The 72,089-nt window shown below is 34.1% G+C and overlaps 2 protein-coding genes across 2 annotated transcripts; one reads left to right on the forward strand and one right to left on the reverse strand.

Annotated features, from left to right (window-relative positions):
- Window positions 1-17,610: 17,610 nt before the first annotated feature.
- On the reverse strand, window positions 17,611-18,422 carry LOC120214344 (glucose-6-phosphate 1-dehydrogenase, chloroplastic-like). The gene is made up of 3 exons (XM_039212262.1): window positions 18,291-18,422; window positions 18,053-18,167; window positions 17,611-17,800 (listed from the first exon to the last, which is right to left on the reverse strand). The coding sequence occupies exons 1-3, from the start codon at window positions 18,350-18,352 to the stop codon at window positions 17,735-17,737; spliced, it is 243 nt and encodes an 80-aa protein (XP_039068193.1). The 5' UTR covers window positions 18,353-18,422; the 3' UTR covers window positions 17,611-17,734.
- A 21,773-nt stretch (window positions 18,423-40,195) lies between these two features.
- Window positions 40,196-41,928, forward strand: LOC120214261 (zinc finger protein CONSTANS-LIKE 12-like). Its single transcript, XM_039212207.1, has 4 exons — window positions 40,196-40,606; window positions 41,341-41,517; window positions 41,633-41,726; window positions 41,897-41,928. Exons 1-4 carry the CDS (start codon window positions 40,196-40,198, stop codon window positions 41,926-41,928), a joined length of 714 nt encoding a protein of 237 aa, XP_039068138.1.
- The last annotated feature ends 30,161 nt before the right edge of the window (window positions 41,929-72,089 follow it).

The following is a 72,089-nucleotide window of genomic DNA, read 5'->3' on the forward strand; positions in this document are numbered from 1 at the left end:
AAAATACCTTTATTCTACCCAACATCAAGAGCTTGAAAGACCCCTTAATAAGGAATTATAACACCCTAATCTGATTAGACCAGAAATCCAGATGATTAGAATATCACACAGAAACACCGAAGTTTAACCATTTTTTTAAAATCATTTAAATGCATCCATAAATGTGATTAAGATAAATTGAAATACTAAGTATAATAGGATTAAAAAATATGGGGGAGCTCCTAACAAATAGTTTTCAAAATGAATGTATTCAAATAGAGTTTTCGACTCGACATTATATAATGATATATAACAGTACATGCCATTATAATACTCGAGAAGTACTCTGATAACTGATCAAGTTTGGATTCTTAAATCTAGTGAAGAGCTCCTCAAACTGACACCTAAGAAACTATACACGGAAACACATTCTATACGCTGAGCTCACAAGCTCAGTGCCACACAAATAACCCAACTATATTACATGCATTCAACATATGAGCATTCTACGAGCATAGTTATGAAATCATGAGTACATTTATTGCACAAAACAAAGTAAGCATCATGGTGTAGTTCAGGTTCACCATAGCATCACAAAACCCACACCCCTATTTGCTTACTAAAAATACCTTGGGTAGGATCTAGGTCACATAACATCAACATCCTACAGTACTCTGGCTAGGTCTGGGTCACAAAACTTCAGCACCTTGCCAAGCTAGTCTACTCCTCTCGAGAACTTGGAACGCGTTTGATTCACTTAGCATCAGTTAACGTTAACTAGTGATTTGAGAGAACTAGATTGGATATATCCAGATAATCCTTGCTTTACCATGAAATCAACTTACAAGTGACTCATGTGTCCTCTTCGTTTCCTGAGAATCAAACATAGGCATAAGTCTTATGGAATTTTACCTCATTGGGTATCGGTACTTCGTTTTCTGAGGTATCGATACTTGCCCAAGTGTCAATATGAAAAATTACATTTTATGCTTTGAAAATAAGCTTCAGTATCAATACTCTTCCTAGGAGTATCGATACCATACTCTCAGTATCGATACCCCATGAGTACTGATACTAAAATTGCCCTCGTTGTTTTAAAAATACCTCAGTATTGATACCCCTATTGAGAGTATCAATACTCTTCCCTCTGTATAGATACTCCCATGAGTACCAATACTAAAATTGAATACTGGAATCTGATCAAATCCTTGAGTATTGATACTATACTCCTGAGTATTGATACCTAGTGAGTAGTATCGATACTCCTTGATTGAGTATCAATACTCTCCTCATAAAACCTTTTGAATTCGTTCATTCACGACAGACAATATCAATATTGTTCATACAATACCAATACCTTAAACCAAAAAAATTGTTTCTCTCACGTAAAACTTCCCAAATCACTCATGAAGTCTTTCCATGACCCCCAAATAGTGTTTAAAGCTTATGTATGGTTATAGGATCATAAAAGGCCATTACTTTATGCATGAATAACACCAAATACTTATTTCAGTGCTATGAACCCAAAATGCACCAAAATGACCAATACACTCTCATACAAGCATCATTACTACACATGTCGATCTACTAGTGGTAGAGGAGAGTTAAAAATGTGTTACCTTGTAACTAGGAGTCGGAAAAACACCCTCTAGCTCACCCAAGAGCCTCTTTCCCTTTGCTCTTCACTTTTGATCTTTCACCCACCTCTCTCACTCGAAATAACAGAGAAATGAGTTATGAACTCATATAAGGAACTTAGGGAATGTGGAAAGCAATTCTAAACATAAAAATGAGCTATAATTAGTTTAGGATTTTAAAACCTAAAGCCCACACTAAACCTCCTCCATGGCTACCACAACCATTTGTAGAGATGAAGGACTTAAAACGGAGCTCTGTAAGAGGAGATTACCAACTTACCTTCTTTGATTCAACAAGGGAATCCTGTCTTACATAGCTATCACCTTTGATTGATTTAGAGAAGATAAGAAGATGAGTTTTTGAAAGAGAGAAGAAGACAAAGGTAGAGGGGTAATTCCAACATGAATGACATAATCCCATTTAATGGGAATGAGCTTTGCTCATTTTTATGGGATAACTACAACTTTAGTCCTTCCACAATTGGCTAAAATGATAAAATCCCCCTTTTCATTCTTTTTGGGCTCAACTCAAGCCCAATCCATTCATATTTGATCTAAGGCTTCCTACCAAGCAATTGGGTTTACCCAAGGTCCTCTTGGGTTATCCTGAAACTACTAACTAGGGAATTGGGGTGTTAAAAGATATCATCAAGTTCTTACCTAGGAGAAAATCTTATATCTTCAAAAGTCTAAACTTGACTGGATATTGAAATGAGAAAGTAACACAAAATTTTTTCAACTTACCACCATTTTTAGACGTAAGTAAAATATGATATTAGTCTATACAAGGTGAACTATTAGATTAATGAGAAGTAAGACATTTGTCAATGCGTAATAAGTTACTACAAAGACGTTTTGGTTGGGAAAACTTACAAGGAACTTGAAAAGGACTACGATAATATTATACCAAGTGTAACACCCATAATTCATATACATCTCGAAATACGAGTTTAAGATGTTACATCAACAATACAGACATTGGTTGAACATAAATGCTTAAAATTTTATTTCATTGCAAAATATTCCTTTAATAACTTTAAAACTATTTCGTTAATCGCATAAATTCATAAAATAATAATTTATCATCTAAAACAAATCGATTTTAGGCATCAATTAGACAATTTAGTGTTGTTTCAAAAACTATATAGAACTGCTTAAACACTACTTAATTTGAAAATCATTTAATTACCCGTTTAAATTATATCTAGTATTAACCATTGTAAGTTGATCTATCAGATTAATTCAAAACATTTTCAATATACATGCCACTAAAGAAAAAAAGATGTCTTACTGATACTGTAAGTTGGTTTGATTTCCCAAGACGAGATGCTCTCAGTGCTCCTTACTTCCCTCTTCATTATCCTAACCTACGTATGAAAATTATCACGCGCTAAGTATAACTTAGTGAGGCAGTAACACAACTAAGGTGAGATAAAACATAAAAAGTCATAATATACTTTAAAATATAAAAAAATATAATTAAAAGAAAATCATTAAACTTTCAAAACAAGTTATTCAAGCCTATTTCCTCTTCAAAACCTGAAAATCATCTTTTCATGTTTTTATCAAAAATCATCTAAATCGACATCAGATATAACAAACATTTCATGTTTTTTCATTCGTACATATTTCAGAACTTTCTTTTCATTTCCATTTTCTTTTCTTTCATATACTTTCATAACTTTCACATTTACTTTCATAGCCCAATGTATATGTAAGAGAATGCAAGTTACGTGAGTCATACATAATGTGCGCACTAGGTACTTCACGGTGCCAATCATCATCATCATAAGATGCACTCCATGTGCAAATCATATCATATGCACCAACGGAGCTATACGTAATGTGCATGAATGTACCATAACTTAACTTGAACTTTACTCAACTTCTTGGCATGCCAAGTGTACCTACGTGTAACACTCCCAACCCGTATCCAACTCGAATACGAGTTCGAGGTGTCACATTAACTTAACTTTATCTTTTCTTCAAATCTTATAACTCTAGTATCCCTACCATTACAACTAATCATAACAACTTCTTAATCTAGGGCATAAGCCCTAATCAAACTAATCATATACATCCTTTTAGTTGAAATCAAATCAGTGTAATTCACTTATCAAATCGATACTCTTATTCATATACAATACTATTACCTTGTCTCATTTACTACCTTACATTTTCAATGATTAAAATACATAACCATATCTCAATCCACACCATACTTAGTTAGCTTACCCTGACATCATCTTTTAATCCTTTAACTTTAATACACTACTATCTCATAACTTTGTTAGTCAACACCGGTTCTTCCAATCTAAAACGTAAATCTTCATCGAACTATTCATATACATTATTTCCAATCGGAATTAACCTATCCATAATTTACTTAACTTATCAAATTCGCAATCCTTTCTCATACACCATGAAATTTTCTTTGCTCACACTCAACATTCCAACTTCCTCTGAACCATATCTACATCATTTTCCTTCAAATTAGCTGACTATTATTCATTCAACTTATCAAACTATACTCTTATCATACACATTACGATTCTCTTGTTTCAAATTCATAAACTATGTCTTCATATTTCTAATACACTTATCACCGAGATAATTATTATCAAACTTTTCCAAACTAATAACCATATCACTGAATCTTCTATTATTCTCATGATAACATCTGTTCACTATACTTCAACTCATACGTATAATAGCTAAATTATTTCATCTAACTTCTCTGCTTCAAAACAGTGGAGACCTTATAACATTATTCTAACATGTTTTTAACTTCCTGAAAACAACCTTTGCTATTTCAAAGCATTTTCTGATGTGTCCGCTCTTTATCCTGCCTGGCCAAGGTAGGTGAATTACTACCACCATCAGGCTTATCAGCTATCGATTCACTTCAACAATTCTTATAATCAATTTCTACTATATTATACAAATCTTATTCTATTAGCAAGACAACATACTCCTTACACTATCATATCAGAAATTTTTCACTTTGAGTTGGCATGTACACATTTTTAAAACTCATTTGACTTCGGTATAAGCCTAGAATCGGCTAAACCTTAGCTCTGATACCATTAAATGTAATACTCCCAACCCGTATCTGACCCTGAATACGAGTCTGAGGTGTAACATTGACTTTTCAAATGTCTTTCTTTACAAATGACAAAATATATTCAAATTCATATTTCAAGAAAATGATTTCTTTGCATTAATTCAAAATCAATTGATTTTACAAATCATATCAGAGCGTATTCAACTCAATTCTATTAGTACATGCAAACTATATTCAAAAGAATAAAATACATATTAATCATTTCTTTTCTGATCTGAATTTCGTAAGGGAGATGCTGACCGGTCTTGCTCCTCTTAACTTCTCTTCTCGCTTTCCAAACCTACGTGTTAAACATTCACACGCTAAGTCGATGACTTAGTGAGGCATATAAACATATAATGGAAACTCGAACTCATAACAATGCATGAACACTTAATATGTTTATATCACCACAAACATATAATCTTTCATGAAACAATTACACACATGCACATGTATATCGTCATCTTCAACTTAGCACTATTGTCAATCCTTCTTATCATATGATCTTTTATTCACTAAATGTGCACCTCATATATCATTTAGAGCAATTCACAAAGAATCAAACATATCATCATAAGGTTTCTATAATTCATCTCTTATCACCTAATCATATACATCACATATATAAGGTATTTGTTGTTATCTCCGTCTTAGCCCATGTACATATATGAGAACTAAAGATATATGAGTAAATTGAGGTTATGTGATAAATCCGTAAAAAGGACATATTTGAGACCTTTTCACTTAAGTTATTGACTGTCTAAAATCCCATTTAGGATCATATAGATGCATTTAGGAGCATATAGTTGCATGTGGTGAAATTATGTTTGCCGCGACATTTTATTTTGTAATCAGTGCTGCATTATGGGGAAGGTGTTTTGTTCAATGATGTGCAGGATTTGAGAGCAAGGAAAAGCAAAAGGGAAATGCCATGACATAAGGAGGCTGCTGAGCAGAATGCAAATGTCAAACCACTTGGCATTTCGAGAACGATCAAAGCGAAAGAAAAATATTTTTAGTAAGAGCCAGTTTTAATGGCATAAAAAGTGATTTCTGCAATCAACATTAAAGGAGGAGCCATTACCATCTTTGCACCAACTCTCACATAAAAGGAATGAACTTTAGGGTGCAAGTGTAATTTTAACACAAAACCCTAGGTTCATTCCCCCTATAAAAAGTTCTCTCTTTTTCCGTCAATCGTTTTTGCCAATGCATTCCTCCGTTAACAGGCTATAGAGAGTGGTGAACTAGGCGTCCGAGAGAAGCTAGATCGCTGGGACTGTTCGTGGTGGCTGACGGAAGCTCCACCATGAACTAATCCTATCCGGTGGGAGTTTATTTGGGATATTTAAGATTTGCTTTAATGAATGATTGTTTTTCTATGTTATAATCTGTTTTGCTTATGAAGTTTAATGCCTTAAGGTTGTAGGAGCTATGAGAGTAGCCATTCCTTAGGATATTACTAAGTGTTCGAGAGAATGTCTAAGTAGCACATCTTTGGTATTCGAGAGAAACTAGGGAGGAACAACATAAGCAAGTGGTTCTAGATAGTAACTAGGCCTAATCCACCTTAGAGATAAGGCTAGGATTTCATTCGACTAAAAGGAGTTGTGCATGAGCGATAGGTTAGATGTTAATGCTGCCGCAAAAAGATATTGCCGAGACATATCCTGTTATCTGGACCAATAGGATCCCTGTAGTAGCTAACACTAATCGGTTTTGCCAAGGCATCTTTAATCTGTTGAGTCCCTTAACTAGAGATAGCATAGCGCACCCTTAGTAATTTCTGTCGGGCAGATAAAGCATAGAAGTAAGACCATTCTGAGAAGTAGACTTAGATTTTCCTAAGTAACTCCTATCACTTATTCTCGTAGTAGCTTGTCGTGTGAGGAATCTAAAGTCTTTATAAGCAAATCCAGTATTTACATTTTATTTTGCCTTTACATTTTCATTTGTTTGCACTCAATACAATATAATTTTCCACAGCATTCTCATTTGTGAATACCATTAGCTATACTTAGTTACTTTAGAATAGTGCATAAACTTTACTCAAGATCTTACCAATCCCTTTGGATACGATACTCACTCATCAATGTATTACTTGTTCGATTGTGTATACTTGCACATAATTCCGCATCCATATATGGTACTCACAATTAGCGGACAAGTTTTTGACGCTGTTGCCAGGGATTGGCAATTGATGATGTTTAGTTTAGTTGTTGCACCATTTTATTTCTTTTCTTTGTACATAGTTACTTGTTTTTGTGTTTACCTTTCTCAGGTGTTACGTTGTCGCATGACCCGTAAAAGACCCAAGGAACCATTATTTCATATTGAACCTGAGGCTCATGTTATGCAAAATCAGGTGAAAGATCTTGCAGTTCTAAATGCCACGATAATTCCAAATACTGGGAATATTGTTCGACCATGAACTATTAGAGATCGTTTAACTCCCACATTGGATGACCTAAAATATGTTATTGTAGCTCCCAAGATTTAGGCAGCCCAATTCGAGCTTAAACAGGTTATGTTCGACATGTGGACTTGATTGGACAATTTGGTGGTGCTCCTCATGAGGATGCAAGGCAACATGTTCGGGCGGTATTTTTAGAGGTCTCTGACTCCTTTCGTCAACAAGGTATGAATAAAGATGTGCTGAAATTGAAGTTATTTTTATATTCTTTGAAAGATCACGCCAGGGCATGGCTCAATGGATTACCTTCAGTCTCGATAAGGTCTTGGGATGACTTGTGCAAAAATTTTTGCTACAACATAATCAACCCAATATGAACAACCATCTTAGAAATGTCATAGCATCTTTTCACCAAGGCGATGAAGAGTCTATGTATGAGTGCTGGGACCGATACAAAAGTTTACTTCACAAGTGCCCCAATCATGGATTCTACGACTGGATTCAAGTTGTGATGTTCTACAATGGAGTTAATGCACCCACGAGGATGATGCTAGATGCCTTGACAAATGGGATGTTGCTCGATAAATCACCTGAAGAGGCTTTTGAAATTTTGATCGAATTGCTAACCATGATTACCAATTTCCCTATTTCAGGTCTGGAACTAGAAGGAATACATCCAACTCAGCATGTCTATTCCATCAACTATGAAGAGAACTGCAATCGAAGCAACAACAACCCCTATTCTAACAATCTTAGATGATGTCAGTGTCCAAACTTCTCTTGGGGAAATCAAAGAACCAGCAATACTAGTCAGCCCACTAGGCAGCAAAAATTCAGTGACTCCCAGGGTTTTCAATGAATAGACCATGGCATTATTATAACGAGAGAGTACCATCTTTATCCAACACAAGTTCTTTGGAGGCCACAATACAAGATTTTATAGCAACCACGAAGACCATGCTGCATGACCATGCGACATCTATAAAAAGCAAAGAAGCTTTGCTTCAAAGTCATAGCTCGTCTTTAAGGGCCTTAGAGGGTCAGGTTGGTAAAATTGCCATGGCATTACAGTCTCGCCAACATGGCAGTCTTCCTAGTGATACTGAAGTCACTAAGGCTCAAGAAAGGGAGCATTATGGTATGTTCATCTTAAGGAGTGACATTAAAATCTACAAAGATGTTAAGTTTGGGGGAGAGACACTCAGAGAGCCCGTTCATAAGAATGTGCACGAAGATTTGAAGGTGCAAGAAGATTCAAATTCACTGGAAAACAATGACGAGGGTTTGAAGAGTGCATCCAATGAAGACAAGAAAAATTTTGCCACTGCAAAAGAAAAGCCCCCATCAGTAGGAGTTGATGACCAAAGGGAAGTTGCAGAATTTTGCCGCAACAAATTTTATGCACTGATTATCACTTGAAGATTCATGAAGAAGACGAAGAGGAGCTTGAGGATATTACAAAGGAGATGAGTCAGTCTAGCTTACTCATAGCTAGACCAGGTATGAAATTTGAACCTTTGGATTCTATTGAATTTACTCATCCTAAACCCCAAGTAATTATCCATCTGTCTAGGCTAGAAATTATAAAAGAATTAAGGAATGAAATGGAGGAAAATTTCCTAATGAGAAATTATTATTTACCGCAGTAATTTTGTCGTATGCTAACATTGTCAATTTTCTCGTTAGTGTTGTTTTGCTTCCTTACTTGAATATCATATGAAAGAATAAGGTCATACGATGGTGGCTACTGTCATAGGGATAACTTCGACCTCTTCAATGAATTTGCTTCCCCAATGATTACATGTTGCCACAGAAAAAAGGAGCGAAAAGAGATCTCACTCCATTACCATTCAGCTTTAGGCAAAGAACACTTTGAAGAAGAGAGGACTACTGAAAATGTCCTATAATTCAGATGTGAAAGACACAAAATGCCAGGGCAAAATACTTTGAAGGTGGAACTGTTATATATGTATGGGGCATTTTGATTTATACTGGTGCTCCGATCGAACGCGACAAATCTGCACTCCTCTTGCACGATGTTGAGACTTTCTAAGCATCTTGAAGATGCCGTTACATTTTGGATTTACTCCTATGCATAAATAAATGTTTATTTTGTTACTGTTTTTATTCAGTTTCCTTTTAATTGCCTATTCTATTTTTCTTTGCAAGGTTGGGGTCCATCCAACCTTCAACCGTACCAGCATTAGATTCTGAACATTCTAGCCCCACACAATTATGAAAGCGTACGCATCGCACGATCACCACACCACCACAAGCATAAAGTCAATGTACCTTGCATTGCATTGCATTTCATAGCATGTAGTCTAGTTTTACCTTAGTTTAGTAAACATTGAGGACAATGCTTCTCTTAAATTTGGGGATGTAGGGTTCTCAAATCATTGCATGATAGTATTAGTAGAATGACTATGCCATGACATTAGTAAGTGTAGAATTAGTTTTCTGTAGTAAATTAAGGATGCCCAATGATGATGAATTTTTTATGACTAGGATTGAATGTACATAACTGTTGAGGATGATATAACCAACTCTAGGACTTGCTTCTTTGAAACCTTTGAATACACAATTGTATGTTTTCCATGCTTGAGAAACTTAGAAATTTTTTATAAGAGAATTCTTGAATGTCGTGGCATAAAACTTTGAATGATGAAAACCCACTTGTAAAAAAAAGAATGAAGTTGTGAATAAACGCTTCGGCATATATATAGAAGGACACTCCGCTATTCCATAGAATTGCCTGGAAACTACAAATAAATAAAAGACAGCTATGGTATATGAGTGAATGAAAGTAGTCACGGGATGACTCTACCTGACTAGCTTGGGGGTGGAAGGTATGATCTCTTTCACCTAGAGTGTGGGATGGTACGTGTGATAGGCTGACTCCCTTCGTAGTAGAATTAAAGAAAAAAAAGAAAACAATGTAGGAGTAAACTTGTAAATGTCGTGGAAAAACAAGAAAGCTTGCGTAGAAAAGTTTTAGGTTTGTTAAGCATGGACTGGATACAAACACCCACACACCCACACAAAGAATCTTGCCCTAGGGGACAATACTTGATTTCTCAAACCAGTCTAGTATGTTGAAGCCAAATGTTCTGAGGGCTGAAATTCTATCCCATATAACTATTCTGCTTCTGAACTTGCCTTGGTATTTTTATTTTGCTTAATATTATCCATTGCTTGAGGACAAGCAATAGCTTAAGTTTGGGGGTGTGATAACTCCATAAAAAGGTCATATTTGAGACCTTTTCACTTAAGTTATTGACTGTCTAAAAGTCCATTTAGGATCATATAAATGCATTTAGGAGCATATAGTTGCATGTGGTGAAATTATGTTTGCCGCGGCATTTTATTTTGTAATCAGTGTTACATTATGGGGAAGGTGTTTTGTTTAATGATGTGCATGATTTGGGAGAAAGGAAAAGCAAATGGGAAATGCCATGACATAAGGAGACTGCTGAGCAGAATGCAAATGTCGAACCAGTTGGCATTTCGAGAAAGATCAAAACGAAAGAAAAATATTTTTAGTAAGAGCTAGCTGTCATGGCATAAAAAGTGATTTCTGCAATCAACATTAAAGGAGAGGCCAGTTACCATCTTTGCACCAACTCTCACATAAAAGGAATGAACTTTAGGGTGCAAGTATAATTTTAACACAAAAGCCTAGGTTCATTCTCCCCTATAAATAGAAGATGAAGCCTGACTTTTGTAGGAGACTTGGAGATTTTTAGACAGCCGCCAAGAGCCTAAAAATTCAGAGAAAACGTTCTCTCTTTTTTCGTCAATTGTTTTTGCCATGGCATTCCTCCGTTGACAGGCTATAGGGAGTGGCAAACTAGGCGTCTGAGAGGAGCTAGATCGTTGGGACTGTTCGTGGTGGTCGAGGGAAGCTCCAGCAGTGCACATCGAAGGCTTTTCCTCCGTTGCTTGCTTATTTCGAACCTCACCATGAACTAATCCTATTTGGTGGGAGTTTATTTTGGATATTTAAGATTTGCTTTAATGAATGATTGTTTTTCTATGTTATAATTTGTTTTGTTTATGAAGTTTAATGCCTTAAGGTTGTAGGAGCTATGAGAGTAGCCATTCTTTAGGAGATTACTAAGTGTTGAGAGAATGTCTAAGTAGCACATCTTTGGTATTCGAGAAAAACTAGGGAGGAACAACATAAGCAAGGGGTTCTCGATAGTAACTAGGCCTAATCCACTTTAGAGATAAGGCTAGGATTTCATTCGACTAAAAGGAGTTGTGCATGAGCGATAGGTTAGATGTTAATGCTGCCGCAAAAAGGTATTACCGAGACATATCCTGTTATCTGGACCAATAGGATCCCTGCAGTAGCTAACACCAATCGGTTTTACCAAGGCATTTTCAATCTGTCGAGTCCCTTAACTAGAGATAGCATAGGGAACCCTTAGTAAACTCTGTCAGGTAGATAAAGCATAGAAGTAAGACCATTCTGAGAAGTAGACTTAGATTTTCCTAAGTAACTCCTATCACTCATTCACGTAGTAGCTTGTCGTGTGAGGAATCTAAAGTCTTTATAAGCAAATCCAGTATTTACATTTTATTTTGCCTTTACATTTTCATTTGTTTGCACTCAATACAATATAATTTGCCACAACATTCTCATTTGTGAATACCATTAGCTATACTTAGTTACTTTAGAATAGTGCATAAACTTTACTCAAGATCTCACCAATCCTTGTGGATACGATACTCACTCATCACTGTATTACTTGTTCGATTGTGTATACTTGCACATAATTCCACATCCATATATGATACTCACAATTAGCAGACATTGTGCACACATATGTTGTCACTACAGCTCGTATAAAGGTCCACTGAGTGGCATGTGAAATATGTGTCATGAAGGACCTATCCATATGTTTAAAAAAATATAGGTAATTGTTAATATCCCAAAGGACATAGGTAATCTTGACCATATGTCCGAAGGACATAGTTAACCCTCAACTCTTGGCATGCCAACTATACCTCTAGCTCTCAAGACACATAACATGGGCATTATCTTTTATCATTTCATATATTCACATACACATGTAGATCACTTGCACGTAGAATATTTTCATATAAATCACATGGCTTATAACTTGTTCTTATATCTTCTCATAAACATATGCTCTTATAACTTCTTGTTATATCATTCTCATCACTTAACTTCACCTAACTCATAGTCAGGTGGCTTATCTTATATACATATATTCACATACTTTATAATTACATAGTTTCCTCCATTTCACACATAGTCACATAGTTATGTAATTCACTTACACATAGATCATTTCCATACCTAAATCATATAACACCTAAGCCTTCCTCATAAAGTTATATTATATGTTCATATAATCTCATATTATCCTACAAGTAAATACTTATTTTATAATTTGGTATCATCATTTATTTATGCACCCTAATTTACATACTTATTTTAAAATCTCATATTATATGTTCATATAATCTTGTATAATCCCTTATACCATATAATATAACTTATACTTGATTATCTTATGTTCATATATATTTATATCAAATAATTCTTTAGCTTATAGCCTATGTCACATGTTCATTTCATTCCTTATGTCTTTATCGCATAGCTTATTTCATATTCTTATATTATCATATAGATCATTTGTATTGTTTCACATGACTTATCACACTAACATATACTTATATAAATCATGTAACATACATAGTAACATGTTATCACATATACTCATGCACACATATAAATCATAACAAACACATACTTTTATGCATTTTTACTATTACAAATATACTTATTGCAAGTCTTATTTCCCATTAAACGTCATATACTAAATAATATGCACTCACCTGGCCTTACTAGTCAATACCGAACCCTTATCTCTTCTCGATGACTATTACTTATAACTTGTCCAGACTTTGCCCTCGATCGATATCTACACAATCATGTATACATAATAGCATTCTAAATATTATAATTTGATCCTTAATTTCTTAAGATATAAGAAAGAGTAAATCTCAATTTTCTCTTGCAAGGGTATTGGTACCTCTATAGGATATCGGTACATCCCTTCACTGAGGTATCGATACACTGTCTAGGTATCGATACCCAAATTACATTCGATAATTTTTCATTTCAAGGGGTATCGATACCATCCTTAAGGTATCGGTACCCTTTGAATGTCTTCCTGAATTTTTACTCTTGAGGTATCGGTACCTGATGAATGGGTATCAATACCGCCTTGCCCATAATTCACTTTTAAGCCCGAAAATAACTCCAAATTAAACACTTCATGTTTCATCCCCTATCATATTCTTAACTCACATACACATGTTTAAACTCATTAATACACATTTATCACATCTTAAACCTCAAAATCCTATACACCTCATGGAATTCAAGAATTAAACTCAATTTTCAACATGTTCTAAATTCAATTCTATTACTTCATATCTCTTAATTCAACCATTGACAAGTCAAATTTAGTTTCAAATTTAACTTATCAACTCATCTTCAAAATTTCACTTAAAAACTCCTTAACTTTAATCTCTCTTAACTTCTTCATTCCTTGATTTTAAGATGACTTAAGCTTTCCTTAAGCTTAAGTATTATCCAAGGATCATAATCAACCCTAAAATTTAATAAGAAATTAGCTAATAAGAAGACCCACCTTTGCTTTGGCTCTCACGGTAAAGAGAAAGAAGAAGAAATGAGAGTTTTCTGGAGACTTTGCCTTTAACCTTCATTTCCCACATGTTATATAGCCTACAAAAGAAAGATAAAAATCTTTCTTGTCAAATGATCATTTTACCCTTCTTTCTTTCAATCTTTACTAAACCATCCTTTACAAAATATTTCCAATTAAGTCCCTAAACTTTTAACTTATTTTGAAATTAAGCATAATATTTTTAGAAATTGCATTTTAGTCACTAGCCCTGTTTTTTTGGATGTTGCACTACGACTCTCAATGCAACATACAATAGGCTTCCATATCATATTATATTCATTTATAAATCAATATTCCAATGCATAATCATTTTCTAATCATTATCAAAAAAATCATAATTTGGGAAATTCATACCCTAAACCATTCATAAAACTTTATAAAAACATTACGAAAATATTCCATAATTAAAATAGAAAACATACTTTAAAATAATATGAGGCTGACTTATCGCAAGTCATCCTTGATCAGAATAATTAAATAAATAAATTGCGCTCGCATTGATACTTTATATATATATAAGTCAAAATATAAGTCTTACTAAGCTTTGATCTTGATCCTTTGCTTTCTATTTGCTTCGATCATGAAATTTATCACAATTTCATATTCTTGCAGTTTACAATACCTTCAAAGAAGTATTATTATGTATTAATCTACACACTTAAAAATTATTCTGTTTGTACCAATGTAAACTAGACTTGAATACGAATCTAATCATATAAGGCACTTCTTCTAGTTCAATTTGTAAAGTTTATAGTGAATTTTCAAAACTGACTTACAAAAGCTAATTTTGAGCAGAATTTGCTGCTTTGTTTTCTGACCCATCCTTGATTAAAATTTTATATCTTTTTGTATACTCCTCGAAATCAATAGTCGTTTATTTTAAACGAAACTAGACTGATATATGCATCCAACAATATAAAAATCATCCTCTAATTACTTTTTTACAATTATAATGATTCTCTAAACTTACTATTCATATCATAGTTTCTAAGCAACCACTACTAGAAAAAACCCCTTTAATGACGCTCATTGCGCATCATCTATGGGTGCAGATGACACGCATTTGCCTGTCATTGAAGCCACCGACGTAAATCTCAGATAACACGCAATTACGTGTCATAAATCTATGACATGCATTTGCCTATCATTAAATCCACCAACATAAATCTCAGATGACACGCAATTGCGTGTCATAAATCTATGACATTTATGACACGCATTTATGACGCTCATTTATGACGCGCGTTGAGCATCATTTAAGCCCCCTTCATAAATAAATATGACACACATTTGTGTGTCATAAATTAATGACACGCATGTATGACTTACATTGCGTGTCATTGAAGCCCCCGTCATAAATTAAGATGACACGCATTCGTGTGTCGTGATTGTATTTCGTAAATTATATATATATATATATATATTTTAGATTGACAAATAATCAAACTAAATCACATTTAATGCCTCATAATACTAAATATATATATCATATTATATATAAGCAATCCATTTGCATACAATATATTCATATTAAGTTATAAAAAATATTGTAATCATATGTCGATACAAAATATCACGGCATAATAAAGTTTGCCACATAAGATACCCATTCTTTGCGAATATCATCATTGTCACCATCCGTGTATTCTTCCTTCCCATCGCCAACCTAAGTAAAAAATGTGAAATAAGTATATAATTTATACTTATTTAAAGTGAAGTATATAACTATCAAAGAGTACTAAAATGACCAATTTTACATATGCATTCTTCGAAGCATATGTAAAAATAAATATTTTACACATTTAATTAGTAAAACTTCCCATATAAATTATATACATTATCACGACATGAATTCACAATTTTCAGTCTTGCTAACAAGTACTAGCATTAATTTGTTTAGAATAGCATCCTACTTCAAGTCCATATGATAGTTGTATGACTAATGTGTATGTAAGATATGACAGATGTGTATCAGAAAAGTTTGCTTACATTCTTATTGCCACATATGATATGATAGTTGTATGACTAATGTGTATGTATGATATAAAATGACTATTGTTTTTCTTTTTTGGTTTCGGTAAAAGCCAGAACAAAACAAAACAACACAATGTGAACTGGACAAGCTTACCTTATTAAACTTAGAAGGGAGCCTCAACCGATTCATTCCAAACATCTGCACTTCCATTAGAGGCATCTTCGACATCATCTTCCATTGAAAGTCTAATATATTCTCTATGTACAAATCGGTCCCACTTTGTTAATGTAGGGTTCTCACGCACCTGTTTGTTTCGATACAAACAATGCTGTTATCCGAAACTTGCATAGAAGTATGATGATTTACAATTTCTGGTAATGGTAATATTAAAGGAGCTAACGTAACACATTTACCTAACGAATTAGGAATGGATCACGAGTCTCGAAGGCCATGAATTTGTTAAGATTAAAAAGGATGTTGAAAACACTTCCAAAAAGTTTAGAGCCTTTCAGATCACGCAATGTGACATAGCTCTCATCCTACAAATGTGACATAGATGAACATGTATAACATTCTATCTTCATTTGCAGTGTATAGGAAGTAGCATTCAGTGAAAAATGCTCATATGAAGGAGCATTGCAGTATATCACGTAAAAGTGCTCATATGAAAAGTACATGTATATATAGTATAGAAGAAGAGAGATTGCAAAGTGAAAATAATCAGTATCAACCAGAATGTATTAAGCATGCATCCAAAAGCAATTACTTATTCCAAGCCAAGTCCCTACCTCAAAACTTTATTAATGTCCTCTTCTTGATCAGCATGTAGCATCGCGTCAATCAAGTTTCCACGTTTCAACTCCCTAAGAGTAAGGTGACCATTCTGAGATCTATTCATGTAGTAATATATTCTGTATATTACAGTTTCAGCTGGTCATGTGAAACAAAAGTTATCTTAACAAGCAACATCAGACAAAATTTGCTACATATTTGAAAGTAATAGAGCAATCTAACCTTGCAAATAATTGAAAAACACAGAAGTAGTAGTTTGTGCTAACTGTTTGAGAAACAGTAAACAACCTATATAATAGGAAAGAGCCCGACATGTTAAGACAAATATTCTTTAAGCTGAAATGCATGACTTGGTTTAAGATAGTTTAGTTTCACTTTCAGTCACAATATACACAATATGTTGTCATGTAAACCCTCTCATATGCTCGTTAAATTGTCAATAATCAGTCCCAATTATAAACAGAAAATATACGATTACTCATAATTAAACTAGAAAAAAGGATGAATTTTTAGAACTTGGTGCAAATTCATCATCTTAAACCTACACATTTTAGAAAAAATAAGCATAGCCATTGAAACTAAAGACTACAATGAGAACTATGCTGCCAATCTTTCTTACTAACGATAACTGACCAGCATTATAAACAAGAATGTGAATCCTTGTTTTGTCTTTTAGCTAAATAGTAAAAATCGTGAAAAGATGGAAGTTTACCCTCCACGTCCTTCGGTTCTGAAATCTTAAGAAAATATCAATTGCACACTTCTAATAAACTACCTCGACCACAATGGTTCGAAAATAAGATTGGAGAACCGAAGAACCGATAGATTTTCCACAAGTTCCTTTCCTAGATAGTGATCTATCATGTAGAAAGAGTATCAATCGAATCAGTTTGCGGTTCAAATTCTCTGCACATCAAGCCCGAATGAAGGCAGGAAAATTGTACCTGAATATCTGGTCCTCATTTAGGTACTGTTTTAGCGCTTTTGTTAGTGCGGCAGAAGATTTTGAATCTCGACCGAAAGGTTTCTCGAAAATGACCCTAGTCCAACCATTACCAGATGAAGCTGTCGTGCTTGCACATTTTACGGCATCGATAAAATGTTTAGAGGGATAGAGAGATAAAAGATGCGATTAGAAACCCTCCCGCCCTGCACTAGCAGTTTATTGTCACCAAAAAGAACTGAATTTTCACATTATAAATAAGGTGTGTGCAGAATCCCCTATGGTACTAGATTTTGAAGAACACTTGCACTTAAAATACTATTGCATGGGCCATAACTAAAAAACGGTCGAAACTTGAAACCCTCAATATCCACAAATACATTCAATTGTAAAGAGATTATAAATAACAAGTCGGCATTAACTCATTATTCCCGTTAACCGGATAAAAAATTCATTACCTCATGCTCCTTGAGCTTCTTGTCCAACTGTGCAAAATTTTCCCCGAAATCATACTGACCAGAGTGGTAGAAACATATTTTAAGAAATTCGTCCATCTTTTCACTGCAATTCTCCCTGGATTCACATATCACACCCATTTATAAGTTCAATAATCAATTAAAAGAAACAAACAATGAAATCTGCAATCGGATGCCTATGAACTTGAAGTTGCAAACAAAAGATAGGAAAACAATTCACCTTTTATCGATCCTACAAGTAAGGGTCTTGCTCATCATATTCCTTAGTTCCGCATCAGTCATCTTACTCCTCGAATATCCATAGATGGTAAAGTGCTGCAACAAAATTAACCCACATTTTTTCAAGCACAAATTAAGTTACATCAATCTCCGGATCAAAGTTTCAAGTAGTTTAGAAGACGATATTAATGCGAAACAGACCTCAGAAAGACAACCTTCATAATAAAGTGCAGGGAATATCTTCTTTTTTGCAAGATCCCTGGAAGCTCCGACCACCGTGATACTGACAGTCGACTCATTTTCATTGATATCAAAACCTGTTTTTTCATCCCATTCCTTTGAAGATGTAACTGACAACAAGTCGCCTTTTGATTTCCCACAGGGTTTCTTTTGCCACAGGTGACACTTTTGTTGCCACTGCACCTAAGCATGTAAACAATATCATATACATACATATATATTATGGTTAAGCATGTAACATCTAGCATTAAATCTAAACTAGCAAATTGAAAATCAACAATACATGGAAGTTCATAACTATGCTCGTGTACGAAAAACAACAAAATAAGTTGGATTCAAGCTAATTGATAGTCAAGTTAAGACTTTTCCTCAATCCAAACAGAAAAATACAGATTCCCCAGAATTTTGCATGCATTCAAAAGAACAAAACAACCAACAAATTGAAAACCAACAACACACACAAGCATGGGACTTAAACTTATAAATCAATAACTTTGCTCGTGCAACAGAAAACAACACAACTAAATCAGCAACATATTATGATTCAAGCTAATTGATATTCAAGTTAAAACTTTCCTCAATCCCAAATAGAAAAATGCAGATTTCCCAGAATTTTTTGTGCATTCAAAAGAAGAAAACAACTAACAAATTGAAAGTGCGTCAAAATTAAAAGAACCCAGATTACGAAGTATGTTGTTGGTGGAAACGCGAGTCCTCCGAAGAAACCGAGAAGACCACTGAAGAACAGGAAAGTAATCACGAAGAACATCGTTATTGCTGCAATGAAAATATGTGATGCATGAACTTGTGTTCAAGTAGGTTGAAAGAATCAAAGAGTTTTGGTTTTACTTACCAACATAAGAATTGCAAACAATGAGTCAGAGCATTTGGGAAGGTGCGAACAATGAATCGAGGGGGGAAGAAGCGGGAAATGATGAAAATAATGGGGGGAAATTAAAAGACGACTTTTACAGATGACACACAATTAAAAGTGTAGTCCGTGTTTTTGCAAATTTTTTGGATTATGACTATTAAATATGACACACATTATTGTTAGTTATAAATGTTCAGATTTTAAAAAACATGACATTTTTTTATGACACACATTTTTTGCAAGTCATAAATTAGCATGTGTCATCGTTCGTGTGTCATTAAAGGTATATTTTCTTGTAGTGAACTTTCCTTAATTAGCATCTTTACCTTCTTTCCTAAGTCTATTAACTTACCAAATGAATATATATGCATGAAGCACAAATCACGTAATATTTAGGAGTCACTCCTTACCATTATAACTCTGTCACTGGCGTATCGCAAACCAATGTTTGTTTGATAATATTAATACAAATTAAATACGCACTGACATTTGCCTCACTACATAACCTTTTCTACGGTACTATTTTCAATCCCGTATTTTTTTCGAACAACTTAGATTGCTAGATTTTTCGTGGTATGAACATTATCATAAAATAATACAATACCCAATACATATGTTAGTATTATACTAACATAATCTAATTTCGATAAAATAATTTCTATAAAACATAATCGATATTAAATCGATATAAAACTAAATCATAATTCCATCATAACTTTAAACTTTCCAAAATGAACACTCCGTTCCATAAATATTCAGTTCCATCACCAACCCTTCAACTTTTCAAATTTTTGCAATCAAATTACTAATTATGAATTCTTTTTAGAATTCATATCAATTTTTCTATTTTATTCATAATGATCCTTCATCATTATGATCACCTTTAATTAATTACTAAATTTTCCAGAAAACAATAACATGCTCAATTCATTACTTTCTCAATTGAAAACTTGCAATTTCATCCTAAATTTCCTAGTCTTTTCGAACTATATCATCAACTTTAGTAAAATTGCAATTTGATCTCAATCAAATATTTGAACTTAAAAAATCAGCATTCCATGATTAAATTTCAGCCTTTAATACCCCAAATTACACCATTTCAACCTAAGTCACTAACTTTTCCCATAATTGATATTTAGTCCTCAAACTTTACCAACTTTCCAAAATGATCTAATTTCACATTCTAACACCAAATTCAACATTCTAAAATTAAATTTCACCATAGTACAACAACTATTGAACAATTACACAACAACCCCATATTTGTTCATAATTATTGAATAGGTCCCCTAACGTTCACCAAATTATAGATTGGTCCAAATAACTTTATAAAGTTTGTAGGATCTTCCAAACATCATTTCTAAGGCTAGGGAAATTTTTCATAACTTTCCCCCAATTTTTCCTTAGGGTAGAATGCTATAGAGTTAGGGTTTGTTGATTTTCACTTGATTCAAGCATGAATTCCACTTCTAATCAACATTTCAAAGCTTCTACATTTAAAACCCTAACATAATTTAATCAACAAACTTCCCAAAACCTTAGGTTATGGACGAACCTTATACATAGCTTTATACTTGATTTTAATCAGCACACATGTCTTAGAATTAATCCACAACATTAATAACATAGTAATCTTCCATCAAATCTTCAAAATCAACAAGTCATTCATAAACTCTAATTTCCAATCTCATCATGTAAGCATGTTCACTATGAAATTTTTATACCAAATGATAGAGAATTTCATATAGATTAATTCTCCATCTAATAGCTTAATCCAAAAATCAATATTTTACCTTACCTACCATGAAACCCACAGCTTGGAGATTGAAGAAGACAATAATTTTCTTGAATTTTCCAACTTAATTATCATAATACACATGGCTTAATAATATAAATGAATTTAAAATTCATTTAATTCTAGTTTTACAATTTTTCCATTAGTGAATCATGATAATTACCATATTTTATTCCAATATCATCCATTGAAATATTCCATAGTGAAAGATGAACCAATTTGATTTTGACTTTCTAATTTGGCTATGTAATTTTCAAAAATTACATTTTAGTAACTAAATTCTCACTGTTCGGCCAAATCTTAAAATTAACTTCAATTTCACTGTTCCTTGCTAAATTTCAATTATCTAAAATATTGAAATAATATTTCCAACCCTTATCTAACATTCTTCAAATTTTCGTGAAATTCCGGCATAATTAGATTATTCGATTTCTATACCGAACTTTATTGATTTATAGTTTTTAATGTAAATCTCGTACCAAAATTATGATTCCCACGAAAATTCTTGTTTTAGGACAAACGGTTCATTTACAAGCTAAAATATATATAACTTTTCAAAATTATATTTTTAGTCCCTAAACTTTTTCAAATTTTATTCTTTAGCCATAAACTTTCAAAACATATATTTTGTCACTAACAAAAATTTTGGGTATTACACCAAGACTTAGTAAGGTGGACATAACATTATGAACCCGATTTCTATTGAGAAAATCTGTGATGTGTGTAGATGCTCGATTTCATCCGGGGGGCTTCGTTCGAGTTTTAGATCCAGTACAAGTTACAGTGTGGATCAGTGAGAGCCCAAATGAGTTCAAACCAACTGGAGGCCCATCTCAAGCCCAATGGATAGCAATTACATGCATAAGAGAAAAGAAATTAACGTTGGTTTTAGCAGTTGATATGATCAGATAGTGGAGGGATAAACTACTGAAAACTAAAAGGAAATAACCATTCATCATAAAAAAAAGGGGGGGAGGATTAGAGATCAACGATCACATATACAGAGAGGAACGAAAAAAAGAACTGGGGAGATCAATAATTCATTACCATTACGAGAGAGACGAGGGACCATTTTTCATTTTTATTTTTTTTACACAATAGAGCAGGAACAAAAACAGTGTGTGTAAGATATTTCTTTGCCGTATTCAAAGATCAATTGTGTGAAACAAAGAATTCAGCTTACTCTTTGAAAAGCAGTAGAATCAATACAAGCAGGTTATCTTCTTTATACTTTATAAATACTGAGCACGCATATTTGTCATTTTTTATTCGAAGCAAGTAGAAATATTACGTTAGTCTCGATATACCTGTTATGCTTCGGGTCTAGATTGAAATTTGTTTTAGGAAAAGCTCGGCTGGTAGTAGTTTCATCACGCAACAGTGCTGGTTGAGAGCGTGTAAGGGCGCCAGGGAAATTGGGAAAGAAAAGTAGAAAGCAAGGAAGGCTTCTCCTCCATATTTGGTCCCCCTATAAAATTTGTAGCAAAGAGATACACAACAAAACTTCTCGAAATGTTTTCTTTCTTCTGCATTTCAAACAACCATATTTTCTTTATCTCGAAACCAGAACAAAATAGAAAAAGAAACAACCCATGTAAAATTCTCATCATTTTCAAAACAAAAGGATTACAACAGAAAAGTAATCTCTTTTGGGAGGTAGTTCTTGTCTCACTTTTACGTTTTTTCTTTGCAACCATCTCTTTGATTCGAACCAAAATATAGGAAAAGATGAGAGTAGTTTACCTTTTGTTAGTGATCTCGTTGACAGGGACTTACCGCCGGGCTAGGAAATTGAATAGTCGATCCTCTTTAGGGGTAGGGGGTTTTGCATGTTGGCCTTAGTCTGTTTTTGGGTTAAAACAGAGAAGAGAAAGGTTAGGAGAGTAGAACAAGTGTTTTATGTTGATTAAGGTGTTGTTTGGTCTCTTTGGCCATCGTGGTGGTTAATCGACGTTTATGGTGGCCGAGCGACGGCGGCGGTGTTCAAAGGAAGGAGTGACAGCGATGGTGGTTGAAGGGGAAGAGCGGCAGTTGGCATCCTTTGTTGGTCTGTAACTTGCATGATAATGAGAGGGAGAGTGTTGAAAAAGAAAAATGAAGAATGAGGCGTGAGCTAGGGAAACTGAAAAGTGAAACGTGATGTTGGGTAGGTGTAATTAGGTTAGATTTTTACTTAGTTTAGGTTTTATTATTAATATTTTGGTTAATTAATTTCCAGCCACCTAAATGTTAGGATAATTTGCTCTGGTGCCCTTGTACTTATATTTACACTTTAGTCACTTTAGGATTGCTTTCGAATTTAACCTTTTGTGTTTGTCCTGATTTCGTTATTTTTCCAGTTTTAATTTTAGTTGTAATTTCATTAGATTATTCATGTTTAAATCCCTTATATTATGCGTGTTTTATTTAAGTCCCTGGTTTAATTTTCGGTTTGTATGTTTAATTTTACATATATTTAAATTCAATCATTATTTTAACATGTAAATATACATTTTTTTAATTTATAGATTAATATGTTAAATTTTTGTTTTATATTTGAGTCATATTTGTACATTATATGTTATATGCATTGTTTATATTTTTAATTTTAAATGTATGTATATAATTTTTTTGTATGTCACGTTGTATGATATTTTAATTTAGTTTAATAATTTTGGCATGACATCCACTTTTTGCATAATTTGCATGATAGCCTCACGTGCATAACTCGACCTATTACATAATCAGACTAAGGGTAATACCCTTTTAATTTAAAATGTCTTGAGCATGTCTTAATGATTAGAGGGTCGTTATGACCATTTTAAATTAAAAGTGAATCCCGAAAGTGAAACCAAAAATTGATTCGTCACCTAAAATTTGGGAACGAAAGAAAAGGAAATGTTCGTTTATTTAAATTTATCGAGAAAAGGTTGTTATAGCTTTTAAGATCTAGTCTCGATATTTGTAAATAATAGAACATTCTTTATCTGTCTAAAACGACTTGGTAATTTTAATTTAATTTTTTGAGTGCTTTTGAATGTTTTTTTCTTTGTTTTACGGGATCAAAAATTAAATTAAATTCGAATTTGTAAAGTTCATTGCAAAGACGCAAATTAATCGGCTAGGTACCGTTTTAGGGCGTTGTGAGGTGCTAATCCTTCTCTGCACGTAATCGACTCCCGAACTCGAATTTTGGGAACACAGACCTTAATTGTTGTTTTAATTAAAATTAATTTTTATTTAAAATAACAAACATTTTTGGGTGCCCAATCACACCTAATCAAAGATTGGTGGCGACCCTTGAACCGTATTTTTGATCGTAAAGGAAATCCAAAATTTTCGAAACGAGAGGTTTTTAAATTGCATTTTTTAAAATTAAAAATCAATTGAAAGAGGTAAATTAAAAATTAATGTGGTTTTCAAAATTTCACCTTTTAAAAAAAATCGTTTCAACAGCTTGGCGACTCCACTGGGGATTTTTTTTAGAGAGTCAGGCCGATAGTCGATTAATTAATTGTCTTTGCAATTGAAAATTATAAATTCGTTTTTATTTGGTTTTTGATCCTTGTTTGGTTTTTAATAAGATTTGTTTGTATTTTGATTGTTTTAATTTAATTTGATTAACTAATAAATAGTTGTACTAATTTGCTTGCTAATGGTTTCAGATTAATTGTGTGAATTTAGGAAATTTGAGTGTTTTTATTGTGTTTTTTCACTTTTCCTCACACATTGCACAACTGCATTATCATAACATGAGCTAAAACCCCGCTCCGTCCTATTTAAGTAGGAGTGAGAGACTATGCCCTCGTGTAGTTTTAAACTCTGCATGGGATAGTGGATCGCTCCTGGAGCTCACACTATGGTCCTTGTGATGGTAATCACCTCTGCATAGACATAAGGAGGTGTGTTTCCTCGAAATTGAACTCGATCCCCTAAAGCCTGTGATGGGCCAGGATTGAGGGTTCGGTAGCCCAAGGGGGCACCGGCAAGGACAATTCGAGAACCTATTACTTTAGAACCTAACCCAGCATATAGTGAACATAGAGCCCAAATTTAGGTCGAGCCTAACCCGAACCTTAAGAATCCGTGAAGAGGGTACACAAGGAAAGCTTTTTTGAGTCATTTATTTCGTTTTTGAATAAATGCATGCGAACTAGATATCATGCGGTTAGGTTTATTTTTCTCGAACAAGCATGCGAATTAGATATCATGCGGTTAGGATTCTTTTTGAATAACAAAGCATGGGGGTAGATATCATGTTGGGTAGGATCTGATAAAGCATGATTGGGTAGTCAGCATGTGGGTAGGATTCTTTAACAAATTATTATCCCGACTTAATTGCTTTATGTTTACTAACGATCTATTGTTGTCTTTGCCTTGTTTTTTCTGTTTTGCATTGCACTATCCATTACATGGTTGATTTGGGATCGATGTCCATATAGAAGGCCAGTAATATGGAACGAACTGTTCAGAAAGAGGTTAAGGACAATGCGGATATTCTGAGGTGGTCGGAATAATCCCAACTGACCAATGGGGACAGTGTGATGCCTGGATACGTGTCGGAGTTATTTGGTTACACTCACATCAACGTACGTCAGAATGATCTGAGTGGGCTAAAAGAGGTATGGGGAAGATGGGAAGCAGTCGATAAGGAGATATTTTATCAGTTATATGGCGATATTCCTTATCTTATGGATGTTCCTATTGACCAAAATATGTTTAGAGCATTGGCGCAGTTCTGGAATCCGGCTTATAGCTATTTCACATTTGGTAGGGTGGATCTGACACCAACAATATAGGAGTATCAAGCTTTGGCATGTTGCCCGAGGTCCCAAATAGATAGAATATATACCAAGCTGTCAGTCACTCCTTCATTTAAGAAGAAATTACTATTGATGAACGGAATGAGTGAAGATTGGGTAGTTAGAAACATTAAGAAAAAGGGAGACAGTGAGTGCATCTCTTGGGCTGCTCTGAAATAAGTAATTGCTCATCACCCTGATAAGAGAAATAAGCTTAACTTGTTTGCTTTAGGGATTTACGGGCTTGTTATTTTTCCAAAAGTGCTAGGATATATAGACGTATTAGTCATTGTCCTGTTTGAAAGATTAGAAAAGCACGTGGATCCTGTTCCAGCCATTCTAGCTGAGACGTTTTGGTCTTTGAGTTCTTGTAGACGTGAGGGAGAATGACGCTTTATATGATGTGCGCCTTTGTTGCTAGTGTGGATTTCGAGTTATTTCAAACATGTTGAAAGGGCACCACGATGAGTGTTTCTAGATGGGTTTTCGCCTTTGAAGGATTTTATTTCTAAAGAATAGCCTGGGGGTTTCGCCGAAGAAAAATGGATGGTCATCTTCAAGGATATCAGAGATGGTGATATTTTGTGACGAGCTTCGTGGAATGTCTCTTCAGATATACTTTACCGATGTGGAGATCGAGATTGGGTTCCTTTACCAGGTATATGGGGTTCTGTTGGGTATGCACCGCTACTAGTTTCAGACATATGGGTCAAGGCAGTTCATTCCAGCCACATGGGACTTGGTAGGGTCGGATTTTGCATTCAAAGGAGATCAGTATAAGGGTAAAGTTAAAGGGGTTGCTGAGGCTTGGAAGCAAACTCGTCGTGTAAATCTGTTCACCTATAATCTCGAGTTATCTCAAGAGTACGAGCAGTGGAGAAGCGGTCGGTAAATGACAACATCCGATAGTGAATCCTGAAAATATTCAGCCAGTGGAAGAATAATTGAGAGTGGTGTCATCTCCATTAGAGTTAGCTAAGCGCGATTTCGAAGCAGAACGGACAATGGAGAATGACTTTACAGAAGCTAGAAGATGAAGTGTATCAAAAGGGATTGGAGATTGACATTCAGAAGAGTAGAGCAGATCGAATTGAAAAAGTAGAGAAGCAACTTCGGCTAGACTTTGACGATCTTTGGTCAACTTATCAGCGAATGGTAAAGCTCATATAGGTTCTAGCTCGAGTAAGTCATCTGTAGAATGGAGGCAAGAAATGATGAGCCTCAAAAGAGTAGCCGGGGGAGAGTCAAGAAGAGCTCAAGCAAAGCAGACACCAAGTTAAGATTTTATCGAAGGAAAAAGATTCTTTAGAGCATCGGTTACAAGAGAGTCAAGCCCAGAATGAGAAGTTGAAGGGGAAAATTTCATGTTTAGAGATTGCATTGCGACAATACCGAAACAGGGAAGGTAGCTCAAGCCGTAGGGAAGTTGAGAGTCTGAAAAAACAAGTGAGTGATCTTGAAGCCATGGTTCAAGATTTTCAGAGGCAAGCAAGTGAGCTATCGATAGTTCCTTATGAGGGGGATATACAGTGGCATTTTCGATGGGAGAAGCTCTGGCGAGAGTTAAGCAAAGAGAGGACCTTATTGCTTGTTACTTAGGACACGCACGGAGAATAGCTCAATATTTGGTCATTCTATCTGAGGAAGATGTGATGTGACTGAAGAATTGGATCCCGAGGCTGAAGAGAACCAGAAGATCGTGGAGTTGCTAGCATATGTACAGCAAATAGGAGAGATGGTGCAGATTTATTTGTGATATGTTTCAACTTTGTAATTGAACGTCGTTCTAATATAAAGAGTTGTTCTAAGGAGTCGTTCCAGGATCAACACCCTATATTTTTGTATATGCATTTTTTAATTCATTTCAATTTTTGCATCGCATTTTATTCATTCATAATCATATATTTCATATTTATTAATAAATATCAGCGATAACAAAATGACTCTGTGACAGAGTAATACTGGAAAATCCCAAGCATACCTACAGAACCAGGAAGAAAGTTATGGAGGACAAACTTGCCCAAATTCAGAAGGCTCAGTTGGAGTTACAAGATAACATCAAGAAAATGCAAGAAGATATGATGAATGCCCAAAAGGATATATTTGCCAAGTTTGCGAGTATGTTGGAAGGAAGAAATCCGGAACATGGGAAAAGCCCTGTATCCGGAGCTGTAAATGAGGACCCACTTTATCCTCCAGGGTTCACCCCAGAACAATCTCAGAACATTCAAGTGACCCCTGATCATGTCGGAAAGGTGAACATTAATTCTGTCGATGCTTCTGTTAACGTACATCCTGGATCTAGTTCGTATCAGGAAGAACATCAATATCATCAAGTTCCGGACCTTGATGAAGAAGCCAAGAAGGACCAAAATAATCCACTGGAGAGAAATGGAAAACAATAGAAAGAGAAGTCAGAGCCATGAAGGAAGATACCAGTGTCTATGGATTCGACGCAAAGGAATTAAGTCTAGTGCCAGATTTGGTTTTGCCTCCAATGTTCAAGGTTCTGACTTTGAGAAGTTTTGATGGTACCAGGTGTCCCTCTACGCATATCACGATGTTTTATAGGAAGAGGACCGGATACATAGGGGATGATCAATTGTTGATACATTGCTTTCAGGAAAGCTTAACTGGTTCGAAAATCCAGTGGTATAACCAGCTGAGTAGAGCTAATATTAAATCGTGGAAAGACTTGGCTAAGTCTTTTCTTGAGCAATACAAACATGTAAAAGATGTTAGGCCCAACAGGATGATGTTGCAAGGAATGGAAAAAAGTCTAACGAGAGTTTTAGACAATATGCTCAAAGATGGAGAGAGTAGCAGTGCAAGTCCATCCGCCATTGAAAGAGGAGGAAACAAATATGCTTTTTGTCAATACCTTAAGAGCTCCTTTTTTCTCGCATCTTATCGGTAATCCTTATCGAAGTTTGATGATCTAGTTACAGCGGGAGAAATGATTGAAATGACGGTTAAGAGTGGAAAGCTTGAGAGGGAGAGTCTAGTAAGAGGCCACCAACGAGGAAAAAGGAAAACAAAGTCAGTAATGTGAGGCAATACGATTCTAATAACATCACTATTTCCCATCCTCAAGGAGTAGGGTCATCAACACAAAATGATAATAGACAAGGGGCAAGGGACCAGAGGAGAGAGAGGCATCAATTGACCCATCCCAATGACTTATAAGGAATTGTTTCAGATTTTGTATGATCAGCTGTGGTTTTGTCGTATCACGTGACACCAATGCAACCTCATTTTCCAAATGGTATGATGCTAGTGCTCAGTGTGAGTACCATACAGGGAATCCCAGGCATTCCATTGAGAATTGTACTGTGTTTAAGAAGGTTGTCCAAGATTTGAGAACGAGGAATGTCATCAACTTTGGTGACAGTGAGTAGCCGAATATAGCTCAGAATCTGTTGCTACTATGCAGGGGTAGGAGTTAACGCAATTATTGAAGAGAAAAGAAAGAGAATTGTAAGGATGTTAGTGATGTGGTATCACCCATGAGTTGGGTGTGGTATCAGATGGTTAAGGTAGGATTATTGAAGCCCAGTTTAATGGGTGAACAATTTAACAGTAGAGAGGTATGTCAGTATCATAACAGTGAAGGACACAGTATTCAGCAATGTCCTGACTTCCTATCTTTGGTACAAGACATGATGGACAGTAAAGAAATTGAATTCTTTAAAGAGATTGCTAAAGAAGAGGAAGTTTGCGCTTCGAATCATCTAAAGGGGTTTACAATGCTAGTTGTCCCCTAATCATTACTCCCAAGAATCGATTGCCTGAAAAGTAGCTCCGAAAGTGGTTATTACACCTCCATCTCAATTCCCATATTGGGATAATAACAAGTGCCTTGGAAATATGATTGCCAGATGGGAAATATAACAAAAAAGAATGAGGAAGTAGACGAGGTGGGACACTTTACCAGAAGTGGTAGGTGTTATTCTCTTAATCCACCTAAAGAGTCTGAGAAGAAGAATGCGGTTGATAAGGGGAAAAAGATTGATATTCAGATAAAAGAAGATGAGCATGTTATCAATGAACCAGTAACCGAGAGTGAAGCGGTAGAATTTTTAAGTTTCTGAAGCACAGTGAGTACAATGTTGTTGAACAGTTACACAAGTTGCCTACCTGTATTTCTGTTTTATCATTACTTTTGAGTTCAGAGGCCCATAGGAATGCTCTGTTAAAGGTTTTGAACCAGACTTTTGTTCCGAAAGAGTTTCCCATTGAAAAGTTGGACCGGTTAGTTTCCAATATACAAGCTGATAATTTTTTATCTTTTTCTGAGGATGAGATCCCTTCTGGGATGATTGGTATTCAGAGGCTTTGTATATCACAGTTAAGTGTAAAGGGCATGTGTTGTCCGGGTTTTGGTTGATAATGGTTCGGCTTTGAATATGATGCCCTTAGTGACTCTGAAGAAGCTTCCATTAGATAGTACACTTATGAGAACCTGCCAAAGTGTGGTTCAAGCTTTCGATGGGACTAAAAGAGAATGTCGGGCAAGATTGATGTTCCTCTAACTATTGGTCCAGCAACTTATGAAGTTGAATTTCTCATAATGGCCATTATGCCTACGTACAATTGTTTGTTAAGAAGACCTTGGATTCATCAGGCCGGTGCAGTTCCGTCCACATTGCCCAAAGACTGAAATTTGTGATTGATGGAAGGTGGTATGTATTCACGCTGAAGAGGACATTATTGCTTCTGTTTTACTACTGCTCCGTATATGAAGTGAAAGAGCAAGTGGTCGAGTGTTCTTTAGATCGTGGAGTTTGTTAATGCTACGTTTGTGGCTGAAGGGAGGAAGATACCAAAGCCTAGACTGTCAAATTGTACCAAAATGGGACTCAAGCTGACCCTTGGAAAGGAGCAAAAGTTGGGAAAGGGTTAGGAAGTCAGTTACAAGGACCGGTGAATCCAATATTCCTGTTACTAAAAGAGATTGATTTGGTTTGGGGTATTAGCCAACTACGAGGGATAAGCTAAGGGGAATTAAGAAGGGTCAGGAAATGAGAAAGACCAGATTGGCTGGTGAAGACCTTAGTTGGGAACCCATGACCTTCTCGCCATTGAGCAACATTTTCATATCTGGAGGGCATATGTTTCAAGGGAATTCAAGGAGTAATGAGATGATGGTTGAGAATGCCTTGGGAGATTTAGGCATTAATGTTATAACTGATGGTGAGTTTGAGGAAATGAGAGTTATGGCATTTATACTGCACCACCGGGCTTCGTTGAACAATTAGATCACGGAAGACAAACCTGAAGTTTACAAATCTGTTACAGAGTAATGCACTGGAACTTTCTCCCTGTTGTTCATACCCTGGGGCAATAGGTGATTTTATGTAAAGGGTTAAATGTTTGTTTTTTCTGCTTCATAAAAGAGCATTTTGTTAGTTCCAAATGGCAAACATTCTCCCATGCATTTCATTTATTTATTATTTGTTGTATATATATGTATTTATTTATTTCTATTTATTTATATGGGAAAAGATCCTCCCATATTATATATGTATATATGTATATATGTATATATATATCTTTCATTTTTCTTTTAGGAACTTAGATATCAATAATATGAAAGCTAATGACTCTGGCCCGAATATTGATTTCGAGAAGCCTATATGTCAGGGGAAATCGAGGATTGTGATGATGATGAGGGATGTGAACTACCTTCTGAATTGCTGAAATGGTGGAGAATGAAGATAAGCAGATTCTTCATCATAAAGAGTCTACTGAGATTTTGAATTTGGGGACAAATGATGATAAGAGAGAAGTAAAGATTGGAACTACTCGTCAGTTGGAGGTCGACAAGATTTGATAGAATTACTTCGAGAATACAAGGATATGTTTGCTGGTCATACGAAGATATGCCAGGTTTAGATACAGAATTGGTTGTTCACAACTACCAATAAAGCCTGAATGTAAGCCGGTATAACAAAACTGAGAAGAATGAGACCTGAGATGCTACTCAAGATTAAAGAGGAAGTGAAGAAACAATTTAACGCCGGGCTTCTTAAAGTGGCTAAATATCCTGAGTGGGTGGCGAATATCGTCCCAGTACCGAAGAATGATGGAAAAGTTCGAATGTGTGTCGACTACAGAGATCTCAACCGAGCTAGTCCAAAAGATAATTTTCTTTGTCACATATAGAACTCTAGTGGATAATACTACTGGAAATTCTTTATTCTCTTTATGGATGGTTTCTCTGGCTACAATCAAATTAAGATGAACCCTGAAGATATGGAAAAACGCGTTCGTTACCATGTGGGGAACGTTTTGTTATAAAGTAATGCTGTTTGGATTGAATAACGCAGGGGCAGCATATCAAAGGGCTATGGTGACGTTTTCACGATATGATGCATAAAGAAATAGAAGTTTATGTCGATGATATGATTGTCAAAGCTAGATAGAGGAAGAACATATTAGGAATTTGAGAAAACTCTGTAAAAGACCTAAAAAGATGCCAGCTAAAACTCAACCCAAATAATGTACTTTTGGGGATTGTAAAAGAGCTTTTGAAGCAGTGAAAGATATTGTCGAGTACTCCAATCTTAGCGCCACCCATCTCAGGCAAACCCTTGATCCTTTATTTATCAGTTTATAAAATTCAATGGGGGTGTGCTGGGGCAACGTGACCAAACTGAGAAGAAAGGGCTATCTATTATCTCAGTAAGAAGTTCACTGAATGTGAGACTAGATACTCACCCATTGAAAAGTTGTGTTGCGCTTTATGGGCTACTCGAAGGCTTAGGCAATATATGTTGTATCATACTACTTGGCTTATATCCAAGCTTGATCCCTTGAAATATCTAATGGGTGTGCCTGCATTATCTGGAAGATTAGCTCGTTGGAAAATCCTATTGTCCGAATTTGAAATCCAGTATGTAAACCAGACAGCAATTAAAGGAAGTGCTATAGTTGAATTCATTGCAAGTAGGGCTTCGAAAGAATATGAGCCGTTGAGCTTTGATTTCCCAAATGAAGATTTAATGGCTATTTCGGTAGAAGAAGCAGTGGTATCCACTAGTAAATATTGGAAGTTGAACTTCGATGGTGCTTCAAATGCCATGGGACATGGAATCGGGGCAATTTTAGTCTCACAGGGGGAGAACATTATCCTTTTACCAGTCGGCTTAATTTTGAGTGTACAAACAATGACCGAGTATGAAGCTTGTGTTTTGGGTCTTAGAGCTGTCGTTGATCGCAAAATAAAAATGCTCAAAGTGTATGGGGATTCAGCTTTGGTAATTTACCAGCTCAGGGGAGAATGGGACAAAAGATTCTAAGCTTGTAGAATACCGTGAGTTAGTTATGGAACTCATTGAAGAATTTGAAGAAGTAACTTTCAATTACCCCCCAGAGAAGAGAATCAAATGGTAGATGCCTTGGCCACACTGGCCGCATCATTTAAGATGAGCGAGCATTCAAATATGATGCCCATTGAAATGAAGGCTTATGAGTATCCAGCCCATTGTTTTAATATTGAAGAGGAATATCTTGCATATATAAGGTATCAGTGTTATCCGGAACAGGCCACTGAGAATGATAAGAGAACCATTAGAAGAATGGCATCAGGGTATGTGCTTGATGGTGAGACTCTATACAAGAAAATTCTTGATCAGGTCTTGTTAAGGTGTGTGGACACGAAAGAAGCCAAGTTGATTCTTGAAGAAGTGCATGAGGGATATGTGGTACCCATGCTAATGGGCATACTATAGCTAGGCAGATTATGAGATTTTGGTATTATTGGTCAAATATGGAAACAGATGTATCAATTATGCCCAAAAAATGTCACAAATGTCAGATTTATGGAGATAAGATACATATTCTCCTCATCCGTTGCATGTAATGCGCGCCGTGGCCATTCTCAATGTGGGGCATGGATGTTATTGGACCAATTTCGCCCAAAGCTTCAAATGGTCATCGCTTTATCCTGGTAGCCATAGATTACTCACCAAGGGTAGAAGCAGCTTTTACGCAAATGTTACCCAATTGACAATATGCAAATTCTTAAAGAAGGAGATCATTTGTAGATATGGTTTCCATATAGGATTATCTCCGATAATACATTGAATTTAAACAATAAGATGATGGATTCGGTCTGTAAGTAGGTTCAATAAAGCATCATAATTCCACCATTATCGCCGAAAGATGAAGGGGCAGTAGAGGCGGCTAATAAGAACATCAAAAGGTCATAAAGAAGATGATTGAGACTATAAGGATTGGCATGAGAAGTTTCCATTTTCTCTGTTTGCCTGTCGAACTTCTTTACAGACGTCAACTGGGGCAACTCTATTTTCTTAGTATATGGGATGGAAGCTGTCTTACCTATTGAGGTGGAATTCCCTCACTTCGGATTTTGTCAGAGGTGAAGCTCATGAGGAAGAATGGGTACAGGCTAGGTGACCAATTGAATTGATTGAGGAAAAGAGATTGAAAGCTATTTCGAGAATTCCATGAAGGAGATTTGGTGCTTAAAAGGATTTTGCCTGTTCATAAGGATTTCCGAGGAAAATGGATGCCCAACTGGGAATGACCTTATGTTGTCAAGAAAGCCTTTTCTGGGGGAGCTCTAGTCCTAACTGAAATGGATGGATCAGAATTACCCTATCCAGTGAATTCTAACGTTGTTAAGAGGTATTTCGCCTGAAAAAAAATAAAAAGAAAAAAAAGAGAAAAAAAGAAAGAAGAAAAATGAAAAATGAAATAATGAAAAGAAAAAAAAAGAAAAAAAAAAGAGAAAAAAAAAAAAAAAAGAAAAAAAAAAAGAAAAAAGAAAAAAAAAAAAAAAGAAAAAAGAAAAAAGAAAAAAGAAAAAAAAAAAGAAAAAAGAAAATGAAAAAAATAAATGAGGGTTCAAGATGAAAATCCGAAAATGGCATCTTGAAACCAAAGGAGGTCTCAAGTTGAAAACCCGCAAAGGGTGACTTGAGTTTTGTTTAAATTCAGAATTCGTGCATGGTGGAGGTTCTGAATTGATTTTGGAAGTGGAAAGAGCTCCTGATATGGGTAGTAACAATGATAGTTGGTGATCAGGGTTGAGACTAAAGATTAATGAGTCTCGATTAAAACAACCAAGAGAGAAATTGAATGCACATGAGATTCAATACTGGTTTAGGGCATCCAATGATGGAGATTTGGGAGTTTAGAAGTAGCTTCACACTCTTAAGCATCATCACAATTTTGGAGATCCTTTTGACAGGAGCTACACTCGAGTCATTCTAACGGTGTGCCAGTTCAAAAGCATTTGCATTATTGATATTTGAATATGCCTACTCTTTTGTTCTTTTGTTTTTCTCAGTTAAAAGTTTACCATGTAGTTACCTAAAAATTCTCTGCATTATATAAATAAAGAGATGTCTTTTCTTGTTAATCTCCCTTTTACAAACATCTTATTTTGAAAAGTTAAAACATATAGCTTAACTTGAAGTACATAAGATCATTTTGTATTATTGTGCAAAAAGTTTTGGAAAATACAGGTATTCTGAAGCTGAAAATGGTTTTAACATGTAAGCTTGTGTGGTTACGGGAAGCTAAAACTTTGGAATTCATAGAAAATCTCAGCCATGATAAGAAGACCCAAAGAGATTGCCATTGATCAAGAAGTTGGTCATGGGTACTGGCAGGTTTCAAGAAAGGAAGGAGTCAAGGTCCTGTTAAGCCGAGAGATATGGAATTGAGATTGTTAATTGGGGTGAACTGGTCAAATGTTCTGTGCCCAAGATAAAACCGAGTTCCATTGAGATCAAATGATATGGTGTTCTTTCGAAGAAAAAATGCATTAGATTGCATAATTGCATACATTTAGGCATGAATAGGATCATGGCATTCATAATTGCATGATGACTTAAATATCTACAGGTTTCACAAGGATAGTTGAAGATTGAAGACATGAAAGCATCAAGAGGAGGATAACTAGTTTTGAAATCTTGACAAGAATGATGTTTATTCGAAAACTGAGCCAAAGCAGATTCATATATCCAATGGCTTCCAGACAAGTTTTCGTGATGGAGATAGATTTTCAGAAATTTTCTCAAATTATAAATTTTTGAGTATAATATTTTTCAAACATACATTAATGATTGGCAATGTTTGATTTTCAGGTTGAACCTTCGAAATAGGTCAATCTTAAGCTTTCACGAAATAGTAGTGAAGCAATTCAAACTTAAGCCTTCACGGAAGAGTAGTGAAGCAAACTCATTTTATGAAGATTGAGTTCTATACTCTCTGAAGGAATAAAGAGCGGATCTGTTTGTTGAAGATTGTTTGAGTTCTATACTCTCTGATGGAATAGAGAGCGGACCCGTTTTATGAAGATTGTTCGAGTTCTATACTCCCTGAACGAATAGGGAGCGGACCCGTTTATTGAAGATTGTTCGAGTCTTATACTCCCTGAACGAATAGGGAGCAGACACATTTTATGAAGATTGTTCGAGTCTTATACTTCCTGAAGGAGTAGGGAGCGGGCTCGTTATTTGAATATTTTTCAAGTCTCAATTATGCCGACGTAACAGTGAGTGGTTTAACCTTTTGATGTTCTCAGAATCGGACAAACTCTATCATCTTTTTATCTTTGCTCTATTCTCGTTATACGACAATGAGCAAAGAGGGGCAGCTGTAGATGCTCGATTTCGTCCGGGGGCTTCGTTCGAGTTTTAGATCCAGTACAAGTTGCAGTGTGGATTAGTGAGAGCCCAAATGTGTCCAAACCAACTGGAGGCCCATCTCAAGCCCAATGGACAGCAGTTGCATGCATAATAAAAAAGAAATTAATGTTGGTTTTTAGTAGTTGATATGATCAGATAGTGGAGGGATTAACTACTGAAAACTAAAAGGAAATAACCACTCATCATAAAAAAAAGGGGGAGGATTAGAGATCAACGATCACAGATTATACAGAGATGAAGAAAAAAAGAACTGGGTGATCAATAATTCATTACCATTACGAGAGAGACGAGTGACCATTTTTCATTTTTATTTTTTTTACACAATAGAGCAGGAACAAAAACAGTGTGTGTAAGATATTTCTTTACCACATTCAAAGATCAATTGATGTAACAAAGGATTCGGCTTACTCTTCTGAAAAGCAGTAGAATCAATATAAGCAGGTTATCTTCTTTATACTTTATAAATACTAAGCATGCATATTTGTCGTTTTTTTATTCGAAGCAAGTAGAAATATTAAGTTAGTCTCGATATACCTGTTATGCTTCGGGTCTAGATTGAAATTTGTTTTAGGAAAAGCTCAGTTGGTAGTAGTTTCATCACGCAGCAGTGTTGGTTGAGAGCGTTGTAAGGGCGCCAGGGAAATTGGGAAAGAAAAAGTAGAAAGCAAGGAAGGCTTCTCCTCCATCATTTGTTCCCCCTAAAAAATTCGTAGCAAAGAGATACACAAAAAAAACTTCTCGAAATGTTTTCTTTCTTCTGCATTTCAAACAACCATATTTTCTTTATCTCGAAACCAGAACAAAATAGAAAAACAAACAACCCATGTAAAATTCTCATCATTTTCAAATCAAAAGGATTACAACAGAAAAAGAATCTCTTTTGGGACGTAGTTTTTGTCTCCCTATTACGTTTCTTCTTTGCAACCATCTCTTTGATTCGAACCAAAATATAGGAAAAGATGAGAGTAGTTTACCTTTTGTTAGTGATCTCGTTGACAGGGACTTGCCGTCGGGGCTAGGAAATTGAACAGTCGATCCTCTTTAGGGGTAGGGGGTTTTGCATGTTGGCCTTAGTCTTGTTTTTGGGTTAAAACAGAGAAGAGAAAGGTTAGGAGAGTAGAACAAAGTGTTTTATGTTGATTAAAGTGTTGTTTGGTCTCTTTGGCTATCGCGGTGGCCAATCGGCGTTTATGGTGGCCGAGCGACGGTGGCAGTGTTCAAATATACATTGTACGTTAATTTTTAATTTTACATATATTTAAATTCAGTCATTATTTTAATATGTAAATATACATTTTTTTTAAATTTATAGTTTAATATGTTAAATTTTTGTTTTATATTTGAGTCATATTTGTACGTTATATGTTAATATGCATTGTTTATATTTTTAAGTTTAAATGTATGTATATAATTTTTTTGTATGTCACATTGTATGACACGTATTACCACGACCACGACCACGACCACGACCACGACCACGACCACGACCACGAGCCGAGCCGAGCCGAGCCGAGCCGTGCCGAGCCGAGCCGAGCCGAGCCGAGCCGAGACGAGACGAGACGGACGGCGGCGGCGGTGCGCGAGAGCCCCCCTTGTTCTCTATCACTCAACAAGGAAGTGGAATGTCAAGCCTTAAATACCATTCCCAATAGTGTTTCCAACACTATGTGGGATTGAGCATTACCAACATAGCGGAGTTGCAGGCCTAGAGGTAAACTTACTAAAATCTAAGCTCTTTGTTTCCCCGAATAATAATTCGGTTGCATAAAAATACTTAAGTGATCTTTGTGGCATTCCCCTCACGAATGATTTGGGAACCTACTTGGGAGGTCCAATAATCCATAAAAAGGTAAATTCAGGCACCTACGTGCCATTTAACGGTAAGGATGGAAGGGTAAAGTCCTCTCCATGACGGGAAGGAGGACACTCATTTAATCCGTCTCGGCTTTTCGAGCACTGCGATGATCCAATACCTCGTAGAGTGGTGGTTAAACTCAACGGCATCTGAAGTACTAAATGTAGAGATGCTTTGTTTCTCTCAGCTGTGTAATGGTGTTATATCTAAGATGATTTGGCAATCATTATCTTTAATTTGTTGCTGATATATGCTAATATGAATTTCAATGCCATAAATTTTGTTGCTTTGTCGAAGTAACATTTACAATAAGATGTTATAGCAATGTGTTTATAATCAGTTGTAATCCAAATTTTCTATCTAAAACCCGTTCAATCAAATCTTGTAAGATATTATTTCATATTCTCTCAATTAATTTCATTTTATAGATTCTTAACTCATCATCAAACTCCAAGATTTTGAAACTAAAGAAATCAATAAAATTGTTTTGGCCATATAGGTTATCAACATATAGTTTATCAAGATGGAGAATTTAGGTATTTATGTTGGATTATAGGAATTTAGGGTTTGAACCAAATATTTAAGATGATGAGTGATAGAATTTAGACCAAATTGATAAAATGTACAAGTTTAAAGACTTAAATTGCTAATATATCAAACTATAAATTGTTAATATATCAAACTACATCATCTTTGTTATTTTAACGGTCGGTAACTAGAATAAAAATGAAAAGCATGATTAAGCATAATTTTATCCAAAAAATAATTGAATGACCAAAACAAAAAATATATGAATAAATCACGTACCAAATAGAAAATTTACCTTAAAAATATTCAAAGTAAGAATGTAATCTTATACTATATTAATTCATGACAAAAACAAATAATGAATCATTGTTATTTTCTACAATAGTAATTAAATTTCAAAGTAATCAATTTTTTTTATTAATTTAGGGTAAGTATAAGGTAATATTTGTTTAAAGATAACTCTCAACCATTTAACATTGAACGTTCACACCCTGATATTTTTGGCGCTCAAATCCGAAACCTCAAGAAATAACATCAATTCATTTATCACTAAGGTCACTCGATTTATACAAGTAATCAAAACTAATTTTACGCACAGGGGCGTATCTAAAGGGGGGCTACCCATGCCATGGCCCACCTCATGTCTCAAAAATCAAATTTTCTTTTAAATAAGTATATATAAGTTATATTTAAAAACTATATTAATCTAGTAGATATATATTTTTTAGATCCAATTTTTTTTTCTGTATTCGCGGCCGCAGTTTACGCATTTCTCACATCTTATTTAGAAGCCAATTCTTGAGGTCGGCTATTTATGTGTATTGTTTGGAAGGCAAAAAACCTGTATTGTTCTTGCATGAATGTAACGTAAATGCTTCAATAAATAAACCCCACACTCTATCCAGTCGTGTTTTGTCGGCCGAATAGAAATATCAACCCAATTTTCTCCTTGTTTGGGGTTCAATTCAATCAAAGATTTGGTCAGTTTAGTTCTCAAATCAAATGTCTTACAATATTTCAGTTTCTGAAGGGTCTTCTTCCTTCAACCGCTATGAAATGGTTTCTCCGCGAACTTGGACGAGCACTTACTCTTTGATCTCCCTTTCTCTCCTCTCTACGAAGATTCATTCGATTACAATCTTCAAGCTTTGATGAACCAAAAGAACCCAATCGATGAGTCCGCTTGTTCTTCAGATCAATTGGTTTCATTTTCAGGGCCGCCGTTGACGGACCAGCTTGAAAATCTCAGCCTTTATCAGACCACCCACTTTCCACCTCTTTCATTCGATCCAAACGCAGGAAACGGGTACCGGAGTTTCAGCAGCTTGAATTTTGCAGCAGTTAAACATGAACAATGTCAAGTGGATTTCGATTCTGCTTACTGTACTGATGTAGAAAATGCAGCAAATTCTTCTGAAGCAGAGTCTAACTTTTTATTCCGACCTCTTTTTGATTCTCTCATAGATTCACAGAATCTCCCAAGGGAAGCCGCGTTCAGCTTGCCGGAGAACACCTTTTTCGCCGGGCATATGAGGAAGGTTTCCAGCACTGGCGACTTAGTGGTAAATCATTTCTTGACTCTGTTTTTTTTCTTCCCGTTCCTACAAAAGGTAAGCTAAGTATTTAGTCGCTCAATTATTCTTATGTTTATGTTTTGGTTATATAATTATTTTTTTAAATCATACCAAACATTACCCGTTGTTAAAAGTTTACGGTGATGTTGATGTGTCATATCAAGATAATGTCACAATATCATTAAAAACATTATCATGTCATTAGTTCTATTAGTTTTTTTAAGGTGAGTGATCAAAATGTAAACAAAATCAAATGTTAGGTATAATTTTGAGAAAAAAATAGTTGGGTGACTAAAATAAAATCCCATGAATAGTTGGATGACTAAATATATAGTTTACCCCAATACAAAAATGTCTTCAACATTTAATTAAATAGTCATTTTAGTCTTTATTCTATCTTTTTATAGAGTATTTTTAACCCTCAATATTTCATTTTAGGACAAACAAATCTTAACATTTGATAAAATAACCGCTATAGGTCTTATTCTCTTTTTTTTTAGTATTTTGGCCCTAAACTTTTATTCAAGACAAAATAGCTCATATTTTGAAATGTCCATCCTTCATTAACTAACAGTTTCTATCAGTTTTTTTTGTTTTAAAATGAAACATAAAGATTAAAATATTAAAGAATTAAAGTATATATATATATATATATATTAGTATTATGCCTTTGTTTTTGTTTAATACATCAATTGGAATCTTTTTTGTTCTTGGCAATTTAGAATATGAGAAACGAGAGTGGCAACCAAAGGTCAAATCCAAGCACATTAACAGTAGAGAACTCGTTAATGGAGGAAGCGCCGTTCAAAGTGGGGCGATACAACCCAGAAGAGAGACAAGAGAGGATTTCAAAGTACAGAGCAAAGCGTAATCTAAGGAACTTCAACAAAACAATTAAGGTTCTCTCTTCTTCATATTCTTCTTTTTTTTTAAAAAAATGAAAAAGAAAATCAAAATGAGCAATTAATGTTTTCGTTTGATTACTACACTAATTCGTTCGATAGTGTTGTAAAGTATGCATGCCGGAAAACACTGGCAGACAACCGTCCCCGTATACGTGGCAGATTCACCCGCAACGATGAAAACGTGGACATCCCCAAAGCATCATGTAATTCAAATAGAGTTTCTGAGTACAATTGGGTTTTCCACAAACATCTTCCTCATTTTCCAAAATCTGTTTTCAGTAAAATAAATGAACCCAATGTGTTAATTAATTTATTATAAAAGGCATGAAAGTTGTAACCCTTTTCTCATTTTAATTAATGCATTGATTTGCAGGGTTGCATGAGGTGGAGGATGAGATATTGTAGAGAGGGGATTTTAACGACAGTTTCAGCCGATATCACCATGGTTACTTTTGAAAGCTTTAGGAAGATAGCATTTCGTGGGCTCTATTTAGGAGTTGGGTACATCTCGTATCAAAATCTCATTCTATGAGTGAAATTTTAAGTGTTTAAATCTAACTCCCAAATAGAACCTTTGTAAGTTCTGGGTGCAATTTATGAGAGAAGAAAATGTAATTCCAGAGAGTAAGAATAAATATTTAAATTTTGAAGTGACTAGAGAATTGTTTTTTAATTAATATTTGATCTATTGATCGATTAATCCATAATCATATATTGTATATTATGATGGACTATCCTCCTAATTTAATTTGTTATATTCACAATGTCAAGATTCAAACCTTCGATATTGCTTAAGAGATACAATGTCACATCTCACTGAACCAATTAATTTATTATTAGTGCATTATTTTTCTTTAATATTTACAAAAAAATGAAAAAATATTTCCAGTTTGTTCCATCATGGAGTGACTCGCTCAAATCAATTTGCTACATTTATAACATTAAAATTTAAATTTTTAATCTTAAATAAAGAATCTAATATTTTATCTAACCAAACAAATTGATAATTGATGTATTATATTTAATAATTATAAAAACAATAAAATTTATTCCCACATTTTTTAAATAAAATTTCAAGTATCCTTGTACCTTATATGGCCATCAATGATAACTATTATGATTTGGAATCTTTGACCTCAAGATATGATGCACTCATGATAATGCTCTATCACAACACAATTGTTTTAGTTTAATGAAATTATGCTTTTTTCAACAAGGAAGTGCACATACTTTAACATTAAAAAATGAAGTTAATGCCGTTATTTTAATCTCACAATATTATTCAAGGGAGTAAACTAATGATAAAACACCATGCCTATTGGTTGTTGATTTCAACTTGGAATCTTCTTTACATTTTATGGTAGCTGTTGACCCTTATAGTTCGTTCTTTGTATGAAGTGGCTGACAGTAATCAATTCACACTCTGAAAAGTTCAAATTTTAGTATATACATACAATGATCGTGTCAAATAACTTTACAGAGAAAAATGACGTTCAATTGGAGATGTTTATATGATTATTTACCAGCATCATATACCTATAATTTTTTCCTTTCCTTTGTTGTAAAGCAATTGCTGGGAAATGGTTAGATTAAAATTTATAATTACGGATATATATATATATATATATATATATATATATAATTATGTATGATGTAATTATAAAATGTAATATAATATTAACTGATCAATTATGTTGTATGTGTAATACTCCTAAAAATTTGACTAGTGACTAAAATGAAAATTTTGAAAGTTTATTAGCCAAAGTAGAAACTTGGGAAAAGTTCAAGGACCAAAATGATAGTTTTCCCAAAAAGAAATTTTATTCTATACATATGTAGGAATGGATTCTTTATTGAATTTAGATTTCGATCCTGAATTTGTGTAAATGAAAATTAAGCGATAAAGTTCGGTAAGATAATCGGATGACCAACGGGAAATTATGAAAAATTGAAGGATGATGGAAAAAGGACGGAAATGTTATTTCAATTTTTTTAAATGATGAAATTTGACATTGATCGGTGAAATTAAGTGAAATTTTCAAGTTAAAGTGAGATAGTGGAATTAGAGTGATTAAATTGAAATTTTAGAAAAATACAAGGGCAAGTATGGAAATAAATGAATATGATATTTTTATGGATAAGATGAGGTAAGGAATGATGCCATACTTGACAAATTGGGGAATATTAAGATTTTTAGAGGGTAAAATTGTAAATTTGTATTAAAAGATTTTATATTCATTTAATTAATAAATTGACAAGAATACATGTACATGAGATATTTCTCATGAATTATCTAGAAAATTTTCTCCATCTTCTCTATATATATGCCGTGGGTTATGGGATAAAATAATAAGTTTGTTAGCTTTTAAACTTGGCATCTTTTTGCATGGTTTTAATCATAAATAAATTAGGCATTGCTAGTTTATGTTAACGAAATAACAATAATAATAATAATAATAATAATAATAATAACCACTGCCTGATTCAAATGAAATATTCAAGTGCTTACTTTAGAATTTAATTAGTGGTAGCTTGCTTCCTAGAAGGGGTTTAACAGTTCATTAGTTTCTTCAGATCACCCATTTCTAATGAGTTCCGATTTGTAATTAGTATTGATTTGATTTCGTCTCACTTGATTGGAAGTTAGAATGTTGAGTCTTGGTTTATACGAACACACTCAAAACTTCTTCAACGTTTCTCTGCTATAAACTTGAAGCATTAGGTATTATTAAGGCACATATTATTATAGGTTTTTATAGTTTATAGGGTTGGTGCCATAGTAAACCTTAAGAGTGAACGTATTTGATGAGGATCTATATAAGCATGCTTGGGTTGCATCAATCCAGATTAAAGCGTTGTGCTGCTTTAATATTGGGGAGCGTTCACAAGCCATTCTTCACTACACTGATGCTAATAATTTTCCCTAAAATAAATAAACAAAATAATAAAATAAATGAAAATAAAATAAATTTCTCGTGCTCTTGCAGAAAAGCATTTGCGCGTATAATGCAAGAAAATAGCTGAAGATACTAAATTTTTTTTTATTTATTTATTCATTTTATTATTATTATTAATATTATTATAATTATTATTATTATAATAATAATTATTATTATTAATATATATTATTTATTAATATTACAAACAGGCCCAGATTGTACCGGCCCAATTACAAAGGACCCAAATGGCCCAAATCAGAAACCCTAAAACCCAATTAGGGTTTTTTATCCAGCTGCCGCCGCTCAATTTCAGCCGTTGGATCTGATTGGATCCAACGGTCCACAGTTTGCCAGAGGAAACCCTAGGGACACGTCCCAGCGCCGCCGTAGAATCCAGAAGACCACGCGGCCGCCGCTGCTGCTCTCGCCGCCTCCGCCGCTGCCACGTCCCAAATGAAGACTCCAGAAGACCCAGCTGCCCTCCACACGCCATGGCTAAGGGGTGAGTCACCACTGGTAGTCCGGTGACTCACCGAAACCCCCTCTTCGAACCGGTCCGATGGCCACACCGGTGGTGGCTATAAAAGCCACCACCCGAACCTGAAAAAAAAAAAAGAAGACAGAAAAAAAAAAGGAGAACAGAGAGACAGAGAACAGATCCTAGGGAGACAAAACCGAAAAAAAATATACAAAATACTACCAACGAACTCAGTCAAACATCTCACAACCAGTAACCAAAATAGAAGAAAAAGGAGGAGAGAAGCTTACCGAGGAAGCCGACCACCGGATCTCACCAAAACCTTCGAACAACCGAAGGTACTTTTGTAGATTTGCTCCGATTAGGAGCGTTTTAAAGAAAAAGAACACCGGAAACACCCTTAGGATGTTCCGATCTATTTAATGGTGGAAAAATGAAATTTTCCGGCCACCAGATGCGGTGGCCGGCGGTGACGGTCACGGCGGCAGACGGTTGCCGTCCGGTGACCGGCTTCCCTCCGATGAGGGAAGCTAGAGAGAAGCCAGAGCTCTCTCTGCTTGAGAGAGAAAGAAAAATGAAGAAATGAAGCTGGCCCTTCGGGCCAGCCGATTTTGGACCTTTTATAGGCCTTCCCGAACGACGTCGTTTCGGGAAGGACTATGCGCGTAATTAGACAATAGTTAAACCCCGTCCGCCGTCCTCCTAACTTGTAAACTTTACATTTTAGTCACTAAATCGAATTTATAATATTTTTAATTCAGTCTTCAAATTCCAATTTTATTCATTTTAGTCCTTTATATTAAAATAATATATTTAGGATAAATAACAGTTTTAATCCCTTAATTTTAATAAATAATATTTTAATCCTTAGTTTATTTTTTAATTTATTTTATTCTAATATCCGAATTTTAGATAATTTTATTTTAGTCACTAAATAAATAAAATAAAGAAATAGCATGTTTAATCCCTATAATTTTGATTAATTATGAATTAGATTTTTAATTTTATTTTTACTATAATTTAGTCATTTATTTTATATGTTTTCATTTATTTTACTGTTTTTAAAATATATTGTTTTAGTGGTATTTTTATTTTATTTGTTTATATTTTTAAATATTTTTATATATTCATAAATATATATATAATAAATAGTAATTTTTAAATATTTATTTTTAATATCGAAGAAAAGGACAGTCTTAATACAACTGGATGTCCTATTCTGATATTTTAAAATTAAAAATTAAACAATATTATTTAAATTAATATTTATCAATATCAAAGAAAAGAGCTGTCTTAAGGCACCTAGAAGTTCTTTTCTGATATTTTTAAATAAATATTTTTTTTATATATAATTTTGAAATAATAGGATTATAAATTAAATATATTTTTAAATTTTTAAATTTTAATAATAGAGACAATTTATAATTAAAAAGTACCAATTTTGGGCGTTGTAGGGGTGCTAATCCTTCCCTAAACGTAACCAACCACGAATCCTTTTTATTATTAAAAAGAACGAATTTTTGGTTATAAAACGCAGATCAGTTCATTTTTTTAATTGATGTTTTCTTAAAACTCTTTTAAAGAAAATAATTTTTAGGTATTCGACCTACCTAATCCAAAAGGTCGATGGCGACTCCCAAATTATTTTCAAAAATATTTATTCACATCAATTTCCATGCCAAGTATAATATTTCGTGCCCGGACGAAAACCGGTTACGACAGCTTGGCGACTCCGCTGGGGACCGGTCAAACTTTTAAAAATCAATTATGAATTGTCTCTATTAATTAAAAATTAAAAATTCATATTTAATTTTTAATTTTATCTTTTCAAAATTTTTATATTTATTTATTATTTTCATAATATTTATATGTTTCATTTTATTTTATTTGCAATTATTTTATTTCATTATTTATTTTTCTGTCAGAGGTATGAACATTTCTCCTCACACACAACACTTGCATTGCATAACATAAAGCTCTATAATTGAGTTGTCCCTTTTAAGTGGGAGTGAAAGCGACGTCTTCGTGAGAATTTATTCTCCGTGTCAGACCTAGCAAGTAACTTCCGGGGTTCATATGCTCTATGTCTTCGTGAGAATTTATTCTCCGTGTCAGGCATAGAGAAATGTATCCCCTCGAATTGAACTCAATCCACTTTAGTCTGTGATGGACTAGGGTTGAGGGTTAGCAACCCAAGGGGGCACTAACAAGAACAATTCGGGTACCTTTACTCTTAGATCTGAAACCTTGCATATAGAAAACCCTAGAAACTCTTCCGATCCTAAGTCATGCCGAAATTTTGTCTAAAATAGGTGTACACACAAGAGAAATGTATTCTAACTTTCTAGTTTATTTATTTTCTTTAAATTACATGTATATTTAAATTATTTAAATTTAGAAAAGCATGTTTAAATAAAAAATATTTATGTAAATGTTATTATTAAATTTCTTTATTATGTAAACTAATTTATTTTCTTTTTGTGTGTTCTTTATTTTTCTGTTTGCATAGCATCATACAGGATAAAAGGCATTGATCCTTGTGTTAATTGTCTCATTGGAAAGCCTTCATCTATGGATAAAAAGTGTTCAAATCAAGTAATTCTGAACTCAGAAGTAAGACAGTGGGCTGAGGATTTACAAAGACAAGAAGGAGACAGTTTACAGGATGATTATATATCTGACTTGGCCAGTTATGCTCCAGTTTCACTAAAAAGAAATGATATGCAAGATTTGCGAAGCATTTGGGAAAGCTGGGATTCAAACAAAAAATTGTAGTTTTATCAGACTTACGGAGACATCCCATATTTGCTCTATGTAGAAGTTGATGATGAATTACTCCGAGCCCTAATTCAATTCTGGAATTCAGGGTACAATTGCTTCACTCTCAATAAAGAGGATTTGGTCCCTACTATTGAAGAATACACAACTTTGCTACATATAGATGGGGCTTTGGAGAATCGAATCTATTCAAAGTCAATTAAAACTCAACCCTTTCGAGTTAAATTAGCAAAGATTGCCGGGGTACGAGAAGAATGGGTGGCATCACGTACAAAACAAAAAGGCGAAAGCGAAGGCATTGCTTGGACCAACATTAGAGAACTTATTCAGAGCCATCCAGATATTAAAGTACGTTTCGATTTATTTGCTCTGGGTATATATGGTATGGTCATCTTCCCAAAAGTATTGGGATATGTTGAAGCTGTAGTGGTAGATTTGTTTGAGCAGCTACCGAAAAAGATTAATCCTGCTTCTGCAATCCTAGCAGAGACCTTTAGATCGTTAAATGCTTGTAGAAAGTTAGGAGGTGGACGATTCTCAGGGTGTACCCAGTTGTTATATGTTTGGATCCGTAGTCATTTCTGGAGGACAGAAAAAGTGTCATACCGACGCTTTAATACGGATTACTCACCATTAAAAGAATTTCTGGAGCAAGAATGGCCGAAAGAAATTAAGAAAGATATGTGGATTAATGCCTTTCGAAATCTGCAAAGCAATGACGTTGTTTGGCGAGCCCCGTGGCAAATACAAAGGGAATTCTTTTACAGGTGTGGTGATTACAACTGGATAATACTGCTCGGATTATGGGGAGGAATTGGATATGCACCACTTCTGGTTATAAGACAGTATGAAGGTCGTCAATTTGTACCTGTCACTGCTGGATTACAGTCATCTGAGTTCGCATTCCACAGCAAAAATTATAAAAGAAGTATCATGGAAGCCGTTACAGCTTGGAAAACAACTTTTTGTATCCGAGCTAAAGCAGCAAAAGAAATATTAACTCCTGATTATGAAGAATGGAGATCTGTCAGGAAAAATGAAAATATTCCTCTACCAGATCAAATTGAGGATATCTCTATGGAAGATCGCATTAAGGTGGTTCCGTCAGAAATTGAAATCTTGAGAGCTGAGTTTGAAGCAGAAAGAGAAGGCTGGTCGAAAGAATTAGAGCAAATGAGACAAGATAAAGCTATGTTGGGGGTTGACATTGACTTTCATTCATCACAATGTGCAATGTTGAGAAAAGATAAAGAAAAAGGTGATGATGAGTTCAGAGCATTACAGAAAAATTACCAGAAGTTATATAAATCCCGGAAAACATCAGGATCAAGCCAAACAACAATACAGATGACCAGAATTGAACATCGAGAAAAGACGAGTTGAAGATCTGAAAGGAAAGAATAGCCGTCTACTCAAAAGCCTTGAGAAAGGAAAGCAAAAAATGGAAGATTTTGAGGTCGACAGAAGAAGGCGAATTATAAAAAGCAAGGCTGAACACCGCGAGATCATGAATGAAATGCAAAGAGAAAGAGATCGAGCCAAAGATTTAGAAGAAATGAAGAATGACATCTTTAATAAATTTGAAGGTGAGAAAAATATCATGTTCAAGGGATTTGAATCTGAAATGAACCAGTTGATTGCTGAACTTGAAGTCAGAGGCCAAAAGATGGAAGAATACAATGTTGAAAAAGAAAAATGGGAGCTGGAAAGAAAAAATTTCAACACCAGACTTGAGGTAGAACAGGAAGTGGCTAGAAATTGGATGCAAAGATGCAGAAACAAGGATCTTCAAATCCAGAAGCTTAATCAAAGAACGCAAGAAGCACGAACAAAACTCGAAGAAGATCTGGATCAGTCTAGAAACAAAAACTCAGAGTTTAACGCTTACATTTTGCAACTTGAAGAGTCATTATTTCAAGAAAAGGTTCGTCTAGGACCTAATGATCTCAAAGAAAGTAATGAGGAAAATGCTTCACTGCGAAGACGCATTAGAGATCTTGAAAAAATTCTGCACAATTGTCAAGTCAGAATCACTGAGTTAGAGCAAACTCTTGAAGGAATGAATGAACAATGGCAAAAGTCAACTGATTTCTATGTGGAAAGAAGTGAAGAAAGAAGTAATATGGTGTTCGAGGCCATGGTTCAAATGAGCGAAGTTGCTAGATATGTTGGGGAACTAGCTGTTGAAGCCAAAATAATTGAGCATCAAGTTGATCCAGTTTCTAAGTGCGGAAAGAAGGTGTCATGGTTAATGAAAGAAGTTATAGAGCTTAATAGGAAAGCTATGCCTTATCTGTAGTTATGAACTATTATAAAGAAACTTTTGTATGCCGATGAAAGTTGTTCTATGACAGTTAACTTTTTGGGATCAATACCTTTTTGCATACATACATTTTGCATACATTCATCATTCATTTCATAATTTTCTCTATGAATAATTTTATAATTTTTATTATTAAGATAAAATTCATTAATTAAAATTTGGAAAGAATAATATCAAAAGATTTTTCAATCGCAGTTATTCTGGCCAAAAGAGAAATACAACATCACTACGGTACTAGACAAGCTACTAAAAGAATTATGGAGGATAAAATACAGCGTATTGAGGAACAGCATCATAAAGAACAAGAAGAAATGAGAATGAAGCTGGAAAAAATTGAAGCCAGTATTGCAAATTCACAAGACAGTATGATGAAGAAAATAGAGGACATGTTTAAAAGGCAGGCTATCATTGGAAAAATGCCTGAAAATCCTGTATCTTTTGATCAAGAACCCATATATCCTCTAGGTTTTCCACCAGAACCAATTTATCACTCTGGTACTACACCTATACAAATTAATGCTCGTACATCTGCATTACAAGAAGCCAAACCACATGAAGATCAACAAGTGAATCCTGCATCTTCAAGCAAAAATTCGCTTATATCAGATGTGAAAATAGGGGATCTTAATACTGAGCATTTAATCCCAGATTTGAATGAGCTGAATGAGAAACAAAAAGTAAATGAAGAACTGACCAGACAGATCAAGAGCTTAGAAGAACGAATGAAATCCGTGGAAATAACTGAATCATTCTATGGGTTTGATGCTAGTGAGTTGAGTTTGGTTCCATACTTAATCCTCCCCATCAAGTTCAAAGCTCCTGAATTTGATAAATATGATGGTACTACATGCCCTTCATCCCACATTACAATGTTTTGTCGCAGAATGGCAGGATATGTGAAAGACGAGAAATTGCTAATTCATTGCTTTCAGGATAGTTTGACAGGACCGGCTTTAAAATGGTATACTCAATTGACCAAAGCCAACATTAGATCCTGGAAAGATCTGGCTAAAGCATTTTTAGAGCAGTACCGCCATGTAACAGACATGGTTCCTGATAGATGGACTCTCCAAAATTTGGAGAAAAAGAATAATGAAACATTCAGACAGTATGCCCAAAGATGGCGTGACACGGCAGCCCAAGTTCAACCGTCTTTGTCAGAAAAAGAGGCCACAGTAATATTTGTCCATACATTGAAGGCTCCTTATTTAAATCATCTAATGGGGAATGCAACCAGAAATTTTGCAGATTTGGTCATTTCTGGAGAACTCATTGAAAATGTCTTGAAAAGTGGCAAAATTGAATCAAATGAAGGGTCTAGTTCCAAAAGACCTACGTACCGTAAAAAGGAGAATGAAGTCAACAATACAAATTCTTACAACAAGGGTTCATCGAAAAGTGTTACAATAACCCAGCCAAGGGTTAAGAAAGAGGAAACAAAGACTAATCGAGCAGATTCCAGAGGATCTCGAAAGGAAAATGAAAGGGTGTCTTTTACACCTTTACCAGTACCATATGCTGAGATCTATGACTCACTGTTAAAAGCAGATGTCATACAGCTTTATCCTTTGGTTCCCATGCAACCACCATTCCCTCCTTGGTATGATACAAAAGCACAATGTGTTTACCATGAAGGAATCACGGGTCATTCTATTGAAACTGTTTGGCATTCAAAAGGGTGGTTCAAAATTCAAAAGGGTGGTTCAAAATTTGATCAACACTGGGAAGTTGGAATTTAATACACCATCTGCATCAAATCATCCATTGCCAAATCATGGAGATAAAAACGTAAATGCAATTCAGGAAGAGAACAGAAAGAAAGCAAAAATTGACATTTCTGAAATTAAATCTCCGTTTGTTTGGGTATTCCAACAACTCTCTTTAGCCGGTATAATTCCACAACAATTCAGGCCAAAGCAGAATGAAGGCAAGAATTATTGTGAATATCATCAGGAGAAAGGGCATAAAATCCAACTATGTCCTGAATTTAGGGATTTGGTGCAAAAATTGATGAACAACAGAGAAATAGAATTCTTTGAAGAAGAACCAGGGAAAAAAGAAGATGATGTTTGCTCATCAGAGGATTCTAAACCTAGTCAAAGAACAAATGATCCTGTGATCATTAATGTGAAATCATCTACGGTGATTCCTGCACCAATAAAGCCGAAAGTAGTTATCACCACTCCTCTACCATTTCCATACAAAGATACTCGCAGGGTACCTTGGAATTATACTACCAATGTTTCAATGGTAGGAGGATCTGTTTCTCTAGAAAAAATAGAAGAGAAAATACAGAGTTTGGATACAACATCGACGTCTGAAGCAATAAGTGAAGTCGGTTTCTTTACAAGAAGTGGGAGATGTTACTCTCCCGAAACATCCAATGCTTCAGAACAAGTGAAAGCAAAAGGAAAAGCCATGGCAATACCTCAGAAGGTATTTGATGATGAATCCCCTCCAGCATTCAAAGAGCCTGTGACAGAAAAACAAGCTCAAGAATTTTGAAATTCTTGAAACATAGTGAGTATAGTGTGGTTGAACAACTACACAAACAACAAGCAAGAATTTCTATTCTTGATCTATTGATGAATTCAGAAGCACATAGAAATGCTTTGATGAAAATTCTCAATCAAACCTTTATCCCTGAAGATATATCCCTCAATAAACTTGACAGAATTGTGGGACATATAGCCGCTGACAATTATATAACATTCACGGATGATGAAATACCAGAAGGCGGAATGGGGTCAGTAAAAGCTTTGAACATCACGACACATTGTCATGGTCATGTGTTGCCAGGAGTATTGATTGACAATGGATCCGCTCTCAACTTGATGCCTCTAGTCACACTTCAAAGAATGCTTGTGAATCAATCACATATGAAAAGTTATCAGAATGTAGTACGAGCATTTGATGGTACTCAAAAAGAGGTGCTTGGGAAAATGGAAATACCGTTGTTAATTGGCCCAGTCGTGTACAATATTGACTTTGTGGTGATGGACATCCACCCTACATATAATTGTCTATTAGGGAGACCATGGATTCATTCAGCAGGAGCCGTTCCTTCTTCATTACATCAGAAATTGAAATTTGTTGTTGATGGACAATTAATATGCGTCGGTGCTGAAGAAGAAATCATTGCGTCAATAACAAGTGATGTTCCATATATCGACACCAATGATGATGCTCTTGAATGCTCTTTCCGAGCTCTTGAATTTGTAAATGCAACCTTTATTGCAGAAGGAAGCAAAATTCCATATCCCAGATTGTCTGATTGCACCAAGATGACGGTACAACAAACTTTAGGCATCGGAGCTAAAGCTGGGAAAGGGTTAGGAAAGAATCTTCAAGGGATTTCAGTTCCTGTCAATATACAGATGAAGAAAGATCGCTTTGGGCTTGGATTTAAGCCCAATTTACAGCAAAAGAACAAAGAGATGAAAAGAAGATGTGAAGACAGAAAGGCAAGGTTGAAAGGGAAAGAAATCATTTGGGAACACATGTTTTTTCCACAGTTGAAGACCATATTCAGATCAGGGGGAACAATTAATGTAGAACAGAAGCTTGTTGAAGCCTTTAAAGAAGAAAAGTTGACGAAAGACCAAGACATAGTTGAAGAAGCTATGAATGGATTATTTATCAACATGATCATGAATGACAACAAGACTGGCAAATACTTGGATAGGATTCGCCCATGTTTTCCTGGAGAAACACTCAACAATTGGACCACTGAAGATCTTCCTATAGTTTTTAATATTAACGCAGAGTAATATTCAGAACTAATCTTTATGTTTAGCTCAAAAATATGAAACCTTTTGTTATCTTGTAAAATAAATTATGTTAAATATAAGAAATTTTCTTTAAAATTTTCATATGGTAATCATTCTTTACATTTTCTTACATTTTTACATTTCATAAATTTACTATATTCTTTCGGAAATATGTCCGACTTAAATTTGCAGGTGTCACCGTGTTAATAGCATGTTTATTCCTAAATTTAATCCAGTGATAAATTTAGAGCAGCCTATATGTCTGGAAGAAATCAATGGGTGAGGATGAACTGGAATGTGATGTTCCTACTGAACTATTAAGATTGGTAGAAAAAGAAGACAAACAAATTCTACCCCACAAAGAAGAGATTGAGACTGTAAATTTGGGAACAGATGAAGAAATAAAAGAGGTGAAAATTGGTACTACTCTGACAATCCAGATAAAACAAGAATTGATAAATCTCCTTCAAGAGTTCAAAGATATCTTTGCCTGGTCTTATCAAGATATGCCTGGTTTAAGCACAGATATAGTGATACACAAGCTTCCAATCAATCCCGAATATAAACCGGTCCAACAAAAGCTCAGACGAATGAGGCCAGAAATGTTGTTACAAATCAAAGAAGAAGTGATGAAACAGATCAATGCAGGTTTCCTACAGGCATCTAAGTACCCAGAATGGGTGGCCAACATTGTTCCCGTACCAAAGAAAATGGAAAAGTTCGAATGTGTGTGGATTACAGAGATCTCAACAGAGCTAGTCCGAAAGATAGTTTTCCATTACCCCACATAGACACATTGGTGGATAATACTGCAGGGCACGCGTGGTTTTCATTTATGGATGGTTTTTCAGGATATAATCAGATAAAAATGAATCCCGAAGACATGGAAAAAACAACATTTATAACCATGTGGGGCACATTCTGTTATAAAGTGATGCCATTTGGATTGAAAAATGCAGGGGCAACATATCAAAGAGCCATGGTAACTTTGTTTCATGACATGATGCACAAAGAAATTGAAGTATATGTAGATGACATGATTGCCAAATCCCGAACTGAAGAAGAACATATTCAAAACCTGAGAAAGCTTTTCCAGAGATTGAGGAAGTATCAATTAAAGCTCAACCCCGCAAAATGCACTTTTGGGGTAACTTCTGGGAAACTTTTGGGATTTGTGGTCAGCAAAAAAGGAATTGAGATTGATCCAGATAAAGTAAAAGCAATTCAAGAGCTCCCGCCACCCAATACAAAAAAAGAAGTTCGAGGCTTTTTGGGAAGATTAAATTATATATCTCGGTTCATTTCTCAATTAACTGACAAATGTGATCCAGTGTTCAAATTACTTCGAAAGAACAATCCTGAAGTCTGGAATGAAGAATGTCAAGAAACTTTGGATATTATTAAGAAATATTTATCCAATGCCCCAATTTTAGTATCACCAATGCCTGATAGACCATTAATTCTCTACTTGACGGTCTTCGAAAATTCGATGGGATGTGTACTAGGACAGCATGATGAATCTAGAAGGAAAGAAAAAGCTATTTATTATCTGAGCAAGAAATTTACTGATTGTGAAATTCGATATCCACCAATACAAAAATTATGTTGTGCCTTGGTGTGGACTACTCGAAGACTCAGACAATATATGCTATACCATACTACTTGGCTGATATCAAAACTTGATCCTTTGAAATTCTTAATGGAATCACCAGCTTTGACAGGCAGAATGGCTAGATGGCAGATGTTATTATCTGAGTTTGATATTGTATATGTCAACCAAAAAGCAATAAAAGGAAGTGTCATAGCTGATTTTCTGGCCAGTCGTGTATCAAATGATTATCAGCCTTTGAACTTCAATTTTCCCGATGAAGATTTATTGAGCATATCCATGAATGAAGAAGTCAGAACAAATGATGAATTTGCAACTTGGAAGCTTTACTTTGACGGAGCATCCAATGCTTTGGGACGAGGAATCGGGGCAGTGTTAATTTCTCCAGAAAATATTTATTATCCCTTTACAAGTAGACTGGAGTTCTTTTGCACCAATAACATGGCGGAATATGAAGCTTGTGTCATGGGATTGAAAGCAGCTATAGAAAGAAAAATCAAATGTCTCAAGATATATGGAGATTCATCGTTAGTGGTGTATCAATTGAGAGGAGAATGGGAAACAAAAGATCCCAAATTGTTGGAATACCGAAATTTTACCCTCGAATTAGTGAAAGAATTTGAGAGAGTTACATTCAATTATCTCCCTCGAGAAGAAAATCAAATGGCAGATGCTTTGGCTACATTAGCTGCTATGTTTCAAGCAACTAAGAAAGTTGATATGATGCCAATCAAAATGCAAGTATATGAAATTCCTGCACATTGTTATAGTGTGGAAGAAGAGGTAGATGGTAAACCATGGTATCATGATATCTTGCAATATATCAAAAATCAAAGTTATCCACCAAATGCATCGGAAATTGATAAAAGAACCTTGAGAAGAATGGCTGCTGGATATTTTCTTGATGGTGAGATTATGTATAGAAGAAGCAATGATCAAATGCTATTGAGATGTTTAAATACCAGCGAAGCTCGAAACGTCATTGAAGAAGTACATAGTGGAATATGTGGAACACATGCAAATGGTCTTTCCATGGCCAGAAAAATACTGAGATATGGATACTATTGGGCTACCATGTACACAGATTGCATTGATTATAAAAAGAAATGTCATAAATGCCAGATATATGCAGACAAGATTCATGTACCCCCATCTCCTTTACATGTAATGACAGCACTCTGGCCATTTTCTATGTGGGGAATAGATGTCATTGGGGCAATCACACCAAAAGCATCGAATGGACATTGCTTCATCCTTGTGGCAATTGATTATTTTACCAAATGGGTTGAAGCTGCTTCATATACCAATATTAAGAGGTCCACAGTCTACAAATTCATAAAGAAAGAGATAGTTTGCCGGTATGGCTTACCAGAAAGGATCATTACAGATAATGCTCTGAACTTGAACAACAAAATGATGACCGAACTTTGTGCACAATTTAAGATCAAACATGCAAACTCAGTGGCATATCGTCCAAAGATGAATGGGGCAGTTGAAGCAGCAAATAAGAACATCAAGAGAATCATTACAAAGACCACTGAAACTTATAAAGATTGGCACGAAAAGTTACCTTTTGCTCTATATGCATACCGAACTACTGTTCGAACATCTACTGGGGCAACGCCTTTTTCTTTAGTCTACGGGATGGAAGCAGTCTTACTAATTGAAGTTGAGATTCCATCGCTCCGAATATTGAGAGAATAAAATTGGATGAATCTGAATGGATCCAAGCTAGATTTGATCAATTAAACCTTATTGAAGAGAAAAGATTGAAAGCTATTTGCCATGGACAGATGTATCAAAAACGGATGATGAAGTCTCATGACAAAAAAGTACATCCAAGAGAATTCCAAGAGGGTGATCTAGTACTAAAAAAGATCTTGCCTATACATAAAGATTTCCGTGGGAAATGGATGCCTAATTGGGAAGGGTCATACATTGTAAAAAAGGCTTTTTCCGGAGGAGCATTGATCTTAGCAGAAATGGATGGAAAAATTCTGAGAAATCCAATAAACTCGGATTCTGTCAAGAAATATTATGCTTAAAAAAAAAGAGAAAAAAGAAAAAGGGGGGTCAAGGTGAAAACCCGCAAAGGGCATCTTGTAATCAAAGGGAGGATTTGAGTTGAAAACCTGAAAAGGCGGCTCAAATGCAGGTTGATATTAGGCATCTGGCAATTGAACTCTCTTAAGATTTTGACAGTTTGGAAGAAACTTCACATCTACAAGCATTTTGACAAAGTTTGAGATCTTCCAGACAAAAGCCTACATCATTACTCTAAATTGTGTCAACTTGATTAATTTAGAAATACTTATGCTTATAATTTGTTGAGACATTTGAATTTTTATTATTCTTATGCTTGCCAGAACTTTGGATACAATTTTATCTATTTCAAGTTCAATTTATTTGAGATTCAATTTATTTTTGGAAATTCAATTTATTCTTCTATGAATTAACATAATTTTGAAATAATTTAAAGATTTCTGAATATCACTTTATGTTAATACTTTTAAATACATGGAATACAAAATAAGCAAATCATCACCATCTTGAACAATAAGGTTGTTATGCTAGATATAACCGACAACAAGGTCGAATTTGACAAATCTACTCATCAATTGCTCCAACCGATCACCATTCAGTTCTTGCACATCTGTTTTCAAAGATATACTAAGACAATAGAAGGCAACCTTTGTAGCATTGATTCCAGCAAAAAGAAACGAGACATTGATATCAATGGGAAACATGTCTCTATACAGATCCTTGTGTATGGTTTTTAAGGAAACCTAGAAGCATTTCCACTTCATCAGGTTCAAGTGGAACAACTTTTTTCCTTCCAACCCATACTAGATTCCATTTTCAGCACTCATCAAGAACATACTTTTGGATACTCGAAGGTGGCTCATTGTCATAAGATTCAAGAGCCTTACAGATCCTTTCTGTCAATTTGGCACTTCATGTACATGTTTATAAACAGTTCAACTTTATTCTTGGATCCCATGAAAGCCATCATTTCTTTGTCAATGGAAAAGCATCAGCACATGGAGGAAGCAGAATAAGAGAAAATCTGTTCTTAATTGGCAGAATTATGAATATAGCCCTTTTTAGTGTAGCAGCATGGAAATGCTTCGAATCTATAAATTCTGGCTCTACATATAATAAGTACTGTGATATCCCAGTCCAAACCTTAACTGGAATAAGTGCAATGGGCTCATAGCATCTTCTGGAAGTGTTCTTTGAGTTATCTGATCTGGTTTAGCAGAACCAATCATTGAATTTGGAAGATGAATTTGCTAATAACATCTTCTGGAAGTGTTCTTTGAGTTATCTGATCTGGTTTAGCAGAACCAATCATTGAATTTGGAAGATGAATTTGCTAATAGCATCTTCTGGAAGTGTTCTTTGAGTTATCTGATCTGGTTTAGCAGAACCAATCATTGAATTTGGAAGATGAAATTGCTAATAGCATCTTCTGGAAGTGTTCTTTGAGTTATCTGATCTAGTTTAGCAGAACCAATCATTGAATTTGGAAGATGAAATTGCTAATAGCATCTTCTGGAAGTGTTCTTTGAGTTATCTGATCTGGTTTGGCAGAACCAATCATTGAATTTAGAAGATGAATGTGTTAATAGCATCTTCTGGAAGTGTTCTTTGAGTTATCTGATCTGGTTTGGCAGAACCAATCATTGAATTTAGAAGATGAATGTGTTAATAGCATCTTCTGGAAGTGTTCTTTGAGTTATCTAATCTGGTTTGGCAGAACAAATCATTGAATTTAGAAGATAAATGTGTTCATAGCATCTTCTGGAAGTGTTCTTTGAGTTATCTAATCTAGTTTGGCAGAACAAATCATTGAATTTAGAAGATGAATGTGTTAATAGCATCTTCTGGAAGTGTTCTTTGAGTTATCTAATCTGGTTTGGCAGAACAAATCATTGAATTTAGAAGATAAATGTGTTCATAGCATCTTCTGGAAGTGTTCTTTGAGTTATCTGATCTGGTTTGAGAGAACAAATCATTGAATTTAGAAGATAAATGTGTTCATAGCATCTTCTAGAAGTGTTCTTTGAGTTATCTGATCTGGTTTGAGAGAACAAATCATTGAATTTAGAAGATAAATGTGTTCATAGCATCTTCTGGAAGTGTTCTTTGAGTTATCTGATCTGGTTTGGCAGACCAAATCATTGAATGTAGAAGATGAATGTGTCAATAGCATCTTCTGGAAGTGTTCTTTGAGTTATCTGATCTGGTTTGGTAAGAACTACAGAACCAATCATTGGAATTAAAAGATGAACTGCATGATCGTCTTCATTAAGAAGTTTCTTTTCAAGCTTCTTTTGCTTATTCCTTTCCCAAAAATCGTAGCCCAAGTTTCGCCTTTTCTTGTAATTGGGATCATTGCATAATGGCTTCCCATTTTGTACCGGAAGAAATGTGTCAGTAACATTAGTCATGTGAGCAGCACATATAAAATTTGCCAATTTTGCGATGGATGAATCTGGACCACATTTCTCCAGGGCTATTGAAGCTTCAGCCTCTGAGAATCCCATTTTTGTCATGTATAACAGTTTATTCTCCTCATCAGAATCAGAATTCAAGATTTATAGGTATTAGAAGAACTATCGATATCTGTGAAATCATCTTGAAATGTCACTTCATAATCAGATGAGTTGTTATCAGAATCAACATGTTGCCTGAATGCAAGCTTTTCAAGAGCCTATACTATTGAGTTTTACTCTCAAAAGGTTTTGTGACATTATATCTACATCTACATTTGTCAAAGATGATAGATTCTCTGATTTGAAGAAGAAAGATTTATTGGGTTTCTACAACTGAAGAAATACTCAGTTCACCAATCTGAAATCAAATAACTTAACATTAATGCATCATATTTAGGTGTTTGCAAAAATAGGTGCATTTTCATTCATTTTCATCCATATTGAATTTTTAACAGGAATTTCAAAGATTTTATCAAAGATTTAAATCCATCATTCGATGGATCAGCATTTTCAGTTAGAGTTCATAATGAGAAGAACTCATCTGAAGAAGAAGAAGAAGTTCATAATGAGAAGAACTTGTTCAATTTTTTTCTTAAATTCATCCCTTGATGGATCAGCATTTTCAGTTAGAGTTCATAATGAGAAGAACTCATCTGAAGAAGAAGAAAAATTCATAATGAGAAGAATTTGTTCAACCTTTTGCTCAAATCCATCACTTGATGGATCAGCTTTTCCAGTTCGAGTTCATAATGAGAAGAACTCATCTGAAGAAGGAAGAAAAATTCATAATGAGAAGAATTTGTTCAACCTTTTGCTCAAATCCATCACTTGATGGATCAGCTTTTCCAGTTCGAGTTCATAATGAGAAGAACTCATCTGAAGAAGGAAGAAAAGTTCATAATGAGAAGAATTTGTTCAACCTTTTGCTCAAATCCATCACTTGATGGATCAGCTTTTCCAGAGAAAGTTCATAATGAGAAGAACTCATCTGAAGAAGGAAGAAAAGTTCATAATGAGAAGAATTTGTTCAACCTTTTGCTCAAATCCATCACTTGATGGATCAGATTTTCCAGAGAAAGTTCATAATGAGAAGAACTCATCTGAAGAAGGAAGAAGAAGTTCATAATGAGAAGAATTTGTTTAACCTCTTACCTGAATTCATCAATTGATGGATTATCTTTTCCAGAGAAGTTCATAATGAGAAGAACTCATCTGAAGAAGGAAGAAGAAGTTCATAATAAGAAGAACTTGTTCAACTTTTTGCATAATTCTATCACAGAAGGAAAGAGGTCAACATCATCCCCAGCAGAAAGTTCATAATGAGAAGAACTCATCTGAAGAAAGAGAAGAATTTATTCAACATTGCTATAAAATGAAGCCAAATGGATAAAAAAAAATTTATCTTTCCGTCTTTGCCCTATTCTTGTTAATACAAGAATGAGCAAAGAGGGGCAGCTGAAGATACTAATTTTTTTTTATTTATTTATTCATTTTATTATTATTATTAATATTATTATAATTATTATTATTATAATAATTATTATTATTATTAATATATATTATTTATTAATATTACAAACAGGCCCAGATTGTACCAGCCCAATTACAAAGGACCCAAATGGCCCAAATCAGAAACCCTAAAACCCAATTAGGGTTTTCTATCCAGCTGTCGCCGCTCAATTTCAGCCATTGGATCTGATTGGATCCAACGGTCCACAGTTTGCCAGAGGAAACCCTAGGGTATCAATACCCTAGGGACACGTCCCAGCGCCGCCGTAGAATCCAGAAGACCACGCGGCCGCCGCTGCTGCTCTCGCCGCCTCCGCCGCTGCCACGTCCCAAATGAAGACTCCAGAAGACCCAGCTGCCCTCCACACGCCATGGCTAAGGGGTGAGTCACCACTGGTAGTCGGTGACTCACCGAAACCCCCTCTTCGGACCGGTCCGATGGCCACACCGGTGGTGGCTATAAAAGCCACCACCCGAACCTGAAAAAAAAAAAGAAGACAGAAAAAAAAAAGAAGAACAGAGAGACAGAGAACAGATCCTAGGGAGACAAAACCGAAAAAAAATATACAAAATACTACCAACGATCTCAGTCAAACATCTCACAACCAGCAACCAAAAATAGAAGAAAAAGAAGGAGAGAAGCTTACCGAGGAAGCCGACCACCGGATCTCACCAAAACCTTCGAACAATTGAAGGTACTTTTGTAGATTTGCTCCGATTAGGAGCGTTTTAAAGAAAAAGAACACCGGAAACACCCTTAGGATGTTCCGATCTATTTAATGGTGGAAAAATGAAATTTTCCGGCCACCAGAAGCGGTGGCCGGCGGTGACGGTCACGGCGGCAGACGGTTGTCGTCCGGTGACCGGCTTCCCTCCGATGAGGGAAGCTAGAGAGAAGCCAGAGCTCTCTCTGCTTGAGAGAGAAAGAAAAATGAAGAAATGAAGCTGGCCCTTCGGGCCAGCCGATTTTGGACCTTTTATAGGCCTTCCCGAACGACGTCGTTTCGGGAAGGACTATGCGCGTAATTAGACAATAGTTAAACCCCGTCCGCCGTCCTCCTAACTTGTAAACTTTACATTTTAGTCACTAAATCGAATTTATAATATTTTTAATTCAGTCTTCAAATTCCAATTTTGTTCATTTTAGTCCTTTATATTAAAATAATATATTTAGGATAAATAACAGTTTTAATCCCTTAATTTTAATAAATAATATTTTAATCCTTAGTTTATATTTTTAATTTATTTTATTCTAATATCCGAATTTTAGATAATTTTATTTTAGTCACTAAATAAATAAAATAAAGAAATAGCATGTTTAATCCCTATAATTTTGATTAATTATGAATTAGATTTTTAATTTTATTTTTACTGTAATTTAGTCATTTATTTTATATGTTTTCATTTATTTTACTGTTTTTAAAATATATTGTTTTAGTGGTATTTTTATTTTATTTGTTTATATTTTTAAATATTTTTATATATTCATAAATATATATATAATAAATAGTAATTTTTAAATATTTATTTTTAATATCGAAGAAAAGGACAGTCTTAATACAACTGGATGTCCTATTCTGATATTTTAAAATTAAAAATTAAACAATATTATTTAAATTAATATTTATCAATATCAAAGAAAAGAGCTGTCTTAAGGCACCTAGAAGTTCTTTTCTGATATTTTTAAATAAATATTTTTTTTATATATAATTTTGAAATAATAGGATTATAAATTAAATATATTTTAAATTTTTAAATTTTAATAATAGAGACAATTTATAATTAAAAAGTACCAATTTTGGGCGTTGTAGGGGTGCTAATCCTTCCCTAAACGTAACCGACCACGAATCCTTTTTATTATTAAAAAGAACGAATTTTTGGTTATAAAACGCAGATCAGTTCATTTTTTTAATTGATGTTTTCTTAAAACTCTTTTAAAGAAAATAATTTTTAGGTATTCGACCTACCTAATCCAAAAGGTCGATGGCGACTCCCAAATTATTTTCAAAAATATTTATTCACATCAATTTCCATGCCAAGTATAATATTTCGTGCCCGGACGAAAACCGGTTACGACAATAGCAATACATTGCGATTCCTATAGAAATTTAATTTTTAGATACATGTAAATGCTGTTTAAGTGTGAATTCAAATGTCTCCTTGAAATTTCATATTTGGGTGATGATTTGGAACAAATTGGAAATCTGTGAAAGTATAAGGACTTATTCATAAGATTTAAAAAAATAAGAATTCAAGTGCAATTGTTTAATAATTAAAGTGTAAATATTAGAACGATAATTTTAAAGTTAGATTGCTGGGATTGATTTGTAAATATGTATAAGTTTAATGATTAACTTACAAATGTGGAGAAATTATGGGTTGAAATAGAAAATTTAGTATAGATTGACGAGTAAAGTTTAAATGAATTATTGACATGTCGATTTTTCTATTTAAAATTTAAAGTTTAAAGTTTGAATTGAAGTTGAATGGCATGGCACTATTTTGAAATAACTGGAAAAGGCTAGGGATTGGAGTGCAATTATTTAATAAAAAAGAAAAGAAAAGTTGAGATGAAACTCTAAAATAATCTACCTTATGGTTAAAATTATGATATTATGGATTTAGAATCGAATTTGGAAGAATTATAGGCTAAAGAATTAAATTGTGAATATGGAGAAATTAAGGATTAAAGTATAAAGTGAGTATGAGATGATGTGTAAAGTTTTAAATAATTATTAGAGAGACTTGAATAGTAAGTTGGAATTTGGCTCAATGTAAGAAGTTGTATAAAATAGAGATCCAGTTCGTGAGTTTTAGGAAAGTTGGTGGTGAAATGACAATTAGGTAAAGTTAATGTATTCGATTTGATATAATGTGAAAATAACTGATATGGATTTAAATTGAATATTAATGAACTAATTTGTATATATTCGAAATATTGGGTTTATAATTGAAAGAGAAGTTTATTAGTGGTTAAATATGAAATGTTGAAATGTCAAGTGAATGATTGTAAAAATAATAATAATGATAATTTAAGGGACTTAGAAGGATAATTGATAGAATTAAAGTTAATTTTTATTTGGTAAAAGAAATTAATATCGAATATATGTTAATAAGATTTTTTAGAATATTTATACGAACATGAGTTATTAAGTTGAATAAAGTATTAATATATGCTAAAATAATATATGAAGTTTATAATTATTCTACAAATGTTTTATAATAAAAAGGATATAAGATTTAAATAAAAGCCCAGTGTATAGGACATGAGAGTCAATGATGCAAGAGGCAGAGTGCACAAGTACAAGCTTACGAGCTGCACCGATACAGATCACTCATATGACTCATGTACTTTTGTGGTGCATGAGGTGGAGTGATAATTGAGTATTGTACAAATCACTCATATAACTCATGTACCTTTGTGGTGCATGAGGTGGAGTGATAATTGAATACTGTACAAATTACTTATATGACTCAAGTACCTTTGTGGTGCATGAGGTGGAGTGATAATTGAATATTGTACAGATCACTCATATGACTTAAATACCTTTGTGGTTCATGAGGTGAAGTGATAATTGAATACTGTACTTCTCACTCACGAGACTTGTGTACCTTTAGGGTGCATAAGATAGAGTGACTATATGATACATGTTTATATAGTACCTATGGTGTAGTTCTACAATGCACTTTTAAGTGAATACAAGTTTACACTCAACGAGACTCGAGTATCATAGATTCTTGTGATTATGTATTGGGCTGTAAAATGAAATTAAAGAAATAATATAATAAAAGAAATGATACAGTAAAAAACTCAGTACAGAAAAAAACAATATAGTGAAATGAACGATACAAGAAAAAGAATAGCACAATGAAAGGATTACTTCAAGAAAAAAAAAGAGCTAATATATGAAAAGGAATAGTCCAAGTTTAATTATTTTATTTTACAGTAAAATTTTATAAACATAATGTGAATTACACTGAATGGTTTATAGACAAGGAGTTATATTGGTTTGAATTGACATATAAATGATATATATATATCTTTGTAATGAAGATAATATAATAAACGTTGTTGTCAGCGGGTGGTTGTGTAGCAGTAGACAACAACCAAAGAAATTTGTTTTAAAATAAATCTGATTATAGATGTACAAATATTTTTAATAAGAAAATTTTAGAAACTGTGCTCAAATGGGAAATAATACCGTATAAGAAATGTAATGAATAAAGGTGAAAATATGATAAGATACTAAGTGGTTATGTATGAGTGTAGTAAAATATTGTATTGTAAAGATTAATCGGTTAAATTTTAAGTTAAGCAGTTTTAAGTTATGATCTGAAATAGTATTAAACTGTTTAGATGTTGCGTGAGATCGAATGTAAATTAGAATTTAAAATATTACATCATGAATATATGGGGTTAAATAGTCTAATAATAGACGTTAAATTAAGAGATTTTAAAAGAAACAAAATTTTATAGAAAATATTATATAGAATCTTTGTGACATTTTTAACTTGTGTTCGGGTACGAATGAGGGTTAAAGATGTTACAATATGGGTCATAGGTATCAAAGTTTCATTAAAATAAAAAATGTAGACACCAATATGTTAAATGATGCTCTGTTTGGAATATCACAATCACATTTGTGATCATCAATAAATTTGGGTACACTTTCATAAATTTAATATAATATTTAATTCTTTATGTTTTGATATAATTAGATCTTAAATTTGAATGGAGAAAAATGAACACTCTAGATGATTTAAAAAATGTTTTGATTGTTATTGCGCCTTGGCTTTTTATTTTATGTTTAAACTTTTTAATGAACAAGTCCTTAAATTTCCAAAGTGATTAATTATATTGTTAAAATTATTATTTTTGTTTCAATAAAATTCAAAATCTTTTTAAGATTAAAAAAAGGATTGATCGCTTGGAATTTGTATTTATAGAAATGATATACATTCATTAGACATATGGATTGGTACAGTCGAACTCTACTTTGCTTTGTCGTTTAGTGTGGACAGTGACTTCATAGTTCATACTTGAATTGGAACGAAACTAGGCAGAAATATTAGAACAAGGCTTTGAAAAGAATATATATATAAGGCTTTGAAAAGAATGTGTGTGTATATATATATATATATATAATATTAGAGAAGCAGAGGTCAATAAAATAACAGGCAACGCAGTGCAGTTTCAAAGTGTATAGGATTGGTTTGTTTATTATAAGGCTTGTTAGTGCTGTCAAATCCAGTGCATAATGATGCCTTCTCATTGGAGAGAGTGGACGGCTTGAAATATGATTCAGTCCATGGAAAATCCGTTGATCATGATCGTTCCACTTACTCTATATTTTACAAAATCTCGGTTCATAAATAAAAATATATATTAATCTCAAGTGAATTCACTTCACTCTAATAGTTCATCTAAGTGCACTTAAACCCCATGAACTAGCCACGTATTTACGTAGACTCTAAATATTGACTTATACATCACGCTACCCTCGATTTGATTAGAGAGATTTGGAGCTATCTTTTATTAGCACGAATGTTCATCTTCATCGTTTAACTTTATCAACTATTCTTGCACTCCTTAAGTTTAGCATTATTTCATGTGAAAACTGCTGAGGTCCACTAGGTTTTCTCCAATAATCTGGCTACTCATGCTTGCTTCTTAAAAGGGATATGTTACTTCTTAGTTCGCATAAAAGAAATTATTTTTGTTGTATTATGAGATAATTAAGAGATACAAGTAAGTTTTGAGATCATAATTATTAACAATGACGGATCTGTGTAAGTTAAGGTGGACACGTGCCCACTCTGAAATTCGCATTTCTTTATATTAATTTTTTATTTTAGTGATGATGTCTACCCTGAAATTTTCCTTGTGTCTACCATACGAAAAAATTCATAATCTGCTACTACTGGTTATTAATGTTGAATTCAGATACAAACTATTTGTAACATGTAAGTTGTGATGTGCTAACATGTCAAACCACACTACAAACATGATTTTGGGAAAAAATGAATATGTTAACATGTCAATAATATTTTTAATTAAAAACTATATGGGTTAATAATTTAAAATATAATTTAATTACAAGAAAATTCTAAATATTAACCCTTAAAAAGATAATTAATACAAAGATGATTTATTTTTTGATACACAGGTTATATAAAAAATATTATCTTCTATTTTAATCCTAAATCCTAAATTCTTTTGATTAATCCTAAATTATAAATTTTAAAAACCTTAACTCTTAAAATAGAAAAAATACAATAAAAATATATTTTAAGATAAATACATATTATTAAAAAAATTATATAAATAAATACAAATATAATTTTAAAACGGATATCAACAGTAAAATAAATTACCATATATTCATAAAAGTATGAAACTGACTCATATATTCAAACTAGTTGACGATCAAAGGTAACAGTAAATTGTTTCAAAAACTCAAAGCCGATGATTAATTCTGGCAATTTATGCTCTCCCTTTTATAAAACAAGTAAAAGGCAATTCAAAGAGAGTATACAGAAAATGCACTTTATTGTTTCAGAATCTAGACATTAAACTATCATCTTCTTTAAAGTCATCAAATGCTTTTTCTTCTTAAGACACTAAAGGTTCTTCCACAAATCTAAGCTTTGTGTGTATATACACACACAAACACACACATCTATCATAAAGATATGAGCCGACAGTAGAGAAAACCAATAAATAATAAAGCTCAGACAAAGCAGATGTAAAGTGAAAGCATGTCACTCCAAGGTGTCGAGCTGATTAAACCGTCAATTTATATTCTTATCAAGTCAGATATTCTTTATATGATATTTATCAAAATTTATATAATTAATCCTTCAAGCAATTTTATCTAGATTGGGTGATTGCTCGTAAAAAGAATATATATATCCCGTCAGTCACAACATCTTCTTTCTTATAAATAATATGTTACTTCTTAGGAGGTGATTAGGTGTTTAAAGTTATTAATATATATTATTGTAGATAATGTTAAAAGGATATAAATTATTCTTTTTATTTAAAATAAATTATTTGCTTATCTTTATGTATTCATTTATCTCTCATTTTTATTCTTAGTTATGCAAATTTTATCATTGTCATTCACCCCCACACATATACTATAAATATATGATGAGTGATTAATAAATATCATGTTTGATATTAACTAAACTTCCAATTAAAAGTTAAGTCGGATTTCATCATAATTTTATTAGTTGAAGATTACTTGTTGATTAAGTTTATTTAATTAAAAATTCTTATAGAATAAAAATTATTGAATAATATTTGGATTTATAAGTCCTTCAGAATTGAGGAAAGATAATTATTTTCAAGATATGTAATACGTTTGTGGTCTCTGTAATTTGTGATGTTTACGTTGCAGAGATAAGTACAGAGGAGCCTTTCATGCTATCACAGGTTAGACGCTGATTGTTTAGGTGCAATCCCTTGTATGCCTTAAGAAGGCTCCTTCTGGTGTCTCAACTGAGTCTTCTTGGAGCTACCTCTAATGCTATGGTGACATTGTAGCGATGAACATCCATGGCAACGATATCCACTAAGAAGTGATACATTCTAACAGTGCATTTTACACCAATTGTTCAGCACCACACATGAATCGATGATTCCCTGGATGGGCATGTCATGCGCACCGCCTAGAACTCATTTTGATGCCCAGTTCTTTGCACAAATTGGTCTAATATCCCTTTTCTAACCGCATCTTCCATTACATCGTTAAGTTTTTTGTTGCATCTCATTTGTATCTCCTTCGAAAGTTGCACCTTCGTTGCAACTTCTTCGCGTATCGAATCCTTTGAAGATTGAAGCCTCCCAGATGAGCTCCTGAAATGATAAGAACCTCCAGAGATTCATAAGCTCCAACCAGTTACAATCTCTTAACATGATCATTGTTAGACCAATATGATAGGTCAAAGCCAACTATACTATTTGACAAGAATGTCTACAAATCAAGCCACTGAGAACGATAAAAAAGAGAGAATATTTTTTTGGAAGAGTGAGTGATCGTAGACGGCAATACATTTGATTGCAGGCTACTGGCTAGTGAGATGATTGATTGGTAGCCTTGATAGAAATTAAACCCAAAACGACCTTGTTTGTTTTGGGATGCGGAGTATAGAATCGATTGATTTTAAAGTTGTCTCAAGAAAAGGACTTTTTGTTTGCGACATCCAAAATTCCAAGCCTTTAGAATTATCATTTCCCACAATTATTAAACAGATTATACTATAATGAGTTTGCAAACGTATAGTGTACGATTGTCAAACTGGACCAGCTTCTTTCTTTTTGTTAAAAGTAAACCATGATGAAAAGTAACTTTGACAGAGTTAGTTCCTTTGGAATTTGGGTGTGATCGATATCAACCTAGCCTTAGGCCCTATAAAGGCTTCATGATTACTAATCTCTATATTTATTTATTTCTGTTTAATTTGACTTCAAAATAAATGATTAACAGCCTTCATTTCAGTCGTACTTTACTGCATAAAGTATTCTAAATCAAAGGGTAAAATATGAAATAATTATTTTCCCTTTTTTAAGTATTTGTTTTTAGTCATTGAATTAAAAATATATATTTTATAAGTATTAAAATATTTTTTTATTAAATCTGTTAATTATTTTTTGTTAATTGTTTTAACTTTAGTTCTTTATTGCACGAATCATCTTATCTCAGTGGTTAAATGAATCGTTGTTGTTCCTAGAGGTTACGGGTTTAAGCATCAGCCACTGCAGAAAGATTATTGAGTATTCATTGTCAAATAATTGAAAATATTTAAAACGGATATTATTTTGTAATCACCTTAGTTTAATAAAAAAAACTTTATTTCTTTATTATTTAAAATTTATTATTGATAAAAATATATTTTAAAAACTCTAATCAAATACTTTTTAAATATATATTCTATAAAACTTAATTGTCTAAAATATTTAAAATAATCAAGATTGCCCAACAGTGCCTAATGTATGGAGAACATTCATCCCCACTCATTCAGATTATCTCTTTAAAGCAAAATTTAAAAATATTTTAAACAAATATAACTTCTGTAATAACTAGTCATCTGCCCTCCTTTAATAGAGTAAATTGCTCATTTTCCTCTCTTTCTAACCACAACATGACAGTTTTAACCTGTCTGTCAGGAATACGCTTCTGGAGAAGAAAACCAAAGCTTCCGGATAACTTGTGTTTAGCCAACCTACGACAATTTATGCCTAGTGTATCCTTGCTGCTCCAATTCATGATGGACTCTTTAATTTCAAACCCTTTTACATGCCTTCGCTTAAAACTCAAAAGACCCAAATATATCATCTGGGTGACAACGTTCAGAGTGAAGATTTTGCAATACAACAACGGAAGATGCTCAACCCCTCAGTCGACAGTATATAAAATACTCAATAAGAATCCACAAGGAAACGTTGGTCAATTGGCATGGAGTGATCTCGTAGTCATTTAAAACGTCCCACAGAAAATGATGCATCGAAAAATGAAACACTGCCTCTAGAGCAAATAAGGAAGGTAAAACCACTATCGATCATCGTCACAAATTTCGCTCCAATCACTCACACAAGACGACCTCAATGAAATCTTGAATTCATAAATAAAGTTCTCCTACAACAAACACCGATTCAATAGAAGATTTCTAATTTCAGTCCGACCAGTTTTACAGATAAGGTTGCACCCTTCATAGAAGACTATGTTTCTTCGACAAAGGTTTTCTTCACTACTATAAACAAACAACAAGAAAAGAAAAAAAAAAAGACTTTAAGAAAAGGATAAGTATTTAGGAGTCTGGTTACCAAAAGTCCCATTTATTAAAGTAAATGAGTGTGACACCAAAAATGGTTTGAATACCATACTGCCTAAGCATTTCGATAATAAGTCAAAGCATGCACAACTTCTTTAACAGTCTAAAAAATATCCATTACAAGTACTCTCAAAGGATGAACCAATTTAAGTGCCACACGAAACCCAAAAACAATCTCGAATCATACCACTTTATGTATTCTTCAAATTAAACGAGACAAAATGTTATACTTTCGAAGAAATCCCACTGGAAAATGCCAATACTCTTTTGCGTGGAGTATTTAAAAGCCCTCCAGAGATATTATGTTACCTAGAGCCATCCTTGCCAAATAGTCACCTAAAATCCATACTCATTGGTCTTTGATGTTGCTTTAACAATCAAATTTAATGGTTGATAATCGTATTTGCATAAATTGTTAACGGTGTTTTGACCTAACTAACACCCCATAGACCTATAATTCCCGATATAATACCGTTTGACCAATATTTCTCTAACTAACACCCTTCGACTGAGCTGGCACAAAGGCGAGTCCCTGGGGATGCGTTTTACTGGGGTTTGTTTATGTGGACGTAAGGCGCGTTTCCAGGGATGCATTTTCCAGTCGGGTGCTAATATTGTAAATATTTTAAAATGGTGCTTATTATGTAATTAAATTTTATTAGGGTGATATTTATGTAAAAACTTCACCTTTATTTATTTATTTATTTTTTGTTGGGAAAAAACTTTCTACGTTAAAATCTTTAAATATTCTATTGTAAATTATTTTATAACTCGACAAAATTTGATATTTGCATGAAATTACACAATGTGTAATCTAGTATAGG

Source organism: Hibiscus syriacus, unplaced genomic scaffold, assembly GCF_006381635.1.
Source record: "Hibiscus syriacus cultivar Baekdansim isolate YM2019G1 unplaced genomic scaffold, ASM638163v2 tig00110057_pilon, whole genome shotgun sequence".
In the NCBI taxonomy this organism is placed as follows: domain Eukaryota; kingdom Viridiplantae; phylum Streptophyta; class Magnoliopsida; order Malvales; family Malvaceae; genus Hibiscus; species Hibiscus syriacus.

Excerpts from the sequence above, each read along its gene's own strand:
- LOC120214344 (XM_039212262.1), bottom strand. The coding sequence starts at position 18,352 with ATGACTGATGCGGAACTAAGGAATATGATGAGCAAGACCCTTACTTGT. Across the intron at positions 18,168-18,290 it reads ACTTGTAGGATCGATAAAAG|GGAGAATTGCAGTGAAAAGA; the intron begins GTGAATTGTTTT and ends ATGTGAATCCAG. Across the intron at positions 17,801-18,052 it reads AGAAGCTCAAGGAGCATGAG|GGCGGGAGGGTTTCTAATCG; the intron begins GTAATGAATTTT and ends CTGCTAGTGCAG.
- LOC120214261 (XM_039212207.1), top strand. The coding sequence starts at position 40,196 with ATGAACCAAAAGAACCCAATCGATGAGTCCGCTTGTTCTTCAGATCAA. Across the intron at positions 41,518-41,632 it reads ACTTCAACAAAACAATTAAG|TATGCATGCCGGAAAACACT; the intron begins GTTCTCTCTTCT and ends AGTGTTGTAAAG. Across the intron at positions 41,727-41,896 it reads GGACATCCCCAAAGCATCAT|GGTTGCATGAGGTGGAGGAT; the intron begins GTAATTCAAATA and ends ATTGATTTGCAG.